At 44.3% G+C, this 72,089-nt stretch overlaps 1 protein-coding gene and 1 non-coding gene across 2 annotated transcripts; both read right to left on the reverse strand.

The window, feature by feature from the left end:
• Positions 1-1,183: 1,183 nt before the first annotated feature.
• Positions 1,184-1,256, reverse strand: Trnaa-agc. The gene has a single exon. It is a non-coding gene; the product is annotated as a tRNA-Ala (tRNA).
• A 16,288-nt stretch (positions 1,257-17,544) lies between these two features.
• On the reverse strand, positions 17,545-54,602 carry LOC8033483 (4-coumarate--CoA ligase 1). The gene is given in 9 exon segments (XM_042291542.1): positions 17,545-17,609; positions 17,736-17,861; positions 18,183-18,443; positions 20,883-21,027; positions 43,024-43,296; positions 43,897-44,065; positions 46,722-47,026; positions 53,800-53,903; positions 54,533-54,602. Coding segments are annotated over 9 exon segments (1,518 nt in total).
• Between the last annotated feature and the right edge of the window lie 17,487 nt (positions 54,603-72,089).

Consider the following 72,089-nt stretch of genomic DNA (forward strand, 5'->3'; position numbering starts at 1 on the left):
AGGTCATTATTTCACGTGACCTTTATCCAAGTAAACTGAAGGCTTCAAGAACACACAAATAGAAGCGCAAATTGTTTTCAACAAATACAATATTTTGCGTCTTTAAGGGGTCACCGAACTCTTCACAACATTTATTAACTTCCTGTATCTTACATGCATGTCACAAAAGAAAGCTTCCGCGAACAATTTCTTTAGCATAATGATTACGCTGTGAGTCCCACCTTGAGAGGAGAAAAATCGAAATGAAAACCTATACCGAGAAATTAAATCCAAAATAGAAGTTACTTTCGGTTTCGTTCCTGAATTGAAACGTGCCCCCCGCGTAAATATTACGCTAAGCACCGGTTTTGTTTTCAGAATAAAGAGGGACCTGCGCGCATAACACTACAACTTCCTCGAGTAAGCGGGGATAATTTGTTTCGGTCAGTGAAGCCAGCGCACTAGACAGGGCCAGCAACTGGTATGCGAGCACGCATCTCTGACCCTCACTATGACCGCCATTTTGAAAAACGAGTGGCGCCACCTATAGGCAGTTGGAGTCGCGAATAGAGGACGCTCTGCCCTCACTTAGCTAAGCTTCGCATTCAAGTGGTGGTGCGTCAATTGTTCCCCACCACACGGGTGGTGGCGAGTCACTTCCTCAAAAATAATATTTAGCCTAATTATCACGAACGTTAACTCTTCCTAAACTGCACATAACAAAAAAAAAAAAAAAATGTATTACACCGACCTATTTTCTGTGTAAGGTAGTTTTCCTAGGAGTCGACGTTCCATAAAACACTGTTTGCAATATTTAGGGTTAACGATTCAATTCAGTGAGGTAAACACAGCAAAGTCCATGACCGAACAAAGCATCAATTCCAAACGCAAAAAAAATACTGCTTGCTCATATGCGATCGCAAGAAACATACGCATATATAAGGAAAGGGGAGCGGGTGGGGGAGAAGGGGGTGGAACGGGCTGGGCTGGGTTGGGCTGGGCTGGGCTGGGCTGGGCCGGGGCGGGGAGGGGCGGCGCGGGACAAGAGAGGACGAGACGGGGCGGGGCGGGGCGGGACGGGACGGGTGAATTAATAAAAATAACAAACGACCAAATAAAGACAGATTTGGCACACTGACGAATTACTGTCTGTGCTCATTCAGCCGCGTACTCTCTGAAGAGAATAGAACAAAGAAAAAGTCATTGGAGGTGCGGGGTATCGATCCCCGTACCTCTCGCATGCTAAGCGAGCGCTCTACCATCTGAGCTACACCCCCGGACGAGAATGGCGCAAGCGAAGGCCGGAGAAGACAGTGATAGTGTCAGTGCCAGCTTCCTCCTCACCCGGCTAGCCGCAAACTGGATCGCAGTCGGGAGGAAACGCAAGACCGTTTGAAAACCTGTTTTACACGACCAGTGTGCTTTCTCCCTCCAGCCGCACCTTGGAGAGGAAAATAATTAAAACCAGGGCACTTGGAACTTGGAAGCGACGAAATAACTCCATCTGGATAATTTCCCTGATGATTGCGAAAGGTAGGACATGAGCGTTACCTTGTAATTAGTAAACTGCTGTGAACCCCTTAATGTTCGAAAGCCCATAGCTATAGTGAATAAAAAAATCCGCGTCCTTCTGTTGTCCAGAGACATGAATTGGATCCTTTACTACTCGCGAACTTTAATGGCCACGACAAAAGCCATGTCTCGTTACCATAAACACCTCTATTCACCGCACGCCCTCCCCTCTATAGTGTGAGTCGTCCGTAGTAACGACACGAAAAATGCATGTGTTTATCCAGTCAGAACCAGCAAATTTTGTTTATTTTTGTTTAGTTTACGTTACTTTACCTCACGTTACTTTAGGTTAGGTTAGTTTAGGTTAGGTTGTGCATGTTACTAGACTTAGGACCGGTTGCACACTGGTCGCTTACATTGACCCAAAGCGGCTCTTTCCTAAGTCGGCTCAGCGTCCTAAACCGAGCTCGGGTAAGCACGGGTTCAATATTGTGGTTGCACCCACTTTACCTCGGGCGTACAGACGCGCCCTTAGCAAAGCGATGGATTTGCGTATGAAATGTAGCGAGAGATAGAGCGAGCAAGGGAACGCTCAAAAGAACGAATACGATTGGCGTAGAGGAATCACCGGATGTAAACAAACTTTTTGCCGTGGCTGGATATTCGGCTGGCTTCACTTAGCTTCTCCGGTGAGTAACAATTTAAACGTCTCCAAATTAAAAAAAAAAAAATGTTTACGCTCATTTTTTAGAAACAGGAGTTCAAGCTTTAAATATACACGAAAGCTCTCTATATCTCTAATTTCGTTTTTAATATCGGTTGATGGCCGAATATTTCGACAGTGACAATAGTTTTCGTGTTCAGATTTTGAGTTTGAAGAGCAACCGGTGGGACCCCAAATTTCGCCGAACGCGAGAAGGACGCTCTACTGCGAGATCGCTGAAGACTGCCAAAACATGATCGATAAGAAGTATGCAGGTAAGATGACTACGAAAATCAGGAATGATGCCTGAGACCGATGAAGTTCAGAACAGTGACGAGCTCTCCACGACAATTGCGAAAGTGCCCGGAAAACGACGAATAGGGGTCGAGAGATCAGGTTGAGAAATGACGGACCTGCTCAAGGTGACGGAACTGCTCTGTATCATCGTTGAACGCCTGCTGCAGACCCAAACGGACTTGAGTTTCACACGGTGCTGTTCGAAGGTATGTAGGTAGCTGAGCAGCCTCAGCAATTTCTTTTTCATGCGTCTTTCCGGAGGCACAGTTAACTTGTCTACTTTATATCAGTATGACAATATACCGAAAGCGGCAGCCACGGTGAGCAGTTTTATCTAATCTAGGGGTCTCCAAACCGATAACTGAAAACCAAGACGTTTGGTTAGCGTACAATCTGAAGGATACACAAAAATTAGTTTTCCCTGTAACCTCTTTATGATCTTGACCAGCCACGTAGCCAGGATTTTGTTTCGGGGGGGGGGGGGGGGGGGGGGGGGGGCCGCCGCCCATGACAAAATGCTGTGTGAGGGGGAGCGGGAGAGGAGGTCCCAATAGAATGGAGATTTCAGAGGGGGGGGGGGGGAGGGTCCGGGCCCCATGGGCATCCCACTGGCTATGTGCCTGATCTTGATTGAATGTATTAGAAATTATCTTCGTGAAGTAAAATAATCTATTTCTGCCTGTGCGTTTTATCTTAATAACTATAACAACAAGGGTGAGAGGTGGAAGCTAGGTTGTTGGCGTTCAGGATGTGAGCTAAACATCCACATTGCGGAAAAAGGTTTGAAGTTTCGTAGTATTTGGAGCATTGAACACACTGAACCCTGTTGTCTCATTCAGTGAAGCTCTGGAATGTAAAAATGCACATCTCCACAACAACCCCCTAGCCTTTCTTCAACATGGTCTTTTTTGTTACAGATATTGTCGAAAAGCTTCATTGGATTATTTTTTCACGGCTCTGGTAGCTGTCCCCTAAGCTTTGGTCGCTTGATTTCTACCGTGAGCAGCCAGCTTTGAGCAGAATACAGCTCATGCAAATCCAGTGTAGTCTCATTAGGGAAAAGGAAAATTCAGGCTAAGCCATCGAGACCAAGCTAATCCCCCATTCATAAAAATAAATGCATACGTCTGTTTATAACGACACCAAATATCAGGAACACCTAAGCACAGACAGATATTGTCACGAATGACAAGTGATGAGGCGACGAAAATTGAAGTAAACTAAACGTTTAATGGGGCGAACTTGTGTCCAAATTGATAAAAGAAAAAGGAAACAGGAGAAAGCAGGAGAGCGTCGCGGGCGTTGATGTCGGCGAAACCGCAGGATCGAGCGCTGGGGCGAGACTGACTCGACAAAGTTGCGGGTGGCCTCTTATCTAGAGTGAGTCACTATCTCGAAGATTCGGCGGAGAAGGTTCGAGCGTAGCGCGCTCGGGGTGAGAATGAACGCGCACTTTCTAGAACAACAAAGCAGGGATAAACGATAGAAGGTATGTCCGTAGCAAGAATAAACAAGAATCTTCTACGAGTCCGTGACCCTGCGCGCGGCAATATCACTTAGTGGAAATCGAATGTGCCTATTGTCATTTTGCTTCTGGAAAGGGAATGACAGTGCCTCTATGCCTGTCTCTTCAGTAAATCTTACATGATCTAGTTTCTTGAGCATCTGTCTCTTTGCAACATGTCAAGATTACGACATTTTTATGTGTAAATGATTTTTAATATTTTAAGAATAACGACCATCCAGTGGTAGTTCTCAGCTCTTCAATGGCATCTGGAGGCAATAATAGCACCACCTAAGACCAATAAGTAACTATGATCTGGGGACGACGACAATCCCGGTATAGTGTTCAGCATTTCAGTGCCCTCTGGAGGCCTCCCAAACCCCCGTGAAATTACCTCAGTAACTTCCATAACAAGGCTACAAAAGAAAGGTTCCAGCGTGTGCAGCCTCTACAGGCACTCAACAGTCTACTCACAGCGGTTGTCTTTCACGGTGGCGGTTGCTATTATGCATAGGGAGGTTACAGATTCCAAAAAGCACTGACCTAAAACACGCACTTGGCTCACAGAAAGAAAACACACTTCAGAAATTGCAAAGCACAACCTAGCATCTTTACTCTTTGGTGGAAGCAAGAAATGCGTCAACTATATACTGAAGAGAAAAATAAGAAGGAAGCTTAAATATGAGTGCGATGAAAATAATTCACTCTTGCTATGAAATTTCTGATAACCCAAGCCTGTCATGGATTATTGAATAGTAAAATCTTTGCCTGATTTGGAAATGATTTGTCACATCATCCACTGTCACTCGTCTATCAGACAAAATGATTTCACAAACACGCTCAATGACATCATTCGTCGGTCGACACAGACGGGCATGGGCTCCTTCATGGCTGACACTTGTGCATCCTTCAAGGAACTTCTCTCTCTATTCAAACACACTTCTTAGCGACAAAACATGTCCAAGCTACTGTGCACAAAGCTACTTATAGATATCCGCACCAGAAACCCCTTCAGATCGCAAAAACAATGACTCCTTCATTTGCACAAATCATACGTAGGGCAGCCATTCTTCTTGCACCGCAGTCACAACTGAACTGACTTAACACATTCAAGCATGCACAGGAGGGACTGGAGAAACAGGAACCTTGTACGAAAAATGCCACTGAGGCAGTGCGGCCAACGAAAGGTGTAAGATAAGCGAAGTGTGAAAAAGTTTTTAATCAACCTCTTGTGAAATGGATCCTTCTTAGCGTCTGCATTTTGGCTCCAAGCATCCCCATTTTTTTGTTTTCTTTTTACTTTATGAGCCAATTTTCGTAAGAATACATGTAGCATTTACACGAAGACACTCTTTGTGTGGTCACGCTATCCCGCACATATGTGATATATATTTTGGCATCGAATGAATCTCTACATTTACTTCATTATGATCATAAAAGACGAAATCAAGTGGGTTGTTTAGCCTTCAGAGACTGTTGAGTCAGTCGGCTATGAAATTAGAAGGTTTGTGTCTTCATTGTAGAGAGAAATCTTTCCAGATGCAGCTTGACTACTAACTTGGGGTCTTTAAATGTAACCTTCTAACCTGACTTTCTGATCTTCAGTGTACTAGATCAGTCATTATATTTCGTTTTGCTCATCAAATGTAGAATAGTTAATTTTAGATTAGTTGGTTTAAAACGTGAGCTGCGTTAGGCTCTGGGGTTTTCAATGGTTTTAAACAGTCAGTACTATTACGTAAAGTTGCTGCATATTGGTAAAGTACCACCTTTTTGTGGGAGTCCTGCGCTTAATTCCTCTGGTTTCATTATGTTACTGTGATTTCTATGCCTGGTTTTTGAGGGTTTCTCTTTGTAAGCGTTTGTTAGTTCTGTCCTTTAAAGAATAAATGCAAGCAGTGCCTTAGACCTAGGTATTGTACATAGACGTTTTTCTACTATTTCACCTGTTTCGTCTCAGATCTTATGACCAAGAGAACCAACACTGGGATCATCACATCAAGCTTTAGGTTTTTTAGGACCTACATCTGTTACTAAAACAAATAATTCAGATTCCCAAATCAGCCTTTATAACAATTTCATGTTTTTGCTAGTTCGTGCATTATTTCCTCAAGAAATTCGAGGAACAAATATTCAAACAAGCAAGGTATGTCCCTGGGGCTGGGACCCAGCTGTTTTTCATAAATAATTTAGCATAACATACCTTTATTAAAATGGCAAGTGCAGTCAAAAACTAAAACACTAGGTGTTCTGCGTTGCAACAAAGCACACTCCAAAAATAGAGGTAAATATTTTATTTAATCCTGATAATCATATGAAATGTGTCGAAAAACAGATATGATTACATAAAGATTATTTAATTCTACGATAATGCGCAACATGTGGTAACATTTGTACCTAAAAGGGCAAGGTATATATGCCGTGGCACAGTACACTGCGTGTCTACCTAGTTAAACAAATAGACGGCGGCAGTCTTCGAAGTACGAAGACTACCACTTGTTTATTCCATAGTGTCGACGAGAACGGTTGTTTCTTCACACCACCCCCCGCAGCCTGCCCCAATACAGCGCTGAACAAATCTTGCATTGTAGTCGTTATGATTTGTCACCTTTTTACAATGCGCGATCACCAGAAACGTTCAGAATGTTGGACATCATAATTTCCCGAATGTAATATTCTACTTGCGAGACAAGGAAACTTTACTGAAAATTGCCATTTTGTTGTTTTATTATTCAAGAGTAATTTGCTGGAATTTGGTGAGAACGGCAGAAGTGTTCGCAATCAGCTGATTGCCGAGATCATTCACTGCCGCTATTCAACGCACAGATGGGAATAAAGGATATGCGTTGAAAGTAAAAATAAACAAGGATGTAAATAGCCATACGTTGCAAATATGCGCAAATGAGTACATAGGAATAAGCACGTTGACAGAAAATCCAACGGGAAGACTGACGTGAGCCCCACAGCTGCGTACTTCCCGGGTTAGGACTAAAACGAACTCAGATTGGAGAGTCAACTTGAAATGAGGGATCGCTAAACGCTTCACACGACAATATTTTGCATCCTTGTCGCAATTGAAGGTCATTCGGTCGAAACTCTCGCGCTGCTGTAGCCTAAAACACTTTTTACTACTCCTTTTGTTCACCACGTCGGCCGCCACAGACCACTCGTTATGTTTTAAATCCGGGATTAAAAAACAACCCAAAGCAAAGCGCCCAACGTTAAGAGCTCATAATAGGCGTGGTTTGGTGCTCGGTTTAGCGATAAGCAATTTTCGTGCAACAGAACGAAACCAACACTCAGCTTAGGTTTCCAGCTGAGCTCCGACTGGCGCTAAACGGTGTTGGTGCGACCGGCCCTGAATATCACAACCCCGATATTGCAGGAAGCAAAAGCGATGCCCACACAGACACATACACACAAACAATCGCTACGTAAAGTATAGACTTCGTGCGTGTGTGTGTCGTTTTTGCTTCCTGCATTCTCGTTTTTTTAATGTCTATTAATATCCACCAGCTCGTTTGCGCGCTAACTTTGCGCTCATTAATTAACCCATTAGTTCGCATACTATTCGTGCGACCAGGGACGGATATGGGCCTCATAAAGCCGTGCTTTCTCCGTCTTTTGCACCCAGTCGCCCTGGCGGCATCTACCGGTGTATTTCGGCCCACCAACGTGTCGACTTTTTTATCGCCGCCTCTTCTTGAGTCCGAATAAAGACCCGTATGTATAAAAATTCGAGTACCAGACGATGCCCGTTCGCGTTGCGGATTACTCTGGCTGGAGCAGGCGATCACGACGCGAAATCACTTTAGAGAACTGTAGAACTCTGCCCCAGCGCCTAGAGAGAGGCAGGGCGAGAGTTCGTCGACAAGGCGTCCGGCGAGAACTCGAGCCGTACGTGCGTCACGTGTATCCACGTAAAAGCTAGTTGTTTATATTTACGGGGTCCATATTACCAAGCATGACGTATGCCAGTTTTGTCCCATACGCGTAAGTTGGGGCAATAAAAATGAAAGGTTCCGCGGTAGTTATCTAAAATTGGCTTTTTTTTTCAATGCGCAGGCATTAGTTCCTGCAGGACAGGGAGAAGCTGACGGCATCCGTCTGTGGACAAAAAATGAAAAGGAGGAAGCGCGTCGCGTGGCGAGGACAATAGTACTGAAGGACAAATGCGAGAGGGGGTGACGTCATGGGCCGAAGCGAATGCGCGCGCGGCGCGGCGAGGCGAGAGGGAGGCGACGTCACGAGGCGGAAGCCAATGTGCGCGCGGATGCTGGGGCGAGTCTAAACTTGCAGTTGTGCGCTGCGCGTATGCCTTGGTTTGTGCTACAAAATGGAGTGTGAACCAAGTACTAGCACTGGTCCAAGTAGGCGGCGAAAAAGTAAACGAAAATCCATTGGTAGACCCTTAACGTGCAACCTCCGCCCTCCCCCCCCCCCCCCCCCCCCCCTTGGTTAGTATGAATCTGAGCCAACAAATGGCGGTGGTATCGCCTACCAGACCTGTACATCAATGCGAGAAATCGTGTGTGGTGGCGCTTCGATTTAGCGAGGCATTTTCCTATATCCTCAAATTGATATCCCTGGTCCTTCGCTTGTTTTTATCTGCGTAGGCTTTCCTTGGAACGAGGACCGCTGCATCTGCTCTCGTGCAAGGGGGCCAGTTGCCTATGCTCCGAGCTCAAGTTTCCAACAAATGTGGCCAAAACAAAAAGCGGAAATCGACCTGAGCGAAATGGCGAGACACATGAACAACAAAACAATCGACGCGTTGAAAAATATGAAATTGCCTGTGCACCGTGAGTACCCCGCGGAGATTTCGGAGGCCAATTACACATATTTCAATGTGATCAGATTTGTATGACGGGCCGGCCCTTTTGTTGTACATGTGTTTGGCTCTTTGTGGCTTTCCAGAAAAACGTGATGACGTTATAGACTTGGGTTTCGAAAATTCTAGCTTGAGGAATTAAATACTTAAAGAACCAAAACAAAAATAGCCTTCTTTTTTTTTTTTGGTGGGGGTAGGGGGGGGGGGGGGTGTTCAGGTGTCTCATTTAGGAAGCTGGGTGTTTATTTTGACCAAGACCACGAGACTGGAAAACACAAGAATGACACTCAAGTTTAGATATTGAGTTTGGTAAACCCAAAGTAGGACTGGTGCGGGAGTCATAATAAGAGAATGCCAAGATTCCAAATTAATTTTTAGCAATAAATGGTAAGATTTAAATTTAATACGATTTCAGTGATAAATGCAATGGCTCGCCAAGCAAAGATTCTCGGTCTGTGGATTGCTTTTGCACAGAGATAAAGCAACGTAGCACTCTTAATTTGGTGATTTATGCGCGTAAATAGTGTGGTGTGAAAAAAACCAAAAATATCCAAACGGGTAGAGTTTGACGTTGCATAAAATATAGTATAAGCACGCACATGGTACGCTGATTAAGCCTGAACCAGCGCTTCATTTTATACTAGCGTTGAGCGTATCGAAAGTTAAGGGTGCATCGAAAGCTAAAGCATGCACACATATACTGCTCAGGTTGTAATACTACCACTACTACTGCTACTACTACTGCTACTAATAATAATAATAATAATAATAATAATTTTATTGCAAATATGAAACATCAATACAAAAGAAAGCAAGTCTGTCAAAAGCCAATAGCGGCTTGTACGACTAGACTCGGCATCGACGTAGAGAAAAAACAGTTATACGTAAACATAGCATAAGACGAAAGTAAACACAAGTTACAAGAATTGCAAACAACTCTACAAAAAAAAAAAGAACACGCCAAAGAAAAAAAAATACCACAAAGCATAATGGTTCTGGAACCTTAACGAACAACATAGGTAGAAAACATAATACAAAAAAAAACATCGCATTAAAAAAACAATACCACTAAACATGCCGAAAAAGAACAAAACAAAAATATATTACACAACTCATTCATGAATACGCGCATAAGACAGCTAAAAAACACAAGGGAAAGAGAAAAAAAAAACACGAGCCATATATGTACGTACATATCTGAAAAGAGCAGTGAAATGAAATATTAAAGGCCGAGTTTTCAAGGTCTTAGCAGATCGTTCTTAGTAGTTTTTTAAGTTTACGTTTTGAATCTAATTCAAAAAAGGTATTGGAAAGGCCATTAAAAATTTCAGGGACATAAAACGAGCGCAGTCGTTGTCCATACTTCGTATACACACGTGGGATGATGAAACGTTCACTATCTCTTAGAGCGCGCTGTCCAACCCTAGGAGTTTTAAAAGGGCTTGACCAAATGTGTTTACTAATAACAGACCTTTGGAATAGAGCAGAAAAACGCGGAAGACATAAATATTCAAACAAATCCTCACTTGGGATATTTATCGATGTATACGCTACGCTTTTTAAAATGCTTTTCAAGATGCTATCAATTTTATCTTGCCAGAGCATAGAGCACTTTGCATAGACAGTAATGCCATATCTTAACAGACCATACGCTAAAGCATTCGCGATCATTTTTCTAACAGAAAGAGGGAGAAACATTTTCGTAGAGTATAACATACATGATACACCTCGTATTTTTTTAGCAACGTAACTAAGGTGAGAGTTCCAGGACATATCACTTTCAAAATAAATTCCTAAATACTTATTTGTATGAACATATTCGAGAGGATTACATCTGCAGCTCGTACAGTTTGACGAGTGTAGCACAAAAGGAACATTTGAACTCATACGTTTTAAAGGACTATTGAAACACATCAGTTTTGTTTTATGAACATTAATTTTAATAAGATTGGCGTCAAACCAGTTCATTACCTGGGTAGCATTAGCTTGCAATAGGTTAATCGCATTGTTACAATTTATATGCGTTGTTACAATTTATATGTTACAATTTAATAAAAATAATAATAATAATAATCATCTTAACTTCGTTGTGTCCAAAACAACACGTAGCCTAAATAGTGGTAAACAGTTCGCCATTGGAAATGAAATGAAGACAGCCACATAGATCAAAATTATACAGAAATTATCGACTGCAATGTACGTCGAAAAGTTATCACGTCACTAAAATGTCTATAGCAGATAGGTCAAGCCTTCTAAATTCCAGTTATATTCTTGTTGAGGGAGACGTATCACATTAAGTCAGGGGGTAGAATGAGGTCTAAAACCAAGTAGACCGCAAGGGAACATGGACACAAACAGTGCTTAACTAAAGGGATGAATCAATACTTCCGTTCACAACCTTATGTAAAAACATAAGATCATGTAAACACCTTCTATCAAGCAAGGTGCGCAACCCTAGTTTTTTTTCACTAGTACATTACAGTTGTAGTAACACTTGTGCCCGAAATGCCTGTCATAGATAATGCGTATGAAGCGTCTTCGAACACGCTCAATAGAGCATGGCGCAGTGTGGTTGATACAATTCCAAACATTTGAAGTAAACTCCAGCTTTGTACACACTAAACAGCAAAATAAACGCACAAGACAATCAGCAAAGAAACTTGCCTCGTAAAACAAGATATCGTCCCAAGATTCCCAAAAGAAGCATTACATATAGCTGAAACTTGATTACTAAAATTTAAAGATGAATCAACCAAAATTGTAAGATTACAAATGACGGACACTCGGGAGATGAAACAGCTGTCCATTGTGTAAGGGAACACAAGTGAATCTCGCTTTCTAGTCAGGAACTATGTTTTTGATGGTTCATTGAACACCACCTTGAAATTGCCAACACGTCATCCTGAAGAAGTTTGCACTCCGAGTATGAACTAACAAAGCGAAACAGTTTGATGTCGTCGTCAAATAATAATACTTCAGGGTTTCTTACGCTATAAGAGATGTCGTTCACAAAAATCAAGAATTACGACAAACGAACATAATTTCCACGACATAAGAGATAACTTGTAAACCAATGGCAGTACGTCGGACACAAACCATAACTATCTATGATAATGTAGTGATTGCGCAGGCGAGCTGGTGGATGTTAACCATTTTGTTCTTAGCCCGAGACTGAGGCAGGAAAAGAGGAAAGTTTCAAAGTAGAAGAAAAATTTTTCTTCTACTTTGAAACTTTCCTCTTTTCCTGCTTCAGTCTCGGGCTAAGAACAAAATGCATAACTATCTAGTTTGGTAAGAAGAGTATTGTGATCAACCTTATCGAATCCCTTCGTCATATCAAAATATATTGCATGTTTGAATGCTTGAGTAATGCCTGAATGCTCATAGTACTTTATTACCCTCAGATTTTGTGTAAGTTGCCTCCTGATTGCTTACAACAGAAAGAAGGAAACATCCTAACTCTGGGTTGTTAGAAAAACTCCACCTGCTGACAGCTACCAATCATCTCGGCGCCGATTATGAGCATTCACTGCATGCCAATGGTCGCGTGCTTTGACCGAGTTTTTCCAACGTGATTTCATTCAATCGCAGTTGTTCTTGACAAACAATATTGTTTGCTCACGCAAGCGGCCACATGTGAAGTTTAGAATATTTTCAAATAATTGTGGCACACATGGGAAGTAGCATAGTTTTTATCTGCAACTCGTGAAATAGAATGCTCCTGGCTTACCTTGGTCTCTAATACATGCGACACATAAAAGAGAACGATCTGAATGGCAGGGGGAAACGGAAACAATAATGATAAAGAAGTGTGTAATCACGTGAAATACTGAAGGCATCGAACATTTGCAGAAGTTAAGCCCGTTGAGGCAGACTAAGTTCTGGGCTGTATAAACATACACACAACACAATGTTTTTTTCGTATGCAGGAGGTTTCCCTTTTTCGTTTACTAAATACATTACCAGTGAAGCATTTGGTTTTATCGTGCGAGCGAAATGGAACATACAAGCGCGAGCATGCTTCCCTGAACTACTCTTCCAGTGAACAAGCGCACCGTTCAAAGTATGGAGCTCGCTTTTATAGCTTTTGATGCGCTCAAACCTTTTAAAGCACAATTAAAATCAATTCTATTATTACGTTGTTTTATTAAGTGCGCCTATATCTTTTTTTTGTTAGCGTGCCATTTTCTTAGTTATATAATATTTTCCCTGAAGTCCGACAACTCTAGTTTGTTTCGTGATAAGCAAGAGCCACATAATCAAAGATGTAGAAAAAAAAGAAAAAAGAAAGCAAACACGCCAACACACATTAAAAATGCAATGTAACGGCACATTCAAACATAGTCGTTAGTTTATTAGAGAGCAGGAGTTCCTTAGAGCGACATTGTTACCTGTTGTAGATTATAAATTTAGCCACTGCAGTACAACTGTTAGCTCGGGATCTTTAACGTGCATCACGCAATATATGTGATACACGATCGCACGGCGGTAGGATGCAAATGGGCGAAAGGCAGGGTCCCTGCTAAAGCCCCTTGATAAAGATATTGTTTACAAGTGCTGCCAACCATTGTTATGGAAACGCGCAAGGCACGTGCCACAAGCGGGTGGTCAACCGCCATTCGCATCCAAGGGCCAGTCATTTTAGGGCTGCGCCACCATTTGCCTCGAAGGGCCGCTCGAGACACGGGCCCTTTGCACTGGCACATTTGACGTTAATTGAAAGACGAACGCAAACACATCAAGGAGATTTAGTCCATACAGGGTCTGCAGCGTGAGCTCCATGCTTTGAACGGAGCTGGCGCTCGAGCATTTCTCCACGTTCTCTGATCTGCGGTGCCACAACACACTCGGCCAATGATCCCCCACCGCACATGGTTTAGCCTAGGGAGCTAAACCGAATGAGCTACGCTCAACGTATCGGCCCTCTTTACCCCAATATTGTTGTGAGCGCCATCATCTTGGTGGTTAGTACAAAGCGTACGCAACTCCCGATCGTCATGATTCAAAAGTGCGACTTCCTCAGCATTAGTTTCGGTCAGGGATAGGCAAAATCATGCTAATATGTATCGAAATACAAATACGAAATACTTCGTCAAAAAATGTATTTAATTACAAATCGAATTACGATTCGAAAAAAGCATTTAAGTACACGATGCAAATACAACCAAATGTATTTGGTTTCCTCCAAATACTTTTCCAAATACATTCCTCAAAATATGCGTCAGCGACTTCAGGGCACCTGCAACGGGTTTCTGGGTATCTCGTTTTAATTTTGCATCGTACACTCGGGAGTCGGTGTGCGAGGCTCTAGAAATGTAATAGAAATATAATCACAAAAAGAAATGTAATCAGCTTGGACGTAATAGGTGAAAAAAGTACAGAGCTTCAAGCAGCTTTTTTTGTCGATTACATTTTGGTATAGACCAACAAAGAACCGAGACGACCAACAAGCGCAGCACTAGATAGAGAATTTTTTATTGTTGCAACTCGCACCAGTTACGAAAATCTGGACGACCCGCGCATTTAGAATGTTCCAGGCAAAAATATGGATAGAAATCAGGCTGGAAAGCATCACAAGTTGTCACAGGCACTTACTTAGCCAGTCTGCCTGTGAACGTCAATTTCGTCACTATTCTTGCCCTGGACTAGCACCGTAATCACAGAGTCACTAAACGCTTGTGCTTGATTGAGAGACAATGCGTTCGGTGCAGAATGTAGTTTTCTTCCTGCTCTGGACAGTGACACTAAATTTTTGGGATGTATTTTCGCCCACAAAATTGTATTTAATTACAATTGTATTTGAAATGCTCATGTTTCATTATTTAAATACACACTTCAAATACATTATCCAATTCGTAATTAAATACAAATGCAAAATACACAAAGTATTTGAAATACTGCCCATCCCTGGTTTCGGTGTCAGGGAGCTCACGTAATATTGATTCGCTTTGTCGCGAACTGTTTAAACATCTGCGGAGGACGGAAGAGCGTTTACTGTGATTTCAGATAAAGCTTCAGATGACTGACAACTATCATTTTAAGCATTAAGATGTGCATGAAGCGTAGCTTATTGAGTGAGTGTAGTTTAGCCCGACCGCACAGGCGCAGAAAGAGGACTAACGGCTGACATCGCGCTATTGGCGCTGCTTCAGTGGCTTCATCACCCCGTAGCGTTGGCTGCGCTCCGAACTAACGTAAAGCAAAGCAAATATTCAGATCTTAGTGTTATACAAGCCAAAACAACAAAAATCACCTAACACCCACCCCCTCCCCCACCCCCCCCCCCCCAAAAAAAAAAAAAGAAATTGCGGGTTTATTTTGACGTGCAACCAAAATCTCAGATTGGCCTCCGTCAGATTGCGGACACCTCACGCTCTCAGAAAAAGATGGTATATTCTACAACCCTTGTTCCACATGCGACACACCAAAACTGGAGTTTGACGGATACAGTACACTGCCGTCGAACCGACGGTACCAACTTTCAAGAGGGTCTTGATAGCCGAGTGGCAAAACTTATTAAAATAGCTAACGTGTACGTGTTGCTGACTTCAAAAAAGGTAATCGGGGTTTTCTTGGCCCTACTGCAAAACCTCAGTGTGTATCTTTTTAGAGCCTTTGATGCATACTTTAGCCCTTTAATGAGGTATATCTCACCGTTCTCAAGCCCCTCGTAAAAGTTGGGACCGTCTGTTCGACGTCGGTGCGCTGTACGTCGAGCTGAAGTTTTGGGGTGTCGTATATCGGACAAGGGGTATAAGCATATACCTTTTTTTTCTGAGAGTGCGGCCGGTATTGAAACACGATAAATATGGATTCATGGCCAGCGCGTTGGCTCAGAGACAATCAGACATTTTGATGTTTTGCGTTTTGTTTTAATATCATTGCGACTTAAGAGCCACCGAAGCAGTTTTTGAAACAAAATATATTCGAACCATTCTGACACGCATAGTTTGATTGCGAAATTGATTTTTCTTAGTGATAAAAACATTAAAATGTTTTTGCATATGTGGCGGAATCCCCATGACGGAATCCCTGTCATAGCGCCCATTTGATTTGGATCGCGTCATGTATATGTACCAACGCACAGTAGAACGCGCGCAAAAGCAGCTGTGGTGCACCCGTAGCCTCGCGCTTGTTGTTCTGATATCCCTGGCTCGCTCACTGTGGGCATCCAGGCGTCTGGCACCCTGACCATCTGGCGCTTTCTTTGTCTTTCACGTCGTGTTACAAGCGGCACACACGGCAAATGCCCATCAAGCTATTCTTGAACACGCGTCGCCATCTGTATTTTATATTATGAATCTGCAATTTGCCGTAACTGAAAGGGAAAAGTTTCAGGTTTAATAATATTCTTAACGTGTAATATATTAATCCTTTCCCTACCATGGACGACCTGAGTTCGTCCACACTGTTTGTACCGCTCCCCCCGAAGACGAGCTGGGCTCGTCCACGGGTTTCTAGTTAGCTTTGCCGTGGATAGATGGCGCTTCACGGAAAATAAAAACGTGGTAAACTTCTGAATTTGGCGGAAAATTGTTCTAAGGCACGCAACAGGGGATTTCAAAATGGCGGTGTGAACTTCTGGTCGCTGAGTTCATAGTGACGATCTTGGCTCAAAAGTAGGGGCGAAAACAAAGATATCGTGGTGTCTCTTCGGATTCGGAAGACGAGGAAATGAATCTTTCATCGGACAGCAAGACCGATGCAACTAAAATATTGAATTTTAGCTCAGATGACTCCGATTTCGATGCGGACATCGTGTCGGCGTGTCGGCATTGGACTAGAATGAATGTAAGAAACCCCCCTCCAGCCCCGGCACGTTTTGCGTTCACTTTGCGTGCAAGGTGATGTGAACTGTCTGCGATAATGCAGTGAAGCCGAACTTTAGTCCCCTTTTCTTTTGCAGCGTGTTCAAAGATTTCTCATATAATATTTTTTCGGGCATTTGTTTTTGTCCTTTGTATTGCATATTAAATTTATGTGACGCATAAAAAAACGGTATGTCTAAATAGTCTTTTTTTTTCATTTACGGTACGCAAAGGGTTAATATGGAAGTTCTGGAAAATGCAATATCGAAGGATGCTTCGTAATTTAATGTCACGTAAGTTTGATTAGTTGACGTGATTCCTTTTTTTATAACACCATGAAGTAATAGCATTTTAAACTTTATTTTTTTTAAAGATATACAACATCAGTACAGTTTGTTTTTCAGTTTTTGTATTCATTATATCCAACCAAGCGCTCACGTAACATATTGTGGACGGTGGGACGTAACCACTCGAGAAATATTTTTTTCAATATTAGCGACTGTGGTTTATTAAAAGCTGATTAAGTAACAACAAAAAATAACCGTATTATGGAAAGATTAAAGTATAATTGAAAAACAGTTCTTTAATTTGACATTAACTTTATAATTGTAGCATACATAGAAAGGAAGATATAAACCGTATAGCCACACCTTTTTATTTTTTCCTTCTAGCCGCACCTTGAAGCGGCAAGTAATTAAAACCCTGGCTCCTAAGAGTGAAGATATGGGTCATTAAGGATAATTTTACCGTCAGCGGTGAACGGTAGGACTTGAGCGTTTCCTCGAAATTTTCGCGATTGAAAAAATCCGCGACCAAGTTCGGCTTGGGAATTTCATTACATATTTCACAATGAAATTTAAATGTCGTATTGAACAAGGAGTCACAACGTAGCCTCATTCAGCATGTATGGTCAGTTTGACATACGTCTCCTCTTGTTTTTCTTGACGATATAATCTTGCGAGCACATATAGTAATCTAAGGAGACAAAAATATAGAACATATTTAGAACGCGGTTAACAATGTGAAACAGCTTCAAAACAATCGATTGAAAGGTGCGTTTCACTACGGTGCTTATCGCACGAGTTTTATTTTATCCATCACATGGCACAAGTCTAGCCGCAATGCTTGACTTCAGCTCCTGCCTCAGGATCTTGCCGGAGTCCGATTTTGGCAGAGTCTCCATGAAGACGACGCCTCCGTACAGATGCTTATGAAATGATGTTTGACCTGCGAGCAATGCACACACACCTTACTGATATGTATAGGTGAAAGTGCGTACCACTAAAGAAGCAATTAATATGTGCTCTAATCAAATGTGCGCATGTAATTAACCAATTTTTCTTAGGTACCATATGTTTATCGAGTGATTATATTTTTAGCCAAGATATATACCATTTTTAATCAATACTTTAATGTGACTTGTTTTTTGCTTGTTAGACTCTGTGCCGGACAATCGCAATCTAACTACTTATACTGGATATTAGGAATGCGTATTGCTAAACACGCTTATCGGCTGAACCAGTTAGACAAAGTAACTCTATATCCTACCTGCTATGAGCTCCTTCAGTTCTCGTTCCAAACTTTCGAGGACCTCTTTCTTGGATTCGCTGACAACGACGCAAGCGGTCGGGGCTTCGCCGTACTTGAGACTCGGTATACCGACCACCGCGGCTTCCAGAACCGCCTCGTGCGAGGTCAGGATATCTTCCAGCTCGGCAGGAGTCACTACGTTTCCCATGCATTTTATCATCTGTTTGAGCCGCTCTACGATGTAGATCTGTCCATTTTCATCATAGTAGCCAATATCTCCTGTGGAAAAGTATATAACAGATACGTCGTATATTATATTAACATTTAAGGAGTTTACCCGTTTTATCCCTGACGATTTTACTTATTTAGTCAATTTAAATTATTTTATTGGGGCATTTAAAATGTAGCCTATGATTTTTCTTGTTGAACGTTTTAACACTACGTGAAAATCATTGTTAAAAAGCCGATGTAGATTTTTCCTGTAAATAAGAACTGGCCGTCCTTAGGCATACATATTTCCTTACAGGCTCATACATCAGCGTCGTATAAAGATACAACTTCATATATTTCACTTTAAGGCCCGTTCTAACTTTTCATTTTTATGCTCAGGATGTGCAAAATCAAAAGGTCGGGATATCAAATAATAAACATGCTGTAACCGCATAGGTCACACTTCTTCTTAATCAACGAATGGTTTGATATGTTTCGTTCGACGAGTATAAAGTTTCGACTAGTCTTCCATTTTCAATTCCTCAGCCGGTTTTTTTTTTTATTTCTCAAAGAATCGCTAACGCGCACGTTTCTGTTATCTTTCAATGACGTATCTGCACATTAAATATTTCAGTCTTACGCAATAATTAAACAAAGTGCAAACATTCACCGCGGAAAAGTTATGTTTAAAAAACTCTGCGCCTTGCATCGCTTTACAGTGAAGAGTCCTAGTAGATCATTTTGGCAATCCCCTTACACCATACGCTAGAGCGATGGCGTTACTCCGCGTTCACGATGCTAGCGGAGAATCAGGGGAGCTACCAAAGCTAGGAAAGGCGCGCTGTTTTACGAAAATTGCGAGAAAAGTAGCTCGCGTAGCGCAGTGCCTTAGCGTCAGTTTCGCGAGAACGAGAGATGGCGAGATTTTGGAGAGCCAGTGGGGGAGGTAATTCAAGATGGCCGACACGCGGTGTCCGTCCGATTTGTCTGCCTCGTGATCTCAGTTCTCAATGGCGGGCTATGTCTTGCTGCTGAGAATAGTAGCCGCGACTAAGCCATTCCAGGACTGCAATAAGTAGCGATTTATAACGGACGCGCTAAATACGGCCACGGGGGAAAAAAAACTTCGCAATCTGTGCTGTGAGCGAAGGGTGCGGCCTCCCCCTTGACCGCTTTCGTCGTGAGGACAGAACCAACCAGGGACACGAGCAAGCAGCCGGATCCGGGTAATTTTTGTGTCGTTTCATTTCCGGTGAACAATGAGAAAGGGTGAAGGAAAGACCCATGGCATGGACACAATAGAAAAACTACGGTTGTCATTTATGTCTGAAGCTTTCTTTTCATGGCCCTGGGGATTGACTCATGTCGAATCGACTTTTTTGTTTTGCATTCAATTACAAACATAACAATTATTTACTTATAAACAAAACAAAAATCGCAACAACAATATTCTATTCAAGTAAGGACGTTAATAAATAAGATACAAGAATCTGGTTTACGAAAATTTATTTTACGCAAGCCTTAGAGTTTCAAAAAGCCGCTAATGGAGTGGCGTTAGCTTTCGTTACGATGTAATCTGTAGCGAGTTGTGAACGTTCCACTAAAACTGGAAATTGCGGTTCCGCTACGCTACGTATAACTGAGGTCACAGCGGATTGTGTATAGCACAGTGGGAGCGACTAAACGATCCACTAAAACACTCTACGAGTATTAACGCTGAGCCATTTTTAAAAGGCAGCTCAAACTTTAGAAACGCTGTAGTTCAATTATATGGCCACCTAGGTTAAGAGGCGCTCCGACGAACGTTGGTTTGTCACTGCCTCAAAATAGATTGGACGGATTAATATACAGATCAGAACCAGCAACAAAAAATTACAAGTGGCAATGATGTTTTTTTGCAAACTATTTGTATTTTAAATTTTTGTCTAAATAATTGAGAGGCTCTACAGGTAGTACTGAAAACGTGACGTCGAATGTTGCACAATTGGTCAGTAGAGCTTGAATTCAAAGGGTTACAAGAAGTTTAATATTTTAAATAAACGCTTAAAAACTCGGATAAAAATCGCGTTTTTTAGACTGCCTGCTCAACCTCCAAGATATCTAATCTGTGACGTCGCCCCACTGGATAGCGCGAATAAATTTGAAGGCTGGTTTTGGCGTAACCTTCAGTGCCGTTTTCACAACAGAAATTTATAATTTAGACATACTTATTAGCATGCCGGGAATAATAAAACATCGGTTTTTCGGAAATGCCGTAAGACTGGGCTGCTCGAAAACGAAGTGGAACAATTAATACACTTGGTAGATTAATTTAACACCTAGAAATAAGAAGGGCTTACACAAGGCAGTTAAAAACACCTGATGTCTGTGAATACACCACTTGCGTAATACAGTGTTAAAAAATAAACCTGATACACTAAAAAGCATCCCAAACGTAAGACGTCACATGGGCTGGGACCAGTGGATAATTTTGAAATGCAATAAAGGGAAATACGTCAACTAAATCACCTGTTCGAAACCAGCCATCATTGCTCAAGACGTCTCGAGTGTCTTCCAGATGGTTGTAGTAACTTTTCATGAGGTTTCTGCTCTGAACCACAATCTCACCATTTTGATGCGGGCCGAGGGAACCTCCACTGTTAAGGTCGAGTATCTATAAGTAGTGAGATGAATCATTTTGATTATTTGTTCAGTTCATAACTGACTAAATTTATGTGGAATCAATGAAAGAAATCACAAGTAGGTTTCTGATATTATAGGTACCTATCAGACGCTAGAACTGCCATATGTTTAAGTATGATATCTTATGCTGTATAGAAGACAGACGACGTTTCTACAATATATCGTCGTTTTGAGCAAGGAAATACATGCTGCGATGCGCAAGCAAAATTGAAGTACCGCTTTACCGTTTTGGCAGAGTCACTTTTTAAAAGCTTTGTAGTTAACCGTATTAATGTACAAGTCTTCACCAAGAAAGTCGTAAACGTTGAAAAATGTTTCAACAGCAGTATAGGCTTTATCACATGACGTTTCGGGAAGAGACTTCCTTCTTCAAGTGTGCAGAAAATACAGTTGCAAAGCGTTTTTACAGAAACCAAAGGAGAGGTGGAACATTGGAAAAGGCAAAAGAAAAATATTATATGTATAATAGTACAAGTAAAAACATTTGAGCATGAAAAAACTACATTCTAACAAACACGCACACGAAAAATAGTATAACCGAGGTGAACACGGTCGCGGCCCTCGTTAGAGAAACCAAGAAAATATATCACAGGCAAAGTCCTCCGTCAGGTTGGAGTTAAAGCTCCAGATCCAGAAAAATAAAATAAAATAGAAAGACACATGTACAGTGCGCCTCAAACTTAACGCCGCCACGAGATGGTTCGGTTTCTTCACTTTTTGAGGTATTCCTGAACGTAGCAGTCAAAATGGTTATGAAGATTTGCGTCCCCAATGAAAACTTAACCAGGGGAAGGTATTCCAGCAGCTGCAGCGATCAATTAATGTTTGGGTAGCATGCAATAAAATTGAATGGATCAATATTTGCGAAACCAAGTGGCGGCGTTAAGTTTGAGGGGCACTGTACATGTGTCAAGTCGATTGAGCCCAAACCAGGATAACGACGAAGGAAACGAAAATCGGAAACAAGCCCGAAGTGTGTGTAAACGGACACCAGAAATGTCACACGTGGGTGGCACTGCTCAACAAAATACCGAGAACTACTCCTTAAACTAAAACGCTTCCCAGCTGGACCTCCCCCCCTCCCCGCCAAAGAAAGAAAAAAAAAGAGGGTAGGGTGTGTTCAGAGAAGGACGGTCATGGTGGAGTCATGCCTATTTTTTGTTTTTAATTAAATTTTTATATGATTTAGGTAAGCCTGTCCACACAACGGGACAGACCTTACTTTTTCAAGATACTTCCTTGTCTTCCTGAGAAAAATCGCATTCGAGAGAAGGTTGAAAAAACGGTTTTCCCAACTGCGCGATGACGCATCTTTGAAGGCTGGAGAAATGAATAGTGCAAAATTCTACACATTCAAAATTTTTGCGTTGAATGCACACATGCTTTACTGCCAGAATTAATTAAAGTTAACTGATATGATCATATATTTCAAGCGAAATAAAGTGCCAAACCTGGCTTCTGGAGCGAATCTTACATAATGAGGCATTTTTCGGCAAATTTTTAAGTCGCTTTAAATCTATATCCTAAAGCTGAAACTTTTTGTTTCGCGTGCTTTATGCCTTGTGAACTTCTAACAAATTAATTAACGTTTTACTGTTGTAATTGATTTCTGCATTTCGCCCGGAAATTTCGTCAAAATGAAAAAAAGTCAATATTTTTCGAGTTTTGTGCGACAATTAAAAAACAATCATTCTCGATTTTTTTTTTCAACTTACCCATTGGGCCCTCGATGACCGGTAATTAAAAATATGGAAAGATATGATGCCTTTTTTTGTTTTAGAACAAGAAAATAAATGAGCAGCCAGGTCGTGGTCGCATCAATTACCGCTGGGGCGTTTCTGTCTTAACGACTAGTTAGTGGTACACGAGCGACGCATGCCACAGTAACCGTGCTTGGTCATAGTAATGTCCAGGCGCCACGAAGCACTCTAAAAATAGCACGTGAACTTTGTTTTATCGCTGATGTGGCTGGTATTGCCAATGAAGACTGAATGTTTCGGCGCGTCCGATCCCTATTAGGATGTTATGCTTGGCTGGTTAGATGTTCATTGGTGCTACCATTTAAAGTTAGTACTTTAATATTAGTGCCTGGCTGACAAAATGATTTGATTCATATTTCTGGGTACCGCTCTAAAGATTGATGACAAAATAGTATGATTAATTTTTCTAGGCATCGCTTGAAATGAATGAAATTGCGGAAACTTCTGCCCCGACCGATGGCAGGCGTGTCTAAACAGCGGAACGATAACAGCTTGCATATTGAAAAACAATGGCGAATGAGTGGAAATCAAAGATGTGTTAGAGGGTATTTAGGTATACGAAAGGCGGTTCAAGCGTCGAAAACAACAGCCACGTGTGCGTTTGGCGCTGCTCAAGTCGCTCCAACAGGATCTCTTGCGACGGCTCATCCGCAGTCAGAAAAGTCATAATCTGTTACTGGATCAAGGGGTGCTAGAAAGTTATCGATCTGGGGAAATATTTGTATAAAAATCCAAGAGGGTCATAGAGTGCAAAAACCTGCATATGTTTATATACAATTAGAACGCACTTGGTGTGAATCAGCCAGCGCCGACACCTAATGCCGTAAACCGTCGCACGCGCACAGGTTCGTGGTTCACTATAAACAGAAAATAAAGAAAGAACTGCTGATCAGTCGACCGGCCTATATCGCGGTGAGGTCTTGCCAATAAAGAGGACGTAACACATGTTTTAAAACAACGGGGGTTTATTTAAAACAATGATTTAAATAGACAACAGAAATAATATAATGGTGTTCACAAGCACCGAAATCTGGCAATAAAAAGCCTTAGCCCTTCACCCTGCCGGTGCGCGGGTGGCAAAATGCAAAAATACCTAGCGAATACAGAGACGAAAACAATTACTAGACAATTGAAAACTGAACCCCTAAAATTCTGAATTACTACCAATTTGATTGCAACACTGAGGAGCTAGCGGGTGGAGGGAGTGTTTAATCTGTCACTGTCCGGGAGTTATGACCTCTTCCGATGCATTCTCCGATCCGAAGGGGGTAGTACCGGTGAATTCCACGGTGGGCTAGTGGGGAGTTTGATGAGGCCAGCCACACACTCACACACAGGCACACACACACGCACACTTCTTGCGGAGGCTTCCCCTGCATGGACCTGGCCAGCCACCGTTGCTTTTCACGGGCTCGATCCACTTTTTCGCAGATCGAATATCAGGGCTCCATGTCCAGAGCAGACTTAGTGTTGAAACACAGGTCGCGTTTAGTGCTAGACGAAAAGAACGTGGTTGAAAGCGCGATATACAAAACCAGGAGCAGGAAGACCTCCGAACCGCTTGTCTCCCGCGAGGTCTTGTTTATATTGAAGGGCATAAAATATTAGAAACTGTGTCGGTTTTCGGGTAATTTAACGAGAGGAGCCTGTAATATATCGTGGTGCAGCCGGATTTTGTGACACAAGCAATATACTAGAACAGGTTCAAGGGACTCAGGGTTTTTTCGACATGGAGTCCGCGCTCCGTGCAACGTACAAGGAATTCTCCTGATCTAATTTGTCATATTTACACATGTGAAGCGACCGGATTCCAGGCACCCACTTGCCGACCTTCCACTCTAGTTTTGTTTATTCTTGAAATGCCTCAAGTTCGCCATCCGTAGGTTTGGTGTTTAGCAAGCCCCCCCTACCCCGTCGCATGCATTATTGCCGTGCCCCGTTGCCGAAAAGACCCACTTCGTCGCCTGGAGCTCACTGCAATGCAACTAGTGAAGTTGGTACCGGCTCTTAAAATGGGCGGCCGCTCCATAGCTAACGTAAGTGAAGCGAGAGTAGATTGGTGCGTTGTCCTCGAGGGTGTGCATTAATTTTTGACACGGCCAAGCATGCATGCGCCGAGTCATGAGTTAGATCGTCGGAAATAGTGGCATAGCTCCGCGTCGACTTTCCTGACATTGCAATGCGCGTAAAGATGCTGATTTGTTGCTTCTGCCAGTGGTACGCCTGTGCCTCGTCCGCAAGCACCACGGTCCATTTCTTGGCAAAGTCGAAGTGGAAAACAAGAGCACCCCTTTCACAAGCCTGCCTCTCGTCATGTATTGTCGTTGCTTGCACGCGTCGTAGGTAGTTGTGGGGGATCCACTTTATCACAGTCTTTTGAAGCTCCTTGATAAAAGCTGCGGCTACAGTGTCTTCTTAATTAACTCCCCAATTCTCATGTGGCGAAGACTACCTCCTCATCATGTCCAATATCGAATTTGTCCAATGTCGAGTCTTTCGCTCTTGGGCACTGGTCGCACTTTCCGAGGAAGCAAGGGGAAGTAGGCTGCGCACATACACAGAGAGCCTGAACATCTTCCGCAGAAAGTTAATCCCCTATCGTGCTTTCCAGCCTCATTAGACATAGCTGGAACTTGGCAAAGTAGGTACAACCACACACCTCCCGGTGTGGCAAGCACGTGACCCAATGGAATCGCAAAGATATGAACTTTGTGAGACCAATCGCAAAGCTCGGGTCGGCAAGTTTGTAGACGCCGTATGCTTCACGCAGGGACCGGGTCATGAAGTGTTTTGGAACCCATTGGGTCTCTCCCTTGATTTTCACGCGCACAACATCTTCCTTATTCGGGCTTTCCAGCTCGCCCGTTTTGTAGTATGCAAGCACTGCATTAACATCCTCTTCACTTACCTTGCATCTACACGCCTCGCCTCCTTCGTTCTCCGTATTTGCTCTACCGAGAGGAGGGGCTGTTGTGCCATCTGCAGGATGAATGACTCTGGTGTTTGTTTACCATTGCCATACGCGCTGCCGGTTATGTTTACACCGGGCAAGGGATGCCACAGGTGTCGCGTATCGCTGCCTCGCGTCAGTGAGATACGATCGCCTTTGCGAGCGAGCGCGGATGTAACCCTCGGCCTCACTTTCTGCGTGGGCCTCACTTTTTTTTTTGTGGGGGAGGGGGGGGGGGGGGGGGGGAGCTGCCACTTACTTTGTCGGCAAGTCTGCATCAAGAAACGCTTGTTTTCCTTTGACGTCTTCAATTATGCTCCGGCTTGGAGCCCAGCTACGCCATGCGTTACAATGCAATAATATACCACCGGCTAAACCTTCCGTTCGAGCCACGCCTTTTATCAGTCAAGCCGAAGGCTTCCGTAATATCAGTCAGTCCTAGCGGTTCCTAGAGCGACGAATCAAATTAATTTGTCAGGCAAGTATACTGATATTAAAGTACTAATCTGAAAAGGTAGCCCGATGAGGATCTAACCGGCCAAGTATAACACCCTAAGGAGTATCGGACGCGCCGTAAAGTTCACTACTCATTGGCAATATCAGCTACATCAGCAATAAGAACAAGTTCAGTGCTATTTCTAGAATGCTTTATGGTGCCCGGGCATAAATATGGCCAAATACGGATGTTGTGGCATGCGTCGCTTGTGTACCACTATAGTCGTGAAAACAGAAACGCCCCAGCGGTAACAGATGCGACCATGACCTGGTTACACATTTAATTTTTTGTTTTAAAAGAAAATAATGCAACATGTTTTTGCATATTTGTAATTATCGGTCATCAAAGGCCTATCGGGTAAAATTTAAAGGAAATCGAGAATGATTTTTTTTAATTGCCGCACAAATATCGCAAGATTTTGACTTTTTCATTTTGACAAAATTTCCGGGCGCAGTGCAGAAAACACATTAACTGTAGAACGCAAATTAATTTGCTGAAATTTTACATAGCATTAAACATTTGACACAAAAAGTTTTAGCTTCAGAATATAAATTTAAACCGACTTGAAAATTCGCCAAAAAAAGCATTGCTATGTAAGATTTGCTCAAGATAGCAAGTTTGGCATTTTATTTCGCTTGAAATATATGCTGATATAAGCTAACTTTAACAGTATGCATGCATTAAACGTAAAAAAAAAATGCGACTGGAAGCTGCACCTTTTATTCCTCCAGCCTTCAAATCTGCGTCATCGCGCAGTTGGGAAAATCAGGTTTTCAACCTCCTTTCGATAGCGATTTTTCTCACGAACACAAAGAAGTATATTAAAAAAACTAAGGTCTGTTCCGTTGCGTGAGAGGGTTTAGCTACCTCATAGAAAAGTTTGATTGAAAAAAAAAATAGTCATGACACCGCCATGACCGTCCTTATCTGAGCACATCCGGAAGTTACTTGGCGACGCTCGTACATCCCTATGTTTGTAACTCTCTCCTCAAAGAGCTTTCTCTCTCTCCCGTTCTCCTCTGCGATGGGGAGAAGATGTGCCTGTAGTATAAACAAAAAACAAAAAAACAAAAATCCTACAACAACCTATACATGTTTCCTTTTGAAATGTTCGTGCCAAGCGGGGTTTTGGTTTTAAATTTAGATATTAGAAGGACTCTTTATTTTTGCGCGTAATATCATTTTTGAAACTGCTTTCCACGATGATAATTTTTAGGTGCGTATGAATGTCGTGGTCGTCGGAGTTAGTGTTGAGCAACTGATGTTTGTCTCTTATTTAAAATGCCAGACTTATGGCCATAAAATCGCTATTTCATATCATTTTTAGTTTCTCCCACGTATTGTTGTTACACAGGGCGCAAGTAATAATATATATCATGTCAGGTGTTTTGCAGTCAATATGCTGTTTAATATTTACGTAAAAATTTGATGCTTTGTTCGAAATTTTATCAGCGGTCAAAACGAACGGGCAAAGTTGGCAAGGAGTCTTGTGGCAAAGACTACAACCACCGCATGAACTGTTTTTTTTTTTTTTTTTTATAAATATATACGAGGGACATAGATTATTATCCTCCCAAGATTCCGATGCTTACGGAATTTGAGAAATGGTGATTCGGAATTTTTTTTTATGTCTATGGTCGGCATGTCGGATCTTTAAATGGCGTTTCAATAAAGAATTCAGGCTTGATAGGTTCGCGCACTAGTTTATAACCAACAGCACCCTTGTTTCGTTGGAGCGAAGCTGCCGGGTACATTCAAGGAGTGTGCTACGTTCTAGAGCGGAAGCCTTTCTTGTGCCGTCGTCAACAATAGATACGGGATATTTTCTTTTGAATAGTGTGTTTTTCAAGGATGTTACATTTTCCTTAAAGATAAATTCTTCAGAACAAATTCTACGCAACCGAAGGAATTGGCTGTAAGGTATATTATTTTTTTTTGACATCTTGGGTGATAGCTATCATAGCGAAGAACCTGATATTTGTCTGCAGGCTTTCTATACAACTCCGTTACCAAATGGATTCCCATCTTTTTAACGTTAACGTCGAAAAAGTTGATAGAGTTTGCAGAGTAATTACAGGTAAATGTAAGCGTGCTCTGAGAACCGTTGAGGTAACTTAGAAAAGAGAAGTGTGCACCCAGGCAGCACCGAGTTCTGGGCCAAAACTTGGCTTGCGTCTGGCAGTTTAGGGCATTAAAAAGCCCGAAGAAGCCAAAGTAGTGCCAAACCTGACCTCCCTTGGCAACAGTCTGGGTATCTTGGCCCTAATTCGCCATACAAGTGCCAAACTTAGGCTTCGCCGCCGGGTAGTTCGGCTGTCGTCTGGCATCTTCGGGCCTAAATCGCCTAAAAAATGCCAGATTTAGGCTTACTGCCCGGTAGTTCGGCAGATCTTTGGCATTTTGGGCCAAAATCGCCGAACTAATGCCAAAGTTGGGCTTCACTTTTTGACAGTTCGGCTGTCACCTGGCACATTCGGGCCAAAATCGCCAGAGTTGTGCCAGAGTTAGGCTTACTACCTTGTAGTTCGGCAGAGCTTTGGCATTTTCGGGCCAAAATCGCCAAACTTATGCCAAAGTTAGGCTTCACTTTTTCACAGTTAGGCTGTCACCTGGCACATTCGGGCCAAAATCGCCACAAATGTGCCAGAGTTAGGCTTACTACCTTGTAGTTCGGTTGAGATCTGGCATCTTTGGGCCCAAGTCGCCAAACGAGCGCCCAATTAAGTTAGGCTTCGCTTCCCGATAGTTCGGCTGTGATCTGGCAGCTGCGGGCCAAAGTTGCCAAACAAGTGCCAGAACTAGGCTTACTGCCTTGGAGTTCGGCTGATGAAATATTTGCTGTACGCGGATGGTCTTCATCTTAATTAAATAGAAATCAAGTTTTATTCGGCTGGCAACTTTATCTTATTTTGGGTGTCTCTTGATTTCTGCAGTCCAAAGGTTGGCTGAATGTTTTGACGCGGCTGGAGCAGGCTTTGCAAACGCAAATAAATTGTGCCAGAGGTTGCACTCGCGCGTAGGTACACAAGCCAATATCGGGACGCGCCGTGAGACTGGTTCGACATTATGGCGCGTTCACACCGGCGATCCGATCTAGTCGCGCCATAACTTTCATCGCAAAAGCGACCATCGCGGGCAAAAAGTGACGGGTTTTGAGCAGTCGCTTGCTGACCCCACTTTTTACGATGCACTCTAGTCGCGGAGAGGCCCAGCCAACCAACGGCGTTCGGAGCGAGAGTTTTTGAGAAGCGACTCGCCAAAGAAGGCGTTGGACTCGCTCATCGCGCACGCCAAATTGACCAACTAATTACTTTTATTTATTAATTTTTTTTTGCGATGCGATTTAGTTGGATCGCGCGACTGCTTACATTCTCGGTGTGAATCCGCCTTTACAGAAAGTGCTGTCAATTGAGCTAACACTGCGCAAGACGGATGTACGCACGTTTCCACAAGAGATATCATTATTAGGCGGCGCATTGTAAAAGTGAGCGTGGCTCTGTGCGTGTCTTGCATTGTGATTGAGCACTGTCAAATCCTAGCGCTAACAAAGAGCGGAAACGACCGGGGCTCCGTGGCGCGGCTCCCGCATCACACTTGGGGGATGAAAATAAAATCCTGGAAATTGTACTATTTTAGCGTGTTGATACTTTTTAAACATTAAAAGTGGAGACACAAGAGGGACGATACAGACAGGACAATCTGAACTTTAAAGGCCGCTGTACAAACGGGACGTTCTACAGAGAAGAACCTTCTCTCCCGAAGCTAGGGGACGGGGAGGGAAAGGGCCATCGTTGGGTGGAAAGAGCGTCTAGAGAATGGGATTAGCCTCGGGGCGAGCCATCCTCTCGAGAGGAAGTGGGGACGGAACAAAGCTGCCGTGGGGGTTCCGGCTAAAAGGTGGAAGAAAGTTAAGCTTGTCAAACGGCGACCTCGGATCCGAGGACGGGCACGTAAGAGAATTTGAAAAAAGCTGCTTGATTAGCCGGACGACCCAGTGCGGTCTACTGGTTCTAGAGGGTGACTCGGATGAAGAAAACTCGTTTTGCTCGAAAACTCTAAAAGCATTCTGGACGTGAACTCTTGCCACAAATAAAAATAACACATGCATGAAAAACTACGAAGGCAACTAAGCTTTCTCCTATGATGGGAGAATGCGTGAGCATTACAGGCAGAGTTATGTTGGCGCAACTTGCAATAAAGAAAGACAAAAAAAGTTATGTTGGCGCAACGGACAGCGTGCTAGTTTTACGAACAAGCGGGCCTAGCTTCGAAACCGGGCTGGTTTTTTTTCTCGTGTTCCTTTTTTTATTTCGCTTATTTTTTTTTTATTTTTTTTTTGTTTGGTCACGTAACAAGAAAAATCACATGAACAGAATTTTTTTTTTGGCCACGTGACCAGATTTTTTTCTTATTTCTCCTTTCCTTCAGTCTTTCTTTTTTTTTTTTTCCTTTTTTTCGGTTTACGCTTCTTATCGCAAAACTTTTTGCACCTATTTCGCGTTAAATTGGCGTCAGCCAAATCATTTTTTTTATGGCAGGGAATTCTGCCGTACGTACCCTATGTTACTATTACCAACCCTGGTTTGCAATTTCTGCTATCCAAAGGACTGGACTATGCCCTTGCTCCACGGTGCGTTCCAAAACGTGACTTCATAATTGAAATTGAAGAGAAACTCAGACATGTGCACGATGTCACAGGGGTAAATTTCGCGAGAAGCCGCGTTGTCAGTGTTTCGAACAATGTGAAACCGGCCGGGTCAAATTTAGATCAACAAGAACGCATTGCTCTTAATGAGTTGAAGTCAGACAGCTCCATCATGACTTTAAGTTTAAAGGCCGACAAAGGAAAAGGAACCGTTGTGCTTGATAGGGATGACTACATGAACAAGATGTATGAAGTTATAAATGACAGTCGCTATTTCGTGAGGCTATCAAGAGATCCCGCTGCTAAGTCCGAAAGAGAGTTAGCTGACCACCTTCGAGAGCTGAAAAAGAAAGGACGCATCAGTGACGACCTATACCTTCGTCTCTTCTCCTTTGACGCCGCGACACCCAAGATGTATGGACTCCCCAAAATTCACAAACCGGGTTGCCCCCTCCGCCCGATTGTATATGTTATTGGTTCATCCACTTACAGCCTTTCCAAATATCTGGTTATGATTCTGAGCCCTCTTACGGGAAACAATGAGTTTAGCGTCCTGAATTCCCGTGACTTTGTTGAACTTATACGCGCTCAGACCCTGCTACCGCACGAGGCTATGGTATCCTTTGATGTGATTTCATTATTTACGAATGTCCCCAACGCCCTGGCGGTTGATGTCGCCCGTGACCGGTTGTTGGCAGACCAGTCGTTGTCCACTCGCACAACCCTCCTTGTTGATGACGTTATACTCCTTTTGCGTTTTTGTCTCAACCAGTGTAATTTTAGTTTTAATGGGGACATATATCATCAGGTCAGCGGATGCCCTATGGGGAGTCCAGTTTCCGTAACCGTCTCGAATCTCGTCATAGAATATGTTGAGGAAAAGGTAATGTCTGGCATTGATTTCCCCGTGAAGTTCTACCGTCGCTATGTCGATGACACTTTTGCAATAGTTAACAGAAAGAACGTAACCGATTTTCACCGCAATTTGAATAGTGTCCACCCCTCAATTCAGTTCACCTGCGAACATGAAACTGATAGTACCTTGCCGTTTTTATATGTACGTGCCCATAGAACTAGTGAATCTTTCTTTAAGATGGAGACATCCGTATATGGTAAACCATGTGACAGACAAAACTTTCTTGACTACCACTCTCATCACGCTACTCAACACAAAAGCTCAGTTGTAAGATCGTTGCCTTCATCGTTCAGGAACAGTCCCATCTAACTCAACACTTAGCGATAAAAGAACTTAGCCATGTGCGGGAGGCTTTGAAGAAACGTAACTACCCCGACCGGTTTATCAATCGCGTTAAGGAACAAATGTCCCGTCGGCGCCCGGATCGAGCCGAACGAACACGTGACGTCGTGTGCATCCCGTACGTTAAGGGGGTTTCGGAGGCATTGGGACGCGCCCTTAGGCCGTTGGGGGTACGAACTGTATACAAACTCTACAGAACAATTGCCAATGTTATCTCCAAGCCAAAAGACCCGACCCCGCCAGAGGCAGAAAGGGTCGTGATCTACCAGGTGCAGTGCAAGGAATGTGACGCTTCCTGCATTGGAGAGACGGAACGAAAAAGAAAAACAAGACTAAAAGAACACGCACGGGATGTCGCCAATTCCACGAACGCCACCCGCTTCAAGTCCGAACTCGTCGACCATGCATGAACGTCAGGACACCAGTTTGACTTTGACAAGGCGAGGGATAAAAGGTGGGGACTGAGGAAGCTGCTGGAATCTTGGTTCATCCAGAACGACAAACGCGGAAGTGATTCATCGCTGGTAAACAAGAACCGTGGCCCCCTGCCGGACGTGTACACAAACTTTATGCCTAAATAGTCGAACTTTTTTGTACGACTCTCACTCGCTCTGCGCTCTACTGAAGATGCCTCCCGCATGGGAGGCGAAACGTTTAATTAAATTGTTATTTTTGTGATGTCAAGCCGTTTTTGTTATTACATTTATCATGTCTTCGCCCGGCTTCTGGAGTATATTTGCGCTCCTAATTTCACCGGTACGACAGCCATGGGAGGCCACTGCGAGCGAGTGGGGACAGAAATAATTGAGGCTTATCGGATGGCGACAAGCCCGAAAAACATAACCACCCCGTCCATTTCACTCTCAAGAAAAGAGATTATCTTTCTGAGGCCCTCAATGGAAGCCGAACGCTGACAGACTAGGCAAGGCGACGAGGTCACCGGCAGAAGCGTCCTTTCCTTTTATGCGTTGTTGATTCCCCTTCGACCTCGCCTTTTGCAAATCCTCCCCACCTGCTTTTGTGTCTTCGTGTGGCTATCAGCGAGCGCGACAGCCGCTTTAAGCAAATCAAGAGGGTGAAGCGAAACGCGTGACCCAGCGTGACCTCTCTACGTAGGACGCGTAGGACAAAAACGTTTGGACGAAACTTTTCACATGACTTTCTCTGTCACGCTGATGGGATCTCTGGGGCTGTCGTTTTCGCCGTTTGCCTAGTTATAGAAATAAGCGGGCAACGTAGGTCCGGTTTTCGAACTGCTCTTCAGTGTTCTGTTGCTTTCGTGCGCTGCAGACGCGGCTGTGTTTTTTGAACGGTCGGAATACATCCATGCCAATTTTTCGGTAACAGCCATTTTTTGCACCGGAGTTCGTGGAATACTTATGATGTGTTTGTTGGACACGCTTCGACAAAAACTGCTCTTCGCCGACGACGAGACGTCAGTCCTCGAATCCTCCAATGTGTTTGTGGGGTGCCTGAGTTGGATTATGCGTCTATCAAGGATTACATGACATCGCTCTTTTATTAGTAAGTGCACTGCAAGCATGATTCTGATAGTCGTCCTGCTTTCCTCTCAATCTCCGCGGTTTTTGTGTGATGAGTTTTGCTTGGCATGAGGACAGTGTTAATAGTATTTTATAATTTGCTTTTCGTTTTACAGAGAAGTGTGACCTTTGTAAATATGTTGAGAATACACTGTGTGCAATCATAGTTGTTTAATAAACTTCTGGGAGCGATCGAAAAAAATTTGTTTGTCCGTATAAGTGATTGGATATGCAACGAATGACATGCAACGTACACATACTTGCACGACGTTCGGCCAATACGAAGCAGACGCATCGTAGAGTTCACGCACAATATTGCGCGAACGCTAGGCCGGGGCGAAACAGCTGTACGGCAATACCGGCCGGGTATCAAACGGTGGTGCAAAACTGGACAGTTGAGCGATATTGGAACCGACTTCCGGCCGGCACTGGCACGATACTGCAAAGTATTGCCGTGCTGCTTGGGAACGGAGGTGATGACATCTTACCATTGTGTTTCCAACGCTTGTTTAATTTATTTCTCTTCTGGGACGCGTGAAAAAAGCACTTCTGTGACACACGAGAGATATTCGAAACTTTGGCTGGCCTCTCGGCTTTCTTTGCCACTTTCGGCACTTATGTGGCACTTCAGTGGGTAGCCAGAGAAAAGCCAAACTTTGGCATGCCCCAAATCGACAAATTAAGATTTACTGCGGCAGTTATGGCTCAAGTCTGGCACCTACTTTGGCGCTCCTCTGGCGGACCAGAGAAACGCCAAACCTTGGCACGTCCCAAATACCGAAATTAGGCGTTGCTCTGGCAGCTATGGCTGAAGTATGGCACCAACTTTGGCGCTCCTCTGGCGGACCCGAGAAAAGCCAAACTTTGGCACGTCCCAAATACCGAAATTAGGCGTTACTCTGGCAGCTATGGCTGAATTATGGCACCAACTTTGGCGCTCCTCTGGCGGACCAGAGAAACGCCAAACCTTGGCACGTCCCAAATACCGAAATTAGGCGTTACTCTGGCAGTTATGGCTCAAGTCTGGCACCAACTTTGGCGCTCCTTTGGCGGACCCGAGAAAAGCCAAACTTTGGCACGTCCCAAATACCGAAATTAGGCGTTACTCTGGCAGCTATGGCTGAAGTATGGCACCAACTTTGGCGCTCCTCTGGCGGACCAGAGAAACGCCAAACCTTGGCACGTCCCAAATACCGAAATTAGGCGTTACTCTGGCAGTTATGGCTCAAGTCTGGCACCAACTTTGGCGCTCCTTTGGCGGACCCGAGAAAAGCCAAACTTTGGCACGTCCCAAATACCGAAATTAGGCGTTACTCTGGCAGCTATGGCTGAAGTATGGCACCAACTTTGGCGCTCCTCTGGCGGACCAGAGAAACGCCAAACCTTGGCACGTCCCAAATACCGAAATTAGGCGTTACTCTGGCAGCTATGGCTCAAGTCTGGCACCAACTTTGGCGCTCCTTTGGCGGACCCGAGAAAAGCCAAACTTTGGCACGTCCCAAATACCGAAATTAGGCGTTACTCTGGCAGCTATGGCTGAAGTATGGCACCAACTTTGGCGCTCCTCTGGCGGACCAGAGAAACGCCAAACCTTGGCACGTCCCAAATACCGAAATTAGGCGTTACTCTGGCAGTTATGGCTCAAGTCTGGCACCAACTTTGGCGCTACTTTGGCGGACCCGAGAAAAGCCAAACTTTGGCACGTCCCAAATACCGAAATTAGGCGTTACTCTGGCAGCTATGGCTGAAGTATGGCACCAACTTTGGCGCTCCTCTGGCGGACCAGAGAAACGCCAAACCTTGGCACGTCCCAAATACCGAAATTAGGCGTTACTCTGGCAGCTATGGCTCAAGTCTGGCACCAACTTTGGCGCTCCTTTGGCGGACCCGAGAAAAGCCAAACTTTGGCACGTCCCAAATACCGAAATTAGGCGTTACTCTGGCAGCTATGGCTGAAGTATGGCACCAACTTTGGCGCTCCTCTGGCGGACCAGAGAAACGCCAAACCTTGGCACGTCCCAAATACCGAAATTAGGCGTTACTCTGGCAGTTATGGCTCAAGTCTGGCACCAACTTTGGCGCTCCTTTGGCGGACCCGAGAAAAGCCAAACTTTGGCACGTCCCAAATACCGAAATTAGGCGTTACTCTGGCAGCTATGGCTGAAGTATGGCACCAACTTTGGCGCTCCTCTGGCGGACCAGAGAAACGCCAAACCTTGGCACGTCCCAAATACCGAAATTAGGCGTTACTCTGGCAGCTATGGCTGAAGTCTGGCACCAACTTTGGCGCTCCTTTGGCGGACCCGAGAAAAGCCAAACTTTGGCACGTCCCAAATACCGAAATTAGGCGTTACTCTGGCAGCTATGGCTGAAGTATGGCACCAACTTTGGCGCTCCTCTGGCGGACCAGAGAAACGCCAAACCTTGGCACGTCCCAAATACCGAAATTAGGCGTTACTCTGGCAGTTATGGCTCAAGTCTGGCACCAACTTTGGCGCTCCTTTGGCGGACCCGAGAAAAGCCAAACTTTGGCACGTCCCAAATACCGAAATTAGGCGTTACTCTGGCAGCTATGGCTGAAGTATGGCACCAACTTTGGCGCTCCTCTGGCGGACCAGAGAAACGCCAAACCTTGGCACGTCCCAAATACCGAAATTAGGCGTTACTCTGGCAGCTATGGCTGAAGTATGGCACCAACTTTGGCGCTCCTTTGGCGGACCCGAGAAAAGCCAAACTTTGGCACGTCCCAAATACCGAAATTAGGCGTTACTCTGGCAGCTATGGCTGAAGTATGGCACCAACTTTGGCGCTCCTCTGGCGGACCAGAGAAACGCCAAACCTTGGCACGTCCCAAATACCGAAATTAGGCGTTACTCTGGCAGTTATGGCTCAAGTCTGGCACCAACTTTGGCGCTCCTTTGGCGGACCCGAGAAAAGCCAAACTTTGGCACGTCCCAAATACCGAAATTAGGCGTTACTCTGGCAGCTATGGCTGAAGTATGGCACCAACTTTGGCGCTCCTCTGGCGGACCAGAGAAACGCCAAACCTTGGCACGTCCCAAATTCCGAAATTAGGCGTTGCTCTGGCAGTTATGGCTGAAGTATGGCACCAACTTTGGCGCTCCTCTGGCGGACCAGAGAAAAGCCAAACTTTGGCACGTCCCAAATACCGAAATTAGGCGTTACTCTGGCAGCTATGGCTGAATTATGGCACCAACTTTGGCGCTCCTCTGGCGGACCAGAGAAACGCCAAACCTTGGCACGTCCCAAATACCGAAATTAGGCGTTACTCTGGCAGTTATGGCTCAAGTCTGGCACCAACTTTGGCGCTCCTTTGGCGGACCCGAGAAAAGCCAAACTTTGGCACGTCCCAAATACCGAAATTAGGCGTTACTCTGGCAGCTATGGCTGAAGTATGGCACCAACTTTGGCGCTCCTCTGGCGGACCAGAGAAACGCCAAACCTTGGCACGTCCCAAATTCCGAAATTAGGCGTTGCTCTGGCAGTTATGGCTGAAGTATGGCACCAACTTTGGCGCTCCTCTGGCGGACCAGAGAAAAGCCAAACTTTGGCACGTCCCAAATACCGAAATTAGGCGTTACTCTGGCAGCTATGGCTGAATTATGGCACCAACTTTGGCGCTCCTCTGGCGGACCAGAGAAACGCCAAACCTTGGCACGTCCCAAATACCGAAATTAGGCGTTACTCTGGCAGTTATGGCTCAAGTCTGGCACCAACTTTGGCGCTCCTTTGGCGGACCCGAGAAAAGCCAAACTTTGGCACGTCCCAAATACCGAAATTAGGCGTTACTCTGGCAGCTATGGCTGAAGTATGGCACCAACTTTGGCGCTCCTCTGGCGGACCAGAGAAACGCCAAACCTTGGCACGTCCCAAATACCGAAATTAGGCGTTACTCTGGCAGTTATGGCTCAAGTCTGGCACCAACTTTGGCGCTCCTTTGGCGGACCCGAGAAAAGCCAAACTTTGGCACGTCCCAAATACCGAAATTAGGCGTTACTCTGGCAGCTATGGCTGAAGTATGGCACCAACTTTGGCGCTCCTCTGGCGGACCAGAGAAACGCCAAACCTTGGCACGTCCCAAATTCCGAAATTAGGCGTTGCTCTGGCAGTTATGGCTGAAGTATGGCACCAACTTTGGCGCTCCTCTGGCGGACCAGAGAAACGCCAAACCTTGGCATGCCCCGCATTCCCAGATTAGGATTTACTATGGCAGTTATGGCTCAAGTATGGCACCAACTTTGGCACTCCTCTGGCGTACCAGAGAAGAGCCAAACTTTGGCATGCCCTAGGATCGCCCAACTAAGGCTATAGTCAGGCACCGTACTTTGGCACTGATGAGTGCCATGGTGCAAAAACCTAACTGCGCCAAAGTTGGGCCCTTATGTTTGCCAGACCTTTGCCCAAGTTGGGCATTCCTCTGGCGTGCTACTTGGGCATCTTCAGTGTCAATTCAAATGATAAATATATTCAATATAATGAAGATATATGGCGGGAAGCTTGGCATAAGTCTACACAAAGGTCTTCTCAAACTTGCCCATAAGATATTAGCGTAATTTGAGGACATTCTCAACCCCATGGCCGCGCCTTGAATTTGCAAGTAATGATCATCATCAAACATAAAGTTATTTCAGTCTAAAATTAATTCCAATAAGCGCAGAGTACAGCTACAGTCTGCGAGAGACCAAGGGTAGAGAGAGAGAGAGAGAGGAATTCTTTCATGGCTGCCAGTCCTTCATTATTTGGGATGTTAGTGTACAAAGAGTTCACATCGATAGTAATTAGAAGGCTCTCCTGTGATAATAAGCCGGATCTGTTCATATGATCAAAAAAATTAAAGACTAAGTTTCTGGTTTCCTTTATGTAAGATTGAAGCAGGGGGTTTTTGTTTAATCGCGTGGCCTACAAATTATGAAATTTTTTCGGTTCATGTGTCTATGCCTGATATAATGGGCCCCTCTCTATTGTTGGGCTTGTGAAACTTGATAAGCATAGAGAAAACAGCTGGATGAGCGTTTTGTGACTTAAGGTAATTATATTGATCGCCATTAATTTTATTGAAATTATGCAGATCTTCGAGTGTTCTGTTAATTATAATACAAACCGCTGTGCAGGATCGCCAGGTAGACGTATATAAAAATTTGGGTTTTTAAGCTGGATCAATGCTTCCCGCATGTAGTCGGTCTTGTTCATAACCACAACACCACCACCCTTATCCGCATGTCAAATAATGGTGTTCTCCCTAGACTTCAAATTAATAAGGACGGGTTGTTACTTTCTAGACAGATTACCCTCCTGTGTGGTTGATTTAGCAAGCGAATTCATTTCCTGAACTCCCGTCAATCACTCACACGGCGAACGAGATATCGAGGCGCAAATTTCTATATGCGTTAACAATCTCCACTTCGGGGGAAAGGACGATTTCACATGCAAGTCTACCACAAACGACGTCTTGCACCAAATACCGTGCACAAATAGTTGGCCGCTATGTGCAGGTCTCTTTTCGCTTGTATAGAAAAGATTATGAAATATGTCATTTTCAAACTTCAGTGTGACTTAGAATAAAGATGACAGTGTACCGCGAGTATCCAAAACAAACCACGCATCACCGAGCGCTCGGTCTCCTCAAAATTGTAGCTCTAAGGGTTGGTATAAAATGTAAAAAAAATCGGAATCTACCCTGTCTTCTTTGTAACGTATTTTATTCGAAAACGACAGCGAACCACGCCCGCGAATACGGGAACTTGTATGGTGCCTACTGTAGAAAACACACCCATTTTTATCATTTCTAATGTCTAAAAAAAAAAATAAAAAAAAAGTTGATATCTTATATTTTGTCACGCCCACATCTGAAACTTTAAGGTCCGGTCCCAATCGCTAGCTCTGTACTACCGCAGAGCAGACATGTACAAGTTATTCAAAGAAAGTAATTAAGTTCCTAAGTATTGGCCTCAAAAGTAATTTGAGTAGAGTAGAAGTCGCTCAAATAGAAAGTAATTGAGTAAATTACTAACTATCGTACCAAAGTAGAAAATTACTTCTGAAGTTACTTTTATATTTTTATAGCAACCTATATACTGGGGAGTGTGAGACCTTGTCAAGTAGCTGCGTAATACTTTTTTTTCTGCCTTCCCCTGTCAAGCGGATAGAAATAAACATCGATTGATTGATTGATTGATTGCTTGATTGATTGATTGAAAAGTACATAAATGTTTTGTTCCGTTAGCGAAATTCTGCTAGCCAAATATAAAGCGGCTTGTAATTGCCCGTAACTGCTTTAATAGCTGGATCTGGTTCCGTGATCGTTTTGTACGTTTTGTTTTTAGAGCGCAGCTCTTAGGGGCCCGTTCCCGGCTTGAGCGGCGTCGGCGTCGGCGTCGGCGTCGCCGTCGGCGTCGGCGTAACCGCAACCCTCGTAACCCTTGTGAGGGTTACGAGGGTTACGAGGGTTAATCTCATGAGGGCTACCCTCACGAGGATCACGAGGGCCACGAGGGTTACTTACCCTCGTAACCCTCACGAGGGTTACGAGGGTTAGTTACCCTCAAAAGGGTTACCTTCACGAGGGTTACCCTCACGAGGGTTACTAACCCTCGTAACCCTCGTGACGGTTACGAGGGTTAGTTACCCTCAAAAGGGTTACCTTCACGAGGGTTACCCTCACGAGGGTTACTTACCCTCGTAACCCTCACGAGGGTTACGAGGGTTAGTTACCCTCAAAAGGGTTACCTTCACGAGGGTTATGCTCACGAGCGTCACGAGGGTTATGAGAGTTACCCTCACGAGGGTCACGAGAGTTACCCTCACGAGGGTCACGAGAGTTGCCCTCACGAGGGTTACTAGGGTTACCCTCACGAGGGTCACGATGGTTACCCAGGTCACGTGACCCCCCGTTGACGTCATAGCCACTGATGACGTCATCAGTGACGTCACTGATGACGTCACCGGCATCCGCATCGTCATCGTCATCATCACTGACGACGTCATCAGTGACGTCACTGATGACGTCACCGGCATCCGCATCGTCATCATCATCATAACTGATGGCGTCATCAGTGACGTCACTGATGACGTCATCGGCATCGTCACGTGGCCCCAGGTCACGTGACCCCCCCGACGTCACGTGACGCCCCAAGTTCACGTGACTCACACAAGGTCACGTGACTCCCACAAGGTCACGTGACGCCCCGCCCCCCGAGGTCACTTGACCCACCCCCCCAGTACCCTTCCCTCCTCCTCCTAAAGAGCTGCGCTCTAATTCGGCATTACAGGGAGTTGTAAACGGCTTTCATTTTTTGGTCAATGATGTACTGCGGATTATCATTTCTACTTTAACGTTTAGCGCAGCATGAGATTGATTCTGCAGACAGTGTTTGCTTATTTACAGTGTTGCGTAAAGTACATCTAAAAAGTACTTGAAGTAAGTATAAAGTCAATTAGAGGTTAAGTACTTCTATTATAGTAAGTACACCGTGTGCAATGTACGTGAAGTAAAGTACTATAAATACAACATACTTCTAAAGTAAAGTACATATACTTTTTAACATAATCTTTCATGATGCCCTTTCATGCCTTATTTTATTTTTACTTTACTTTAACTGGTATGCATTGCTCCAGGGGTAATCGGAGGAGCATCAGTTTTTTTTTTCGGAAATGGCGGCACATATTGGATAAAGTCATGTCGCCACAGAGCAGTTGTTTTACCCTCGCATACGAACTATTTAACACAATGCATTTATGAGGAACTTATTTGTATCGGCCATATAGCCGCCATTACTTCACTGAGAGAAATCACCAGGTGTCGTCTCGCAAGACGATAGCGCGTTTTACATGACGATACACTTATTTTTTTTTTTCAAAATTTGGAAAATGTACTTTGAAGTCGGAAATTTTACTTTCTTCAGATATTACCAGAAAACAATACTTTAGTAAACTACAAGTACATGCTCAGAGAAAGTACTTCCTCCAAGCTATAAGTTTTCTAATCCTACTTGAAATAGTACTTTAGGTGCCAGTACCATGCATTTAAAATGCTTCCCAATTCAGCTTTTTTAAATATACGTTGAGGGAATTATTAGGCTTTTTAAATGATTTTCAAATTTTGGAAGACCTGCATATTTTGAGTTTTGGGGGGAAAGGCAACGCAAAAAAGTCGCTTTTGCGTTGCCCTTTAGCACGCAATCCTTCACGTACAGCACCAACTACGGGAGCCCCAGATGGCTTCAGAGCGGGTGCTGCATTTTGTTGAGTCCTTTGAGTGAGGCTATAATGTGTACACCTCCTGTAGTGGGAGAGAGTTCCTACGTTGAAGAGAAGCGCGGACATAGCTTTTCTTTAAATACGTCGTCTCCCTGAGCTCCGCTGCCCGCGCCTCGTAGCAATGTTGTTGCGGGGGGGGGGGGGGGGGGGGGGGGGGGGGGGGCTCGTAAAATATTTTGGGGGTTTCGGACTCTCCAATCCCCTTTCTCGACCCCCCCCCCCCTCTTTCCTACGCCACATGCTTCCCCCTCTGTAAATACCAGCTGACCGTCCAACATCTTATCTATTTTTGTGCAGGGATGTTTATTGACCAGCAAAACTACCACTAAAATTTAAAACTAATTTGTAATTTGAGTAAAGTTACTGAGAAAAAAGTAATTAAAGTAAAATACTAATTACCAAAATAAAAATGTAATTGAATGTTACTAAACTACTGAGGAAACTAGTTAAACTGCAGTAACTTGAGCAGAGTAGTTGAATTACGTAGAAGTATGCCGCAGAGACTTTTTCATCATGCGCAATATTTTCTTATATGTAATAAACATGGTTTCCTGTTTCTCAGACACCCGTTCCATAGTTTTGTGTTGTTTTTATATCTTTCTTTTTACAATTCTGCCTTAATGAAACACAAAGGACGGATCGCCTGGCGTTCGATAGCTGCTGCCCTACCTGAAGTGTCCTAGGAGCTGATAAAAGCGCAGAAAAGAGAATGAAGAGCTGCGAGGGTATGCTCTTGCTAAGATGACAAGATCAAATATATTTTTGGTAAGACTCACATCCTCGCAGCGAACCGCCTCTTTACTCAGCATTTGTTGCGAGCCAGGCGCTCTTCCGTTCGTGCTTCATTCAGTCCCGATAGTGCCTCTTATTAATGTATGTCGATCCATGAGCATAAGTGCGAACACTGTTTCACAGCAGCATGCAACTAGGCAGCTAAAAACTGCTATGCTTGACCGTTGCTACAACCTAGTTATAAATTTTGGCGTTCATAAATTATAAAGGAACATACAAGTCTGAGATAATATTTTGATAGTACGTACTTTGACTTTTGAGCCAGCACTAGGAAAGCCCACGTTGCCCATGCTGATTTGTCCAACAGGCGTATTACTCACTATACCGGTCGTTTCAGTCATGCCGTAGAGGTTGACGAACGATTTGACGCCGAAGAACTCGTATATCTCAGTTCCTAATGATTTCGAGAGTGACGTCCCGGCCACTACGATCTTCTCGAGATCCACAGCTGGATAGTTGTTTGATCTCGCTTCATTGATAATCTCGCGGAGTCGTTCAGGAATGCCTAAAAGCACGGATACCTGTAGGATGAAAGGGGGCGTTTGACCACTTCATTAGACTCGTCCTGGTGTAACTATTTTAAGCATTTATTTTATCTGTTGTCTGCGAATTTCTTCGGTCGTTTTAAGATGTTCGAGTGTAATTCATAGCTTAAAAACACTTAGGAATTTTTTTGCTTTTCAGCAGAACATGTGCTATTAGCGTGGAACAAGCACAGAGTAAGTGACGAACGCCACTCATGTTTCCACACAATATATATGTTTATGTGAGGTAATATCTTACCTTTAGTTCTGATATTGAAAGACGCAATGTTTTATGTGTTATCGCTCTGGAAATCTAAAAAAAAAATACATAATTTCTACGCATATTCGTAAAATTGGAGAACCTGCCAAAACCTTGACGGGCAAGAAAATTCAGGGCGTCAATAAAGCGCATTTTATACTCCTTTTCGTTTTTTTTTTTTTGTTTCTAGGGGGCGGAGGGGGGGGGGGGAGAGAATAAACGCTCAAAGCTTTTGCTCTTTTGGAAGCTCTCGTACCTTCTTGCGGACCGATTTGAGCGGGTATGTGTTGTTTATCTCCCCCGCCAGTGTTAAGCACGTTTGGCCGAGCCTTCCTTACGTGATATTTAGCGAGCGTCTCCAAGAAATCTTTAGACGAGATGGAAGGTTCGGTGACTATTATCCTTGCTCCCTGGCACATGCTGACAACGCCCACCACGAACCCGGAGATGTGAGTGAAGGGATTCCAAGCAAGCACGACGTCGTCTTCAGTAAAAAGCCTCGAAGCTCTGCAACAAGGCATAAAAACAGCCAACCAAAATTTAAGAAAAACAAAACAAACGTGTTCACACTCAGTAACACAATATTTATTCAAGACGAAAATTTTGTTGTTTCTCACTTGTGTTTGTCAAATCCGTTTGTGACGGACAGTGCTCGTTCGTGAGAAAAGGACTAATTACCTGATAGGAAAGAGGTAATAAAAGGAAAACAAAAACATCATATTTGACAATATATTTTTTTGCACGAATATAAACATTTTACTCATATCACATAGACACCGCATTCTTGATGAAAAGAGTAATTAACTGGTACAAAAGAGCATTCGTAATACACAAAAATTGATTGGCTTAGTCATTTTTTACAAATGCAAGAAAGAAAAGGGTTTAGTGCAAGTGGCCGCTCGAACACCATCCGCACCCTCTTTTCCTTCTGTTCCTTACCCCTCTCCCCTAAAGCCCGACCTACAAAACGTTTTTCCGCAAGGTAGGAAAATCCTTCCTGCCGCCCTTCCCATCTCCCCCTCTCCCTCTGCTATTTTGACTGCAGGGAAATCCATTGGGATATCCTTTTGCTGCTGCGTCGAAATATTACGGCCATATTTCAGTGAAACCAAATAGACCTGCGCTCCACTGGAACTGGAGAGGTCCCTGGTTCGATATCAGGACCAGGCGGATATTTTCGGTCGCGCACCAGCCACCTAGCTGTGTTTGAAGATTTGTGTTTCTCCCTTGTCCCCCTGTTCCCCTTCTCCAGGGACTATTATCCACATTCTTGTCCAGTTCGCTTGCACCTTTGCATTGATCGCATTATCGTCATAACTTTAAAATGCAGGCCGTTCACCCTTCCTCATGCTTTACTGGCGTCTTAGTCCTGGTTAGCTCATTCGGTAGAGCGCTCCACTAGAAATATAGAGGTCCCTCGTTCGATAGCAGCCGGTTTTTCTTTAGCCGTGCACCAGTCCCTTCCTGTGTTTAGAAATTTGTCTTTGTCCTTTGTCCCCCTTGTGTACATTCTCCAGGGGATATTATCGTCAGAGACACATATTCAGTTTTCTTTTTTCTTCTTTTTTTTTTACGCTGTTCGCACGCATGCCAAAATCACAATAGCGAAGACTTCGTCGAGCTTTCCTCTTCTTTGAAAACGTAACTTAAAGCCTCCCCTCCTCTCCTCATCGTCAATGATTATATTACCTTTTTTTCCAATCGAACGCGTCCCGCATGAACAACTGTACTCAATTTGGGGATCAGATTGTTTCCCGTCCCCTGGTCGTCGTGTTGAAGACGACTATGGTGTCTGAAGAATGTGTTTTTCGTGCAAGCTGGCTGTAGTTCAGACGGTGTCGTACACAGTTCGTCGTCGAAAGGCGCTGCGCCTTCTCGTCGATTGAATATACTGTTCTCTTTTACACAAAACACGGATAAGCGCCGCATGAATAACCTTTTGTCATAGGGTACGCCTTTCTTCAGTCATTTGTTGTTTTTCTGCAGAGGAGACGAAGGTAGAACCACGTCGACTCGGATCAAAATTGAGCAGCCATCTTTGGCAGCTACACGATTACGCAAGAGGCACAAACGACTGGCAGTTCAGCAACCGGCGAAGCGGAGAAAACGCTTTACATACGCTCAAACTCCGCATACGTCCAGAAAACGTCGTTCAATCAAGATGTGTCCGTGTAGGAGAGAAGTGAGAATGTCAAAGGACTGATACGACTCAAGGGAGTTATACCGTCGAAACCAAACACAACGCGTGTTTCAAGAGCATTAATCCCAACTATTGCGTCAAATAGCATATTTCAAAATCGTTCCTGAATTATGTAATATGAACGTAAGGCATATTTTCCACGTTTTACGGCATTTATTCATCTCCGATGGGGTTTTATTTGCCGCGGCTTCGACTGGAACCTGCGGAGCTTCTCGGCTGCTAAGCTTTCGGGGTTGTGACAGTCCAGTACGCAGCAGTGCCTACCGCTTCGACGTCTGCTATTCTTAGGCAATATAAAAACATTTCGAATCAACACCTTCAAATTGATGCATTAACAGATCCACGAGCAAAAATGCTGGCAAAAGGACCTTCCCAGTCTTTGCAAATATTTTGAGCTAGATGGCGCGATGTGTCACACCAAACGTGATTGCTCTTATGGCTATAGTTCGTCCGTTTACCTTTTCAACATCGACAGTGTTGTCGCCTAATAATCACGTATTGCGAAGTATTTGTACGTTCTAAATTAACTGACCGCTCTTACTCTAGCGTATCAAAAATGTTACGCTATATCGTAACGCAGGACAAACATCCTTAAAGTCCTTGTACCCCGTGCTGACCTCAACACAAGTCTCATGCCAGTCTTATTTCACCAAATGACTCCTTCTCTAACCAATTAGCACCCTAATAAATAAAAGAATAGTTGAAGCTTCTACTTTATAATTGCATTTTCGACGCTTACTATTCTGACAGCACTTTAACAAGTGTAGGTAAAGTGAATGTGAGGTGGGCTGGAACAACTGAATTGATCTGGAATGCTTAACGACAGTGTTACTATTACAGTTTAATGAACAATTCGAACGAGTGCTGTTCTAAATGACGCATGGATCTTTTCATTGACGATTCTGAAGATACGGACCCTTTACGTGCTTTTAGTTATATCGAATTATAAATATGGGAACGTACTGATAACCGCGATAGGTAGAAACGTAAGCTTTGTGCGATATTTCCACGGCTTTCGGGAGGCCCGTTGTTCCGGACGTGTAGAGCATCACCACGACCTCCTCAGTGTTGTTAGTAGGCACGTGGGGCATCAAGTCCATCCCGCACCGCTCTTGAAACTCGAGGACGTCGATAAACCCTGGTGCGTTTCCCACGGAAAACAGCCCCTGCGAAGACCAGGAAATTCCGTTCCCTCGTAGGTCGGCATTTTGATTACAGAGTCGTACTAGAAGCAAAAAGCAGATTACATATTCAAATAAATGTCATTATTTTATTTTAAATTAACAAAGGTTGATTTACTATCGTGGTAGAAGACTATTAAGTAATCATTATTCCCACGCGTCATCCTTTCTGCGACCGTCGTTTTAGCCGTAAACATTCAGTACTGTTTCATCTGAGTTATATTGGTGTACAGCCCGCCACAGTATGAATGACCCACCCACCGACGCGCTTCACGCTATGGTGGTAAGCACACTTTGCCCACGGGGCATAATTTTTTTTTTTTTAGGTCGATAGTAGAACGACGGTTAATTTATTTCTTCGCTTCAAAGATTCTGGGCCTTGTCCGGGCGGTTCCTGTTCAGACGACTTAGCTCTGACTCGTCGAATGGGTCTTTCATAATTTTGGACACTGAACATCACACTGAAAATAAAAATGAGCTGTCGGATGACACCTGTGAATTCAAGGGCCGGCCTCAAGCATGCAGAGTGAAGGGCTGAGGGTGTTTTAGGGTGCATGTGTAATCCTAATTGCGTGACTGCCGATCAACAATTAACACGAGTTATGGAATACAAACATTTTTTACGGTCAACGAGACTTCGAGAAAAATTATTCCATAGATACAAGTATTGTTTCAACTCAATATTATCACGACACGCCTTGGAAACGCGCATAAGTAAAAAAAAGTTCTACAGTAATAATCAACAGAGGTAGCCTTCAGTCGCTCTCAGTTTAAAGTAGTAAGGAACTAATATATTTATTTTTTGTTTTATTTGTAGTAATACTAAGTGCATTTTTGGAATTTAGACTGCTCAACTAAACGAAATGGATCAGCTGAGCGCATAGATGATGATGGCTATAATTTGGTGATTTTTCGGTCTCTTCCTTTTGAATGGGACCGTCCTTTGGTGTTAAGGTCATATACACCCGTTTTCACAATACGATGAACCGTACTGGATACTACGAGCAATCGGAGCCAATCCAAAGCCATGCGAGTTTCACGTGACCTTCGGCAGCGTCGCAGCGACGCGCGGGAGGCGTAGTCACGTGGTCCGGTCAAAACGCTGCATTAGGATATCTAGTTGCGCTCGGTACGGTCCACCGTAAGCTGAAGCAGAGTACAGCGTGGGATACTTCCCTATCCTCTTTGCTGCACCAGCTGCCATCGAGTTTCCAGCCTCGCATCAAGCGCTGGATGCCGTACTTTCGCAATCACCGCCATCGTTTGATCGTGCCGCGGGAGCTCCTATGCGATGCCGGCGACGCGTCGTCATTTTACACTCCTGGCGCAGCCCACATCCAGACGCACACGTTCCCGTTAGTGTGCTGTGACTGCCGGTGACGCGCCGCCGTTTGCGGGCACGGTCCCATTGGTGTACTGTATAGACCCTTTCAGGCAACATTTCATGGGTGCCGCCATCTTGACGTTACGTGACCCTGCCGCCATAACCGCCCTTCAATTTCTCGCCGTTCCTCCGCGTTGTGTGCTGCACCGGCCACTACCGGAGCTTTGTTTCGCGTTCTTTTACGCTCCGCGTTGAAATCGTGTTTGTTTCTTTAGGTCTTTTCGATATTTTGGGCTTTCATTTAATCATTTGATGTCTATATTTCAACATAGCTCTTGTATTTTTTTTTTATTTATGAAATGGAATCGGACAGCGAATGGATCGACGATACAAGATTATGACTTCAGAGACCATGTAAGGTCATCCCATTCTAACGTTTTTCTCGCTAATAAAGGGCAGTCAACACCATTGCGACATATGCAAATTTCAACTGACGCAGTAAGGCTATCCAATCGTGCTTCTCGCTGCATGTGCGCGCTCGTTTCCGTAAAGACGACCCGTATGTAAGCGCTTTAGCGTGCGACGAGACGAGCGACGGCGACAACGACGAGAGTCAGCGACGAAGATTTCTCACTGTCGCCTGCTGCATCGCTCGGTTTATTTTGTTTCGTAGCTTATCGTCTTGGTCGTTTGCTCCCGTCGCTTCTATGCGGTTTGCCTCGTCGCGCGACTGCCCGAGCGACAGCGAAGCGGGTCACCGTCGCTTGTCTCGTTGCTCGCCGAATCGCTTGCATGCGGTTTATACTTAATATCGAGGCGCCAATGGTTCGATGCTGTGTGCATCGAAATTAATTGAGCATAAACCGCATGTAAGCGATATGGCGAGCGACCAGATAAGCGACGGCGACCCGCTTCACTCAGTCAGTCGCGCGACGAGGCAAACCGCATGGAAGAGACGGAGCAAGCGACCAAGACGGTGAGCGACGTTTTATAGAAATCCCAAAACCGATCGATGCGACGGGCGACAGTGAGAAATCTCCATCGCAAGTCTCGCCGCACGCTAAATCGCTTACATGCGGGTCGGCTTTATGGAAACGAGCGCGCACATGCAGCGAGAAGCACGACTGTGACAGCCTTACTGCGTTAGTTGCAATTTAAATATGTCGCAATAGTGTTGACTGCCCTTTATTAGCGACAAAAACTTAAGAATGGCATAAACTTACATGGTCATTGAAGCCCCATAATCTTGCATCGTCTACCCATTCGCTGTCCGATTCCATTCCACGAATAAGAAAATACAAGAGCTATGTCGAAACATAAATATCAAATGATTAAATGAAAGTCGTGCATATCGAAAAGACCTAAAGAAAATAGAAGATTTCAACGCGGAACGTAAAAGAACACGAAAACGAAGCTCGGGTAGTGGCCTGGGCAGCACACAACGCGGAGGAACGGCAAGAAACTGAAGGTCGGCTATGGCGGCCCAGAAAGCGCGCGAAGGGCGCGCCGACTGGTGGCAGCTCGAGTAACTGACTCGCTGAAAGCCGCCATTTTTGGCAGATTGCGCGTCTGACTTCCAGACGCGCACGCTCCTAGTTATCTGTTGTGGCTGCGGTGTCTAGAGATGTAAGCGGTTGAAAAAACATTCAAAATGTTTTTTAGCCAGGATAAATTTTTTAGCCAGGATAAAATTGAAAAAAAGAATAAAACAACCAGACAGAGCTCTCAATCTGTGAAACGCTGCCGCGCGCCGGCGGCGGCGACGTCCACCTTTCGCTGGACGTCGAGAAACGCCTCTCTATCGTCGCAGAATGCAGAACCTGCAAGGAAATTTGGTCAAAAGAAGGGAGTTAAGGAGTCTGCGAAGCACCGGTATCCATCCACATGGTGGCAAGGAGTTTTCTTCAACCAACCCATGAGTCCCCTCGCCCCTCGCGTACTGCAGATTCCCCCTTCTGTGGCATGTGAAAGAAACTGGTCCGAGTCTGGTAATGTGCACACCAAGCTACGCAGCAGGCTCGCAGGGTATCGCGTGCAAAAACGTGTGAACGTGCACTCCAATCTGAATGTCGGGAAGGCTTCGTGCGCTGCGCAGCGAAGCATTGACGCGTCAAGAGGAAATGAATCGGAATTATCGGACACGGATTGATAGAAATGTCAGTCTTGACGCTTTGATGTGAAATCGATGCCTTGACGTGAAATCATACTTAGATTTAGAAACCGGAAGCTCTGCGGGAGCATGGGACTTTTGTGGTGCAGTAATGTAACAATTAAGCTCTTTTAAGAGTTAACAAAATAAATGTATCGGGTTTTTCATAGCTCTGTGCGCAATGATATTTTTTCAATTTTTAATATTTTTCGAAAAAAACATGAAAAAACCCTTTTAATTTCCAAGCACCCTCAAAATTTCATGAAATTTTACATCACTACCGGTGACGTGCCGCCGTTAGCGAGCACGCTCCCATTCGAGTACTGTACAGATGCCGGCGACGCTCTGCCATTTTTGGCTCAGGTACGTCTCAGCATGCACCAGCTTGGCGGTACTTGTTTATAAAATCCAAATTCGTTCAGTGCTTCATACTCCGCTTCATCTTACGTTCAAGCGCAGCGGATGTTGCGAGCCACCGGAGCCAATCCAAGGCCGCGTGAGTGTCACGTGAGCCTGGAGAGTGGGCACAGCGGTGCGCGGAAAGCGTACCACTGGTCACGTCCACAGAGCAGGATTGGCTAGGATAGCTCGTAGCGTCCGCTGCGTCCGGACGTAGGGGAACGGAGTATAAAAGAATTTTAGTAGATCGTTCCGATGCCTCCGATACTGCCGATGATGATACCCGACAACGATACGATGCCCGAGCAAAGGCTGCGGCGTATTATCGGGTGTCGTTGTCGAAGTCATCGGAACGATCTACTAAAACTGTCTATAGTCTCGCGCACGTGCTGTGCCATCTGCCAGAAGAGGCCTGTGTCGCAGTCGCGGATGTCCATAAGCCGAGCCGCGCACCCTGCGTCTGTTTGCGTTCGGGGGTCTTAACCCAAATAGGTGATCACTGCACGAAACGTAAATCTCAAGTTTAACCCCATTCTTGTTTGATAATCACCACGTGATAGTCGCAGTTGGTTTATTGCTCTGCCCTCCAAAATGTGTGCAATATGCTATGCTCTTCAGATATAAAACACAAAACTGCAAAAAGGATAAACCTTTTTTTTTAATTATAACTATACAGATTAGAGAATGCAGCTGGCATAACAAAAAAGCAACCAAAGGCTTGTTTGTTCTTTCATCGATTTTTCGTTTTTTTAGTTATAGATACTTTTTAGGCACTCCATCGCGGATAATAGAATTACCGCCATGCCCCCCATGTATATTGTTCCATTTACGCGCATATCGAGGGCTGTGCACCGAGACAGAAGAGCCTCTAAATACAGGGCACATGAACGCGCAGGTGCGAGTCGCGAAATGAAGCCGCAGAGTTGCACATGCTTCGCTCGCGTATCGTTTTTAGGTCCAAGGTCAATGTTGCCGCGGCGCTACACTCCCCTCTCCCTCACAAGCGAGTCCACTGCGTCGCGTGCGTATCTTACACCACCTGGAAGCCGGAGCACTGAAGCTTTAGCAGAGGCACTAAAAAGTCAAACGCGAGGTACCGATTGTACAAACTCCACCTAGAGAATAATCAAAGCCTATGCGAAAGACTATTGACGTCATCGCAGTGAGATCGAGCGAAGACACGAATTGGAAGCGAGTGCTGCGTCGGCATTCGGCGTGGTCTCGTGTCCAATGAACGCGTCGAAGGACGCTCGGCTTCGGGCTCGGGTCCAAGTGCTCAGTTGGCGACATCCGAATTTGATGGCGTTCTAGGGGGAAATCCTTCCACCTGGTTAGAGTGGGGACGAAGACGCAGCTCTTATGCTCGTCTTCTGGTTCTGCTTGGATAATTTGTTTACCACGTGACCCCTTCTCCGCCAATAAGCAGTTGACGGCGAAAGAAAAATTTATGGGATGCTCCGGCTCCGCCATTTCTTTACACTAGCGAGGGCTAGCCGAGGTCACGTGGTTTGCAGGCCCATTTTGTTTTGCTGAGCACTGTGCATTACCATTCGGTGAACATATATCAGATGTTAAGACGGCAATCATACGAAATGGCAAAAGCATAGAATAAAAAAAAAAGAAATGGAAGAAAAGTCGTAGCATATGATTTCACTCACCCAGCTTCTATTATTGTCGCAGTGATAAAACAAAAATGAAGGGTTGCGTTCCTGTTGCCACGTCATCATAAGCTGTATAGACATGGGCATAGGCTTGTTCGATTGTGTTGCAGCGTGCGTAAAATAATGAACTCACTTACAAAAAAAAGTTAAAACCTCCCTTCTTCTTTAGGTTCGTCGTTTTTTTGAAGTTTAGGCAATCGTTCTCCTCTTTCTAAACAGCATCCACTACGTAAATGCAGAAAAAGATAGTTGTTTTGCATATCATTCGTGACTAATAATTAGGCGAGTGCATGAACAGGTGGCAACTATCAGTGCAAAGAGACCCGCCTTAAAAATCTTGTGAAGGTATGCAATACAAAAAAATATTTGTGGTGTTCAATGCATATAATTATTGCCGCTTAAGTGTATACGCATGATCGGAAAAACCTAGTATCTCAAGGGGCACATGCCGCAGGAACTCAAGCACCGAGTTCCGACTGCAGCGGTCCTCAACCTGTTATACCGTTAGGTGGCGCATATAGAGAGAAACAGTTCATTTCCTTTATTTAAATTTAACTAAAAAATTGCAATCGTGATTGCAGTGGTCCTCAAAGGTGTATAGTTTGGCTTAAATGATAGTGGAAGGTGTCGACAGGGGTAAGCAACTATCATACTACATCTGGATAGGTCATTTTGTATTAGTGCATGATGGAATTACATACTGCTTGATGCTTGCTTCCCCCCCTCCCCTTTTTTTTAAATAATATATCCTGTATATTTGCTAGTTAGTTGTAAACCTTTTAATGTCGTGTTATTTGCTTTCGTTTTATGTGTGAATGTATATGTTGTATCCCACACCTACTTGGGCCTTCGATGGCTTGTAGTATCCTCTAAATAAAATAAAAAATCTAAAATTAAAGCACTGGTCTTTTTCTTGCGTGACTGGGAAAGAAAAGCAACGAAAACAGACTGAAGTTTAAACATTGCGAGCTACTGACATTTCAGTCCCACATTCCCCCTCTTTACCATTTCTTTGTCTGATAGCTGGAATCTTGGCCGCCATTTTTTCTCGGAATCACGAAAAGGACTGATGAAATGACAGAATGGGTATTAGCCCATTTGATATCATCACATAAAATTCGGATCTGACGACTCTTTTTTTGTTTTCTGCGGAGAATACGGGAGCCAGTTATGGAGGGACGGAATTACACAAACCAAAGAAAAGAGAATATTACGACAGGAGAACAAACCAGCTAGTTGCACTGGGTTACTGCGCATATTTTTTGCTTGCTCAGGATCCTTTTTTCAGAAACAAATGTAATAAATCTCAGACGTCGACCGGACTCACCTTAATGGCTGACGGCATGGTAATTTGGAGAAGTTTGGGTGCTGTCTCCTTGTCTGTGAGGATGTAATCGCACGCGCTGTCCCGAAGCACGTATATAACCTCCCCTAAAACAACGAAATGCATTCACTCAGTCTAAGGCGCATTAGTGATTATGTATAGGGTGGCCACAGTTTTTCCGAGGCTGTAAAACAAACCATGGAATCCAGCACCGGTACATAGAAACCTTCAACTTCCACCGAATGTATATTTAGATAGGGAATTTTAGTTGAAATGTCAGGGCGTTATTTTCCTCTTGTAAAAATTAAAACCAACGAACTTTATAAAATCGACGTGGAAGGTGTTTTTAGGCAAACGATTTAGCGTTGACTTTATAACTTCTGGCGCCCTCTCCCGTTGCTCGCAGTTAGCAGACATCCGATTGCTTTGTCTGGTCGCTGTGTCAATGAGGAGATCGTGCCACAAGTTACGGTCATCGCTAACTCGGATTTCTGCAAACCTGTCCGCCGTTGGCTTTGGCAGTTTGTTGCTTTCAATTCATGGGAAGAGTACATGCTTCAACATTTTACAAGGTAAAATAAATTTTGTAAGTTCTCTTTTCATGAAAGTTCGAAATTTACATGTCAAGGCGCTTGTTCTTCAGACTCTTTTTTTTTCCGCGTAGGAAACACTGTAGCCATCCTACACCTGCACACGATAGCCCTTCATTCCGAACAGGTAACGAACGGATACTCACTTGGAACGTAAGCTGTCTTCGCCATAACAAGTGTTCCTCCTGCAAACACCAGAGCGAATGCTGCGGCCATATTTTCAATTGTGTTGCGGATGTGCGCGCATACTCTCGAGCCAGGCTTCACGCCATGTTCTTGAAACCCCACAGCGTACCTTCGTATCTTTGTCAACAACTCCCTAGCGGAAATGCTCTGCTGGGAATCAATCTGAAAAAAAGAAAAGAATCAGGAATAGAGCGAGTTCTGGCATATAGGTAATGCGCAAGCCGTTCCAAGTCCAGTTATTTGGACTTGGATGGAAACTATAGTGCCTGTCGACGTCAGCCTGCTCAGAGGGAGGCTTACATTTTAATTCTTCATTGAGCATGTTTAACGAAAGTTTGCTTTGCGCAGGCTCTACCTTTGAGCTCGATGCCTTTTCTTTGGTTCGGATGACTTACTAATGGAATACTCAATGAGCTGGTCTTCTTCCAATGGGCCGACCGATATTCTCTAGTTAGTTTACAATCAAAATTTACCAGTTAGCTTGACGGCATGAGCTTTCGCGTGAACTCATGACTATGGTATAACAATTGCTATCTTCCTATTAACTCCTACAATTCACTCAGTTGCAAACGTAGTATAATGAACGTTCCTACCTATTGTGTAAACGATAGAGCATTAGACAACATATAGCAATGTTTATTAAATTCAACATAAATCAGCATTTTATAACACCCTCCATTTTCTTAAGAAAAGTGACGTTCGTGTTGCCTTTACTTCTAATATTTTAAGTATGTTTTAATATAACGTCAATTTGCATCGGTCGCCTTATTTATTCACGTGTACGGGTACAACTTCACTGTCACTCTGTCGCGTATACTTACAGCAATTATTTTGGTTGACCATTTCATCAAGCATTCCTGGAGCATTTGCGAAGTGTGACAGTCTCCGACATCAAAGTCAGGAAGTGGCGAATGTATCACACGTCCTCGAACACAAGCTTTCATCCTTGAGTGATTGCTTCTGCGCTTCCAGAAGAGACTTCAGCGTGTGGCGCCAGGGCTGTTCCTTGCAATAGGGGCGGAATGCATTTTTTTTAATTTGTTGTCGACCCTAGCGAAAACGCTCTGTTTCGAGACGCGATGCCTTACTGCATTGCGACTCTAGGCAAATCACTTGCTCACGTAAAAAAATGAAGACATTGTTTTAACGAAAGCCTTTTAGGATTAAAACATCCTTTTGACAGCGATTATGCTATAAAGAGACGAAGTGAACAGCGCGGGCAGCGCACCTGCTGTCGCTGTTATTCGCCCTGGGTCACAAAACCCTCACCTTAGTTCACCTGAGCCTCCCGCAGTCGCTTCTTCAGGACCTCGATATCTGGTACTTGAGTCGGGGCTTCTATACCATGGTGTTCACCACATGGGAGAGTAGGTGCGAATGAACAAGTGGAGTGAGCCTGTAAGCGTGTTTACCTCCACTGCAGGATTGGGGCCCAACTCTAGTTAAGGGTACTTCATAAAATAAATTCGTGAAAAAAATAGTAAATTATAGCACACAGTGAAACAGATATAGGTACACCTGTGTTAGCAAAACGGGACATAAACTGAGCAACATATACGAATTTGGATTGTAGACGACCAGATGTTTTAAAATCCTGCTAAGCGATTAAAAAAAAAACAGTAATTTTGGCGATAATAATCGCTGGAGGAGGGGAAGAAGGGGGCAGAGGACAAACGCGTATCTCCAAGCACAACTAGGTGACTGGTCCACGACCGAAAAAAGCGGTCTGGTACTGGTACTGAACCAGGAACCTCTCCTTGTTTAGTACCAGGACAAGAAGAATTTGATTCGGTCGCGCGCCACTCACCTAGATGTGCTTGGAGATATGCGTTTGTCCTCTGTCCCCCTTGTTCCCCTCCTCCAGGGATCATTATCCTCATGCTTGTCCTGCTTGCTTGCAGCTTTGCATTAATTACATTATCAATATAGTAATCTTTTTTTTTTCTGTACTTCCTTGAATATTAACAACTTACAATGCTTAAATATTCGGGTACAAAGTTTTGTGTCAATTGACCCCGTAAGTGATGTCGTGACAATATGGCGCTGTGCTCCGAAGAAGTCATTGATAGAACCGGTCTTTTCGACAAAGGCTTGGGGGCTTGGCGTGAGGTTTAAAAATAACGGTAATTGCGTTATTTTCGTGCGTTCTTGTTTATTCAGCATTAATGCTTAGGGCAGGCACATACCCGTCAGAATGTGGGTATTTTGTTAACTCCTCGTTTAGCGCTCCTATCCGAAGTTTACGAGCTAATTGTTATGTGATTCAGTTAACGGGATGGCCTATAATTACCTTATTTTCTATCATTCAGGATGCTCTTTGACGCCCTGCATTTTGCGAAACTTAGGTTCCCCGGAGATGCCATGACCTCTTACTTTGACGATTCTAAATGTGCCAATCTAGGCAGAGACAGTAGAAGAAGCAGTACTGTTGCCATATACATGATAATTTATATTTCATGGTACGTAGTTGATGACTCATAGAGTATGAAAGCGCCTTAGAAAAACAGGGACAAGGAAGACAAGACAGCACAGAGCGCTGCTTACAACTCAAAGTTTTATTGAAAACACATTTAATTATTATACAAAATCGCCCTCCCCGCCTAAAACGCCCAATTTATTGCCGGGAATGTGCACCGACGGTGCACATTACGCAGGCTTCCTCTCCTGTCAGCCTTATATTGCACTCTTCGAATAGCTCTCTCCGGTTTGTTTCCCCGCAGGGGGCACCTGTGAAAGCAGGTGTTTGGAGAGTGGCGTCTCCACGGACCCCGAGCCATGCGGGTTCGCCCGCCCACGTATGGCTGTGCGTGGCTTTCCCGTGTCCGGGGAAAAGGGCATCCTGGTGGTTGAGCCGAGCCCGGGGTAGGTTTGGACCCTTCGGGGCCCCCCGGGTGAGGCAATACACCACTTCGGCCCCTGCTTCTTGTAGACGGGAGTCCTGGTAAGGCCCGGCCAGGATGATTCAGCCTAATCGCCACTTCTACTATCCCATCTCTATTTTCATCCTTGTCTTCTCCTCCTTTTCACTCTTCTCATTTCTCTTCTTTCCTTTTCAACTCCTTTGGCGGCAAGGGCTAACCTTGGGTGGCGACAGACACCTTGTCCATAACCACTCTTGGTTATAGAGACTGGGCAGCACTAATAGAGTAACGTCTTCAGCCAAGCTATTCTTGTTATGGAGCGTTACCTATTCCCTTGTTGGGCTCGGTGGTGGGCGATGCACCACAGTTTTCGAAAACCCTCCCCCTTTATATGGGTTCCAAAGTGAAACCTTTTGATCGGCCCCCCAAAAGGGGCCGCACCGAAGCACTGAACACGATGAGACAATCTTTTGTACTGCAGAAATTCCCGAAGTTCCTTGTTATGCACTCGGAAGGTGACAAGCCACTTGGCAAACTTTCTCCCTTTCTGGTCTCCAAAGTCCTTGAGGGTGTTATTGGCGCCAATTACAATGCAAAGAAGATGGGATCTGATGATCTCCTTGTCGAGGTCAACACAGAGCAGCAAAGTGATGCCCTTCTTAAACTCAACGTTGTCTCCGACTACAAAGTAAGCGTCAGTCCTCACCGCAAACTGAACAGTGTTCAAGGGGTCTTTTCTGAAGATGGCTTGCTTGACTCACCTGAGCGAGAGATAATTGAGGGCCTTTCTAGTCAAGGAGTTATAGATGCATGACGGATCACTATCCGCCGTGATGGCGTGGATTGGAAGACAAAACATATAATAATAATACCTATAATAGCTTTGTTTACCATGTATAAGCATGGTGGGGGCTGAGGAAAAAAAGCTGTCCAAGCAGCTTGACTGGTCCTCAGCCCCCCTCAGGTACATACAGTGGCGAGATAGACATTCAAAAGAACACAAAAAATTATATAATAATACAAGGTACTTTCATCATAACAATGAACAACAGAAAACTATCAGCAATACATCAAAAAAGAATAGCACTGGCCTATAAAAGAAATCGGGAAGTTGTACACAAGAAACTGAAAACTACTCAAAATATTCTAAGATGCTTCAACATAATATATATATATATATACATACATATATATACATACATATATATACACATACATACATGCATACACATACATGCATACATACACACGTATATATACATATATGCACATACACATGCACATACATACAAACACACACACATATTATACACACGTACATACACACAGACATACACATGTGTGGTTTTATGCTTCGTACATTGCGCGAAGTTCACTGTATCTGCAAGTGTACAGATCAAGATGAACGTGGTGATAGTTGTTTAAAAGGGATGGTAAAAGATAACGGAGACATTCTTTTCCGGAGTTTAGTCGAGTTGTAGGGACTACCCAGCTCTCTTTGTGTCTTGTACAGTAACTGGAGGTTTTTATTTGCAGTTGGGAAAGATTGCGTATATTACTTATATTTCTCTGTGTTTCTAATTTATAGCGAGCACTCAAACGATATCTGTATAGGTTGTGTGCCCTGATAACGCGAGAACGACGAAAGAAAATTGAACTAGGTGTGTCATAAGGGGCGTTATAGATGTGGCGAACGTATTTCTTTTGTAATAAATGAACACACTGTAGGTTTGAAGACGTAGTTGTCTCCCACACTAGCTGAAAATAGTTTAAGTGTGAGTAAAACAGTGAATTATAAAGAAGCAATTTAACTTGTGCGGGAAGCAGGTATCGAATGCGTCCAATTATGCCAGTAATTTGCGCTATTTTTGTTAGCAAGTAGTTTACATGAGCGTCCCATTGCATGTCGGCGGAAAATATGATACCGAGACACCTGAAGTTATCTACCTCTTCTATACGACGTGAATTAAGGAAGATATCCGGATGTGTAGGAACGGGCTTGTTTTTGGGTCTGAATGTAACCGCCTTTGTTTTTCTTTCATTTACTTGCATAGCATTAGCTGCCGACCAGTTCTCGAGTGAAAAAAATATGCTAGTGTCATCCGCATATACTATAAATTTGGCTGTGGGGCTAATATTTACAATATCGTTAAGATAAACGTTGAAGAGTAGTGGCCCTAATATGCTGCCCTGTGGCACACCACAAAGTACTGGTTGCGCCTTTGAGCGCGTATTGTTAATCTGGACAACCTGTTTTCGATTAGATAAATAAGGTTTTAGGAGCAATAAAACCCGTCCTCGGATACCGTAGCAGTTCAGCTTTTCAGGCAAAATGTTATGATTTACTAAGTCAAAAGCCTTTGAAAAATCTACAAATACACCAAGAACGATGGCTTTGTTTTCAAATTGTGTGAGTACATATTCTTTTTGTTCAAGTAATGCTAGTTCACTTGATTTGTTTTTACAAAAGCCGAATTGGTGTGGCGTCAACAAGTTACACTTATCAATAAGTCCCGAAAGTCTCGAGTGCAAAAGCTTTTCAAATACCTTTGAAAAAACTGGCAGGATGGAAATTGGCCTAAAATTTCCCAGATCATTTCTATCTCCCTTTTTGTAAAGTACTGTAATCTTTGCTTTTTGCATATTTGATGGGGAGACAGCTGTCTCTAAACAGCTGTTAAATATATCAGTGAGGATAGGCGCGATTATATCAGCTACATGCTTTACAGGCCGTATCTGGAGACCATCAATATCACAGCTACTGCTATTATTTAGACTTTTGATTACTGATATCACCTCAGGCGCGGTGACCGGTTGTAGAAACATTGATTTGTCATTTCGAATGCTCACATTTTGACTTTCGATTCAGTCACTCTGCCGCAGACTGTAAAGGCAGGTTACCTTCAATGCCGGGTCCGACCTTATGTGCCGAACCCTCAACGGCACTTTAAGTTCCAGAGGTTTGGCCATGGGTCACGGAACTGTCGGGGAAAGGACACCTGTGCAAAGTGCTCCAGCAAGGAGCACGTCGCAGATGTGTGCGATAATGAGCCTCATTGTGCGAACTGTAGTGGCAACCACCCGGCATATTCTCGATCTTGCCCTGTGTGGAAAGACGAGAAAGAAGTTCCTACATTAAAAGTTACGGAAAACATCAGCTACACTGAGTCAAAAAAGCGTTTTGCTTTTTTCTCGAACGGGTCTTATGCCGAGGCCGTGCGCAGGGGACCAGCGCGGTCAGTGGTTTCGATGGGAACGCAGACGTCTCCGGACGACCTGCATCTCCCGTCACGGTCCTCCTCTAAACCCCCGAGAGCGGCGCCAGTGGCACCGCCTCCGAACCGCAAGATGAATGCTGCTTTGCCAGCATCCACCCCAGAACAGGAGATGACGTCTCCTGCTCAACCAGCTGCTTCGACCTCTCGGGGCAGGGGACTACCTCCGCACACCTCTGCTCCCCAGAGTAAGCCTGGGGAAGTGCCAAGGCAGTCGACCTCCAAGGGCCAGCTGCCGGTAGCTGCAGACGAGCCCATAGACGAGGGTGGATCGAGATCTGATGAGGAGGCTCTCCTCTCAAGATCACAGTCCACCTCCTCTGCCTCGGGTGACTCTAATCGGAGGCAGAATAACCCCCGCAAAAAACAAAGTGCACCGCGTGTGAAAATAGATTTTAAACCTTAAGGATTATAGCTTTTTAATATAGTTTGTATGTTATACTTATTTTGTTTTAAATGGTTAAAAATATAGGTATAATGCAGTGGAACGGCCGCGGTCTTTTTTGTAATAGTGATGATGTCAACTTTTTTCTCGATGAGCTCCAGCCTGTTGCCGTCTGTTTACAGGAGACTCATCTTAATGAAACACATACACAGGCGACATCAGGTTTTTAGAAAAGACCGTGTTTCTTGCAACACCTCTTCTGGTTGAGTAGCTGTGGTTGTGCAGAGTGGTATTGCCTGTGCGCCTGTCCCTCTCGCAACCCCCTTAGAGGCAGTAGCAGTTTGTGTTCTGCTTGACCGCCTAATTACTATTGTTTCGCTTTACCTTCCACCAAACTTTCCAGTGCATTTACCTGACCTGCAAGGACTTGTGGGCCAACTTCCACAACCTTTTTTAATCTTAGGAGATTTTAATGCACACCTCTCCATGTGGGGCAGTGCTCGTCAAGACTCCCGTGGCGGTGTCATAGAACGTTTTTTTACTGTCATCTGGCCTTTGCCTTTTAAACAAGAGACAACCAACTTTTTTTAGTGCACCTCATAATACTTTTACTTCCATTGATCTTTCCATATCATCATCTACTTTACTTCCTTGTTTTTCTTGGAAGGTTTTAGAAAATCCTTTTGGTAGTGACCATTTTCCTGTAATTTTAGAAAGTTCAGCGTCCCTTCCTTCTCTTCGAGCTTGTGCTCCCAAGTGGAAGTTAGATAAAGCCGACTGGGCTTTATTTTCTCTGGAGGCAGTCGTCGATCCCAGTGTTTTTTAGCTATGTCTCCTGAGGAAGCGACTCTTTACCTTACTGAAAAAATTATAAATGGTGCTTCTCTGTCAGTTCCCCGAACTTCTGGAAATATTCCCAAAAAAGGCAAGCCTTGGTGGAACAAGGACTGTACAACCACCATAAAAGCTCCAGATAAGGCTTGGGGAAGGTTTCGGCGGTACCCGACTGTTCAGAACAAGATCCAATTAAAACAGTGTAAAGCAAAAGCTCGTTGGACACGAAAACAAGCCAAGAAGACCTCATGGGTGAAATATGTATCCTCTCTAAACAATTTTGTTCCTGCAAAAGAGGTATGGGATCGTGTTCAGAAAATTCGGGGTACTTACCACTCCTTCAGCATCCCCCTTTTTCCTTCATCATCACCATCACTAAAAGATCAGGCTGACATTCTTGCTGATCATTCTCGAGAAGTCTCCAGTTCTTCAAATTACACTACTAAATTTAAAAAGTTCAGGTCCTTGGCAGAAAAACAGCCAATTGATTTCTCTGGAAGTGATACTGGTTACAACCGGCTGTTCACAATGTGTGGGCTTGAAATAGCCCTTGCAGTAAGGAAGCAGTCAGCACCTGGTTCAGATATGATTCATTATGAAGTGCTGAGGCACTTGTCGGCTGAATCCTTGGTAATTTGTTGTCTTTCTTTAATCATTTATGGGAAGCTTCTTGTTTTCCACAGTGCTGGAAGCGAGCAGACATCATTCCCATCTTGAAGCCTGGCAAAGACGCTTCCCTACCAGCAAGTTATCGGCCTATAGCACTGACTAGTTCTCTAGGAAAAACTTATGAACGACTTATAAACAGAAGGCTAGTATACATTCTAGAACAAAAGACAATTTTCGATAAAAACCAGTGTGGTTTTAGAAGAGGTCGCTCAACCTTAGATCACCTTGTCCGGTTGGAGACTTTCGTGCGTGAGGCTTTTGTGAACCGCCAGCATTGCGTTTCTGTCTTTTTTTATTTACAGAAAGCTTACGATACGTCATGGCGGTACGGAATACTTCAGGACCTGTATAGGTGCGGTGTTCGTGGTCGCATGCTGCGTTGCTTAAAGGACTTCTTGACAGACCGTTTATTTTAGGTCCGCCTGGAATCCACGCTCTCAGATGTTTTTACACAGGAAAACGGCGTCCCACAAGGAGTTGTCTTGAGTGTAACCTTGTTCGCAATTAAGATCAACAGCCTCGCTGCAGTTATACCACCATCAGTTTTTTATACATTATACGTAGACGATGTCCAGATAGCTTTCTCCTCATGCAACTTGTTAATTTGTGAGCGCCAATTGTAGATAGCAATAAATAGGATGAGTAAGTGGGCCGATGAAAATGGCTTCCGGATTGCACCAGAAAAAACAGTGTGCGTACCTTTTTCATTACGTCGAGGGTTGTCGCTAGGTCCCAGCTTGCAGATGAATGGCACTGACTTAACCGTTAGGCATGAACACAAATTCTTGGGTGTTATTTTTGATAAGAAGCTCACTTTTCAGGCCCATCTAAAAGAACTGAAGCGAAAGTGTCTTAAATCTGCCAATGTTCTCAAGGTGCTTGCACACATGTCCTGGGGTTCTGACAGGAGCTGCCTCCTGCGACTCTACAACTCGCTGGTTGGTTCCCGTCTCGACTATGGTGCGGTTGTATATGGCTCGGCACGACCGTCATCTTTAAAAATGCTAGATCCTGTGCATCACCTTGGACTTCGACTTGCCACGGGGGCCTTCCGAACGTCGCCTGTCCCGAGTTTGTATGCAGAGACGTACCAAATGCCACTAGAAAAGCGAAGACAGTTCCTCAGCCTATGCTATAGTTATAAAGTCAAATCTGACCCTGAACACCCATCCTTCCGTTGTCTGCAGGAATCTCCTTTTTTACGTCTTTTTGAGCACAAGCCAAGTATAGTACGGCCTTTAAGCCTCCGCATGCGATGCATGTCTGCATCCCTGCAGCTTGCGCTTCCTGAGCGTAGCTTGATGACGAGAGTTCGAAGCATTGCTCCTTGGAAGGCGGTGCACTATATCTGTGACTGGTCGCTAGCGAAATACAATAAGCGAACTGTTGCACCACTAGTCCTTCAGCAAGAGTTTATGACCTCGCCAGCTAAGTATAAGGACCATGCACAATTCTTCACTGATGGTGCAAAAACTCCACACTTTGTCGGTTCGGCCGTGTATTCAGAACACTTTGTAAAAGCTCGGCGGCTTCACTCTTTTGCCAGCATTTTTACTGCAGAACTTTATGGTGTGCTCATGATAATTGAACATATATTAGGCAACAACATCAGGAAAGCTATCTTGTTTGTGGACTCTCAGAGTGCTATCCTCTCTCTCTGTTCCCTCAATGATTCTAAGAATCGGCTCGTGCAACAAGTACGGGTAGAGTTAAACCTGGCTTTCCAAATGGGATACAGTATCAAGCTGTGCTGGGTACCAAGCCATGTGGGAATTTCAGGTAATGAGAAGGCGGATAGGCTAGCAACCTCTGTTAAGGATGCTCTGGAAACACCCGTTCAGCTGCCTCAAGAAGATTTTAAACCAGTTCTTAAAAAAGCAATTTATTATGCCTGGCAGCAAGACTGGGACAAAGAAATAAATAATAAGCTATATGTCATCAAACCACGTTTGGAGGTATGGGAGAGTTCGCACCATAGAGACCGTCACCATGAATTTTTAATGTGTCGTTTGAGAATTGGACATTCACGTGTCACCCATCGACACCTTCTTTATGGTGAGGACAGCCCAGTCTATGAGCATTGCGGTGAGTTGCTAACTATACTGCATATTCTATGGCACTGCAAATTCTTTGATCGAGAACGTCGAACAAGTTTCCCTTCACTCTCCGGATATCTTCCATTTCATCCAGCCTTCTTACTGGGAGATGAACCTTTAGTTCCTTTTGGTCATATTTTAGATTTTCTTAAAAAAACTGGCTACCTGCACCAGTTATAGATCCTCTGCATAGTAATTCCTTTCTTTTACTATAAAGTCGTTTAATTATTTCTTTGACGCAGCATGCCCTATGTTGCTTTTTGCGCCATTAAACACCTAATAATCAATCATCGTTTTGTTTTACGTTTCCCAAAGAATTCTTGTTCACTGCAGATTTGGTCCACTCGGGCATCTGTTACGAAAACCTGCCCACTCGTCACAATCCCATTCGTCACCGGAAAACTCGTCACAAGAAAACTGGTCACACCGGCCCTCTCGTACGAGGTCCTTTCGTCACAGGAACACTCGTCAAGGGGGCCGATTCGTCACCGGACCAATGGTAGCAAGGTTCTTCTCGTATCAGAAAGAATACGTTTACCTTGTTTTACAGAAATGGACTAGGGTCAAGTGTCCTCGTGTGGCAAACGTTTCTTTTTTTTTCCTTCTCCTTGCTCCATCTGTTACGGGTTACGGTGTACGGAAAGATTTCACTAGGGAGAAGTTTAGGTCGATAAGGGGTGCTCGCATGCCTTATCGTTAATGCAGCGCCCCGTCTGCCCCACGTAGTCCTTTCCGCATGCCAGTGGTATCTCGTGAACCACTGACGTGGCACCGTCAAAAACGTTTTAGCGTGTTTCTTTTCACGTGGCGCTTTCACCTCTTTCTGGTTATTGATTTTTGAGCATAGCCTGACAGTTGTTGCGGGGTATAGAAAACAACAGGCAACTCAAAGTGTGCTGCAACTCCTTTTAGGTTGTGCGAAAACCTGCGCATGTATGGGATGACAACCGGTCTCATCATTCTTCTTGGGGCCGCACTTTCTTACTTGTTTCTTGAGACTTGACCTAAAGGTTTGCGCGACTTCTGCCAGGAAACGTTCCGGAGAGCCAACAGATTTCAGGTACTCCCTCGCGTAGCTCAATCTGTCGCTCACAACGGGACCCGGGCCACTGCAAGGACTGCGGCCAGCCGCGTGCCGGTGGAAATGCCTCAGCGGGTCGGATACTGTCTGCGGGCTGGAGTTTTGAGATCTGTCGTTTAGAGGATTGGGGAAGCTGCGGTTGAGAATATTATATCGAATGTAAGGCCATATATATAGAAAATTAGAGACGTTTGTAAATCTTTGTAACGCGAAATTAAAGCGCAGCTCTTGAGGAGGAGGAGGGGAGGGTACGGAGGGAAGGTATGCCCTCCTCCTTTTTTCTTTTTCATTTCCTTCTCTTCCACTACCCCTCCTCCTCTCCCCTCCTTCTTTTCCTCCCCTTGCCCTCCTCCTGCTTGTATCCTCCTCCCCTTCCCCTCCTCCTCCTCCTCCTCCGCATGTGACATCAATTTTCCCACTACATCTGGCGGAGAAACTGAATTTGTTCAACAGTGACATGACACCAAGTAGTGACGCCATTTTCTCTGCTGAATTTAGCGGCGAAACTAAATTAGTTTTCGAGTCAGATGATGTCAATTTTCCGCTACGTCTAGCGGAGAAATCGAATTTCATGATTTAAGACAACCCTGAGACGGGAAAAACAAGAAGGGCAAAGACGACGAAGTATCAAAACACATCTGCGAATCTATTTTTTTTACTCGTCCCTTTTATACTCGGTGATACAAGGGGCGGCCAGGCTCTTTAAGTCGACCGCTAAATTCGGTTTCTTAACCTATCGCGCTACGACTTTTGTGCAGCGTTGCCCACAGATAGTGCATTTTTTTTCGGTCAAAATTTGCAAAGAGCGAGCTTACCTGAGGAAAAAGTAAAGAACGAAAAAGGCTTAACTCTAATGGAAAACGCAGTGAAGCCACCGGTCTTCAAACGATAGGGCGCCGTATTGTCTGAAGACCGGTGGCTTCGCTGCGTTTCCATAGGAGCTAAGCCATTATCTTTCTTTACTTTTTTTCTCAAGTAAGCTCGCTCTTTGCAAATATTACAACAAAAAAATGCATCATCTGTGGGCAACGCTGCACAAAGTCGTAGCGCGATAGATTAAGAAACTGAATTTTGCGGTCGATTTAAAGAGCCTGGCCGCTCCATGAATCACCCGATAGAACGACCTCCACCATCACTTCCTACCGGCAACCCCACGACACCACGTCGGGTGGGCAAGGCCTAACGACCCCGATTCGAAGAAACCGAACCTAACCGAACGAACCTCCACAACGATAGAACAATAGAACATCCACCATCACCCCCAACATTCGCCGGAAGGCAACCCCAACACACCGATTCGAAGAAACAACAGAAGCAAAGACAGCACTCCATATCCCCCACACGTAACGTTCGAGGTCAGTGAGAGCTATTACAAGATATGAACGAAAGTCAAATTTGGGAGTTTTACGTGCCAAACCAACGACGGGCATCTGGCACGCCCCAGCGGAGGACTGAGGATTAATTTCGACCACCTGGGGATCTTTTGACGTGCAACCGAAAGCTCGGTTACACGGCGCCTTCTCCACAATAAGCCTCCGTCATATCGCGGGCACCTCGGCCGGTATTCGAACCCGCCACATGGGGATCCGTAGGCCGGCGCTCTCGCCTCGGAGCCACCGAGGCGGCTAAGATATGAACGTCCGGAGCTTCTTGTCTAACAGAATGGACGGAACACTTATGCAGTTACCAGCACTTGTTATCCGAACAGTCTCATTGAACAACATTTTACAGTCATAATTTTCTTTGCTAACAATTTTCATTTCAGTCCACCCGGGGAAATAGTTGCCACATTCCCCAAGATGTTTTGCTATATCCGAATTTGACGCCTCCGGCAGTACTGCCCTTTTTTGTTCCAATATCCTATCCTTTATGCATCGTCCCGTCTGCCCTACTTAGGAAAAAGCACATACCATCGAAATTTCGTAAACCACAGCCCATTCACATCCCATTAACACATCCTTACGTTTCTTCGGACAAACCTTCTGAAGTGCCGAGAAGGGCGTCAACCTACTTAACTGAATATAATTTTGGAACACTACCGACAGGCCGTATTTTCCTACCAAAGATTCAAGATTATCTGAGAAGTGGTAGTAGAACGGTATACACACCCAGCTTTCCGGTTTTTTCCGTTCCACATTGTTTTCCGCTATCTAAGCAGAAGTTTCCTTACCACACCGACCAAAACATTCGAAGAACAGCCTGACTGGGCTAACCTCGAGATTTGAACAATCACTTCACTTTTTATGTGATGAGAACATAATTTTTCATCGCATTTCTTACAAGTGATTTCGCCACTCCTCGTTTGACTGCCTAGGATGATATCTGTAATACGGCAAATAGGCTTCGGAGTTTTTTTCGTTTTCCATAGCCCCAGCACAATTCTTGAACACAATACTCTCTTAACCAAGAGAGTGAAGAAAATCCGCAGTACACAGATCTATCACGAAAGACAACTGAGGAGCCTGCTGTTTTATGAAATCAACCCACACTTCAACACTTGTGCCTACAAATACACACTTAAAGAAATCATCAATATAACGTTTGACTATCGCACATACTCAGGCCTTTTTGGGAGCGGATGGTGCGAACGGTGAAGACCTGCGTCCGGAAAGTTTTGGGAAAAGATCGCTACAACTTCGAGAAACTCACTACTATTCTCCATGAGGTGGAAGCCATTTTCAACTCTAGACCACTGACGTTTCTGCATGCCTCTTCAGGTGAGCAGGAAGTGCTAACTCCCGCACACTTTCTGACCGGAAAGCGCCTGACGTCGCTTCCAACATCATGCGAACCAGACACAAAAATCGACACCAGCAACGACCTCACTCGTCTTTGGAAGCACTGTCAAAGGCAGCTAGATCACTTCTGGACTAGATGGCGTCGCGAGTATCTTCTTCAATTGCGGTCCGCGCACGAGTCGCCTAACCGTCAGTTGAGTAGAATACGGGCTGGAGACTTAGTGCTCATAGAAGAGGAAAAGACATCACGACATTTGTGGCGCACGGGACGTGTCCAAGAGCTTTTTCACGGGAGGGACGGAGTCGTACGTTCATGCTCCGTTGCCTTGCCGGGTGCACAAGTGCTGAAGCGACCAGTGCAACTGGTCGCTTCAGCACCAGTTGCACTGGTCGCTTATACTGGACAACATGGTGCCGAAACCCGGGACTGAGGATCGAACAGCGTAAGCGGAACTCCGAACGTTGCCGATCGACTACACTCTACTGCTGTGGGATCTTGGACAGATACATATGGAACACCTGAAATCGAAGCGCACCGTCCGACGTTCGCAAAACACCCGGTTCATCAACGAAGCTACTGCAGTTCTTGAAACTGGAGACCTGGCTACTCTGACATCGCTGCTCGAACGACTGACTACGAGCAACAACGAGTTACGTCAAATTAATACCGAGACCGAAGACCACATCAGCGATGGAGACCTCGTAGCAGAATACACTGCAGTAGTCGAGTGCGATGACGAGGCTACGAGAATGATCGCCGTGCTGGGTAGTAGGGCAGCTACCCTCCGGGAGAAGGAAAGACAACCGCCGCCTCCGCCATTGGTGTCGACGCAGTCAGCAACAGCGACCGGAGAAACAGCACAAGCTAATAGAGCCACGGGAGTCAAGCTTCCCAAGCTACGTCTCCAGACGTTCAACGGCGACATTGGTGGATGGCAGAGCTTCTGGGAGCAGTTCTCTAGTTCAATCCATGGTAACGAGAGCGTCCCGCGCTGCCAGAAGTTTCACTATCTGCGCACTCTTGTCACCGGACCAGCAGCTGCAGCGATCGCAGGGCTACAAGCAGACTTGTACACGTTAGTGAAAAATAGTAAGGAATTACATTTACAATTACTCAAGGCTAAATTGTAATTTATTACAATTACAATTACCCTCCCATAAAAGTAACTGACCGTTACCCCAAAAAGTAATCCGTTACTTTCGTGGCGTTACTTTCAACATTATTGTCCCCAAATAAGAAATAAAGGGAAGAGGTTATTCAAGTTCTTAAAATTGCAACCTGTTCCATTTGATGACCTTGAGAACTTTGAGCAACAGCTGGCTCTCGAAAGTCTCGTCAGACATTTTGCGTTATTTCTTACTTAATATGTCGACTGCTACGCTGAACACCAATTTGAACTGAGGCACTGGATGGGAGTGCAATGTTGTTCCTCACAAATGCCTCATGCTCTGCATTGAGCCTTTTCAGCGAAGCAATGGAAGTACTATTTACCTCGAATGTAGAGCAAATCTTCGTCGTTGCAGCCGCTGCCTGCTATTCGAGAAATTTAGTAGATCGTTCCGATACCTCCGATACCCGATAACGATATGATGCATGCGCAAAGACGGCGGCGAAGTATCGGATATCGTTATAGGAGTCATCGAACCGATCTACTAAAATTCTCCATTGTCTAAATCGCGAAGCTGTGGAAGTCATCATAGATCTAGCCAAGAGTAGAATAAGAATTGATTTATGTTCATCTTACTATACCAACATATATTGCCAGACAATAGCAAAACATAGTGGTAACAGCAAGGTGATAATTTAATAATAAATTAGGTTTGGCTCGATATTCGTCTTCCTTTGGTTCTGAACAGTTCGACGTTGGTGAATAAAAAAAATGTTTCCAGTGTATAAATATAAAAGGCTGGGGGGATAACAACTCACTGAAAATTAATATTAATAAGACGAAAGCCGTCATATTTCGACCAAAAAATAAGTCTCTGGTTATATCGAAGGCTCTCCGCTTTGACTCGTCTCCCATCGAAATCGTTAGTTATTTCAAAACACTTGGAGTGTTTTTTAGTGAGACAATGAGCTGGGATAATCATATAAACTATATTGTTCCAAAGCTTGCTCGGGTAGTTGGAATCGTAAATCGCTACCAATCTGTTTTACTAACGAACGTTAAATTGTTGCTCTATAAATCACTATTTTATTCCCATTTAACGTATTGTCTTCTAGTTTGGGGCACATCCACAATGACTAATATAGAAAAACTGTTTTTGCTGCAGAAAAAAAATATTAAGAGGAATATGGAATGGTGCCATATGACTTTCATTCTGCCGATTTATTTAAGACTTGTAAAATAATTAACATTTCTAAATTATATCAGTACAGACTCGCTACAAGTTTTAAAAGTGAAAAGAAAAGGGGATTGTGTTTTCTGGAAAGACTTGCGTCGTTAAGGGAAATTTGCCCACATTATTCCACCCGAAACGCAAAGAAATGGAGGATGGTCACTCAACGAACAAATTATGGCTATCGAATGGTAAAATTCACACTCCCACATTTACTAAATAGTTTCAGCATTGATGATATTGACTTTGATAGTTTAACTTTCAAAGACCTGCGCTTATATTTTTGTACGTGATCTTTGTTTTTATTCTATGTTTTGTACTGCGTGAACCTTGGTTGGTAGAAATGTCAACCGTGGATGTGCAACGGTTTCACTATATACTTTGCCTTTTTTGTATTTTTTTTCCGCCTGCTTGCTGCTGTCCAATGTAAGGGGCCCGAGGACCAGTCAAGCTGCCTACTGCAGCTTTTTTCCTTTGGGCCCCCCATCATTTGATGGAAATAAAGTTATTATTATTATTATAAATATAAGTAATAAAAGAAAAAAGAAGGAAACTCATAACAAGAATTAATTAGAACGTCGGTTAAAACAAGGAAATGTAAACGCCCGTCTGCCGTGTGTACCTTTCTTGGTGCCGTTCAAGAACGCACGGAGCACGAACCGACTGCAGTTTACTCCTGTGCTGTCCAGATAGACGTCCGCTGATGCCATGGGCAGCGAAAGGTAGAGTACTAGGTAAGCCACTCTATGGCCCCACTCACAAGTTTCACTCTCTCCTCAAGCCCAGAATATCAAGTCATCATTATGCTTTATTTGTAAAAATATCTGCTTGAGATAAGATGCGTCCTGCTGGGGCAAAACAGGAAGAAGAAGAAAGGAAGACTATTACCATTTTCCAAGTGCTCGCAAAAAGCTGACTTAAAAAAGGGTGACTGAGATGCAGATAACCTGGCTAGAATTCACAAATAAAGTGGTCCAACCATAGAAGTTGGACTACAAAAAAGTAAGTAGCTTTTAAAACAGGGTCAAATAATGTGAAAGATGCAGAAAAAAAAAACATCCTGTTTTCTGAGAGAAGATGATAAGTGTGCAGCAACGAACAAAGATGCTTGTGGCAATAACACAATCACATATTATCACATCACGTTTAGTGGATTTTAGGGTAGACGGAGCGTTGTCTCGTGTTGTGACATTATGAAAATGGTCGTAGTCACTATAACCGAGAAGGACATTGTTAAT

Source organism: Ixodes scapularis, unplaced genomic scaffold (genome assembly GCF_016920785.2).
Source record: "Ixodes scapularis isolate PalLabHiFi unplaced genomic scaffold, ASM1692078v2 PGA_scaffold2__306_contigs__length_199485367, whole genome shotgun sequence".
NCBI lineage: Eukaryota > Metazoa > Arthropoda > Arachnida > Ixodida > Ixodidae > Ixodes > Ixodes scapularis.